The sequence below is a fragment of the Heterodontus francisci genome, unplaced genomic scaffold (genome assembly GCF_036365525.1).
Source record: "Heterodontus francisci isolate sHetFra1 unplaced genomic scaffold, sHetFra1.hap1 HAP1_SCAFFOLD_184, whole genome shotgun sequence".
Classification (NCBI taxonomy): Eukaryota; Metazoa; Chordata; class Chondrichthyes; order Heterodontiformes; family Heterodontidae; genus Heterodontus; species Heterodontus francisci.
The window spans coordinates 302,673-372,795 of record NW_027141723.1 but is presented as its reverse complement, the minus strand read 5'-3'; positions in this window follow the sequence as shown (position 1 = coordinate 372,795).

Here is a 70,123-nt window from a genome sequence, read left to right as displayed (position 1 = left end):
GTGTCAGTGTATGTCTGTGTGACTAGGTGTAAGTGTGGGTCTTTGTTACTTGGTGTAAGTGTATGCCTTTGTTACTTGGTGTCAGTGTATGTCTTTGTTACTTGGAGTCAGTGTGTGTCTGTGTTACGTGGTGTCATTGTATGTCTTTGTTACTTGGTGTAAGTGTGTGTCTGTGTTACTGGGTATCAGTGTCTGTCTTTGTTACTTGGTGTAAGTGTGTGTCTGTGTAACTGTGTATCAGTGTATGTCTTTGTGACTTTGTGTCAGTTTATGTCTTTGTTACTGGGTGTCAGTGTGTATCTTTGTGACTTGGTGTCAGTGTATGTCAAAATACTTGGTGTCAGTGTATGTCTTTGTTACTGGGTGTCAGTGTGTGTCTTTGTGATTTGGTGTCAGTGTAGGTCTTTGTTCCTTGGTGCAAGTGTGTGTCTGTGTTACTGGGTATCAGTGTATGTCTTTGTTACTTGGTGTCAGTGTATGTCTGTGTTACTTGGTGTATGTGTGTGTCTGTGTTACTGGGTATCAGTGTATGTCTGTGTTACTTGGTGTAAGTGTGTTTCTGTGTTACTGGGTATCAGTGTATGTCTTTGTGACTTGGTGTCAGTGTATGTCTTTGGTAATGGGTGTCAGTGTATGTCTTTGTTACTTGGTGTCATTGTATGACTTTGTTACTTGGTGTAAGTGTGTGTCTGTGTTACTGGGTATCAGTGTATGTCTTTGTTACTTGGTGTCAGTGTGTGTCTGTGTTACTGGGTATCAGTGTATGTCTTTGTTACTTGGTGTCAGTGTATGTCTGTGTTACTTGTTGTAAGTGTGTGTCTGTGTTACTGGGTATCAGTGTATGTCTTTGTGACTTTGTGTCAGTGTATATCTTTGTTACTGGGTGTCAGTGTGTATCTTTGTGACTTGGTGTCAGTGTATGTCAAAATACTTGGTGTCAGTGTATGTCTGTGTTACTGGGTATCAGTGTATGTCTTTGTTACTTGGTGTCAGTGTATGTCTGTGTTACTTGGTGTATGTGTGTGTCTGTGTTACTGGGTATCAGTGTATGTCTGTGTTACTTGGTGTAAGTGTGTTTCTGTGTTACTGGGTATCAGTGTATGTCTTTGTGACTTGGTGTCAGTGTATGTCTTTGGTAATGGGTGTCAGTGTATGTCTTTGTTACTTGGTGTCATTGTATGACTTTGTTACTTGGTGTAAGTGTGTGTCTGTGTTACTGGGTATCAGTGTATGTCTTTGTTACTTGGTGTCAGTGTGTGTCTGTGTTACTGGGTATCAGTGTATGTCTTTGTTACTTGGTGTCAGTGTATGTCTGTGTTACTTGTTGTAAGTGTGTGTCTGTGTTACTGGGTATCAGTGTATGTCTTTGTGACTTTGTGTCAGTGTATGTCTTTGTTACTGGGTGTCAGTGTGTATCTTTGTGACTTGGTGTCAGAGTATGTATTTGTTACTTGGTCTAAGTGTGTGTCTGTGTTACTGGGTATCAGTGTATGTCTTTGTTACTTGGTGTCAGTGTATGTCTGTGTTACTTGGTGTAAGTGTGTGTCTGTGTTACTGGGTATCAGTGTATGTCTGTGTTACTTGGTGTAAGTGTGTGTCTGTGTTACTGGGTATCAGTGTATGTCTTTGTGACTTGGTGTCAGTGTATGTCTTTGGTACTGGGTATCAGTGTATGTCTTTGTTACTTGGTGTCATTGTATGTCTTTGTTACTTGGTGTAAGTGTTTGTCTGTGTTACTGGGTATCAGTGTATGTCTTTGTTACTTGGTGTCAGTGTGTGTCTGTGTTACTGGGTATCAGTTTATGTCTTTGTTACGTGGTGTCAGTGTATGTCAAAATACTTTGTGTAAGTGTATGTCTTTGTTACTTGGTGTAATTGTCTGTCTTTGTTACTTGGTGTCAGTGTATGTCTGTGTGACTAGGTGTAAGTGTGGGTCTTTGTTACTTGGTGTAAGTGTATGCCTTTGTTACTTGGTGTCAGTGTATGTCTTTGTTACTTGGAGTCAGTGTGTGTCTGTGTTACTGGGTATCATTGTATGTCTTTGTTACTTGGTGTAAGTGTGTGTCTGTGTTACTGGGTATCAGTGTCTGTCTTTGTTACTTGGTGTAAGTGTGTGTCTGTGTAACTGGGTATCAGTGTATGTCTTTGTGACTTTGTGTCAGTTTATGTCTTTGTTACTGGGTGTCAGTGTGTATCTTTGTGACTTGGTGTCAGTGTATGTCAAAATACTTGGTGTCAGTGTATGTCTTTGTTACTGGGTGTCAGTGTGTGTCTTTGTGACTTGGTGTCAGTGTAGGTCTTTGTTCCTTGGTGTAAGTGTGTGTCTGTGTTACTGGGTATCAGTGTATGTCTTTGTTACTTGGTGTCAGTGTATGTCTGTGTTACTTGGTGTATGTGTGTGTCTGTGTTACTGGGTATCAGTGTATGTCTGTGTTACTTGGTGTAAGTGTGTTTCTGTGTTACTGGGTATCAGTGTATGTCTTTGTGACTTGGTGTCAGTGTATGTCTTTGGTACTGGGTGTCAGTGTATGTCTTTGTTACTTGGTGTCATTGTATGACTTTGTTACTTGGTGTAAGTGTGTGTCTGTGTTACTGGGTATCAGTGTATGTCTTTGTTACTTGGTGTCAGTGTGTGTCTGTGTTACTGGGTATCAGTGTATGTCTTTGTTACTTGGTGTCAGTGTATGTCTGTGTTACTTGTTGTCAGTGTGTGTCTGTGTTACTGGGTATCAGTGTATGTCTTTGTGACTTTGTGTCAGTGTATGTCTTTGTTACTGGGTGTCAGTGTGTATCTTTGTGACTTGGTGTCAGAGTATGTATTTGTTACTTGGTCTAAGTGTGTGTCTGTGTTACTGGGTATCAGTGTATGTCTTTGTTACTTGGTGTCAGTGTATGTCTGTGTTACTTGGTGTAAGTGTGTGTCTGTGTTACTGGGTATCAGTGTATGTCTGTGTTACTTGGTGTAAGTGTGTGTCTGTGTTACTGGGTATCAGTGTATGCCTTTGTGACTTGGTGTCAGTGTATGTCTTTGGTACTGGGTGTCAGTGTATGTCTTTGTTACTTGGTGTCATTGTATGTCTTTGTTACTTGGTGTAAGTGTGTGTCTGTGTTCCTGGGTATCAGTTTATGTCTTTGTTACTTGGTGTCACTGTATGTCAAAATACTTGGTGCAAGTTTATGTCTTTGTTACTTGGTGTAATTGCATGTCTTTGTTACTTGGTGTCAGTGTATGTCTGTGTTACTTGGTGTAAGTGTGTGTCTTTGTTACTTGGTGTAAGTGTATGCCTTTGTTATTTGGTGTCAGTGTATGTCTTTGTTACTTGGTGTCAGTGTATCTCTGTGTTACTGAGTATCAGTGTATGTCTGTGTTACTTGGTGTAATTGTATGTCTTTGCTACTGGGTGTCAGTGTATGTCTTTGGTACTGGGTGTCAGTGTATGTCTTTGTTACTTGGTGTCATTGTATGTCTTTGTTACTTGGTGTAAGCGTGTGTCTTTGTTCCTTGGTGTAAGTGTGTGTCTGTGTTACTGGGTATCAGTGTATGTCTGTGTTACTTGGTGTAAGTGTGTGTCTGTGTTACTGGGTATCAGTGTATGTCTGTGTTACTTGGTGTAAGTGTGTGTCTGTGTTACTGGGTATCAGTGTATGCCTTTGTGACTTGGTGTCAGTGTATGTCTTTGGTACCGGGTGTCAGTGTATGTCTTTGTTACTTGGTGTCATTGTATGTCTTTGTTACTTGGTGTAAGTGTGTGTCTGTGTTACTGGGTATCAGTGTATGTCTTTGTTACTTGGTGTCAGTGTGTGTCTGTGTTACTGGGTATCAGTGTATGTCTTTGTTACTTGGTGTAAGTGTGTGTCTGTGTTACTGGGTATCAGTGTCTGTCTTTGTTACTTGGTGTCAGTGTATGTCTGTGTTACTTGTTGTAAGTGTGTGTCTGTGTTACTGGGTATCAGTGTATGTCTTTGTAACTTTGTGTCAGTGTATGTCTTTGTTACTGGGAGTCAGTGTGTATCTTTGTGACTTGGTGTCATTGTATGTCTTTGTTACTTGGTGTAAGTGTATGTCTGTGTTGCTGGGTATCAGTGTATGTCTTTGTTACTTGATGTCAGTGCATGTCAAAATACTTGGTGTAAGTGTATGTCTTTGTTACTTGGTGTAATTATCTGTCTTTGTTACCTGGTGTCAGTGCATGTCTTTGTTACCTGGTGTCAGTGTATGTCTGTGTTACTTGGTGTAAGTGTGTTTCTTTGTTACTTGGTGTAAGCGTATGTCTGTGTTACATGGTGCAAGTGTGTGTCTGTGTTACTGGGTATCAGTGTATGTCTTTGTTACTTGTTGTCAGTGTATGTCTTTGTTACTTGGTGTCAGTGTATGTCTTTGTTACTGGGTGTCAGTGTGTATCTTTGTGACTTGGTGTCAGAGTATGTATTTGTTACTTGGTCTAAGTGTGTGTCTGTGTTACTGGGTATCAGTGTATGTCTTTGTTACTTGGTGTCAGTGTATGTCTGTGTTACTTGGTGTAAGTGTGTGTCTGTGTTACTGGGTATCAGTGTATGTCTGTGTTACTTGGTGTAAGTGTGTGTCTGTGTTACTGGGTATCAGTGTATGTCTTTGTGACTTGGTGTCAGTGTATGTCTTTGGTACTGGGTGTCAGTATATGTCTTTGTTACTTGGTGTCATTGTATGTCTTTGTTACTTGGTGTAAGTGTTTGTCTGTGTTACTGGGTATCAGTGTATGTCTTTGTTACTTGGTGTCAGTGTGTGTTGTGTTACTGGGTATCAGTGTATGTCTTTGTTACTTGGTGTAAGTGTGTGTCTGTGTTACTGGGTATCAGTGTCTGACTTTGTTACTTGGTGTCAGTGTATGTCTGTGTTACTTGTTGTAAGTGTGTGTCTGTGTTACTGGGTATCAGTGTATGTCTTTGTGACTTTGTGTCAGTGTATGTCTTTGTTACTGGGTGTAAGTGTGTATCTTTGTGACTTGGTGTCAGTGTATGTATTTGTTACTTGGTCTAAGTGTGTGTCTGTGTTACTGGGTATCAGTGTATGTCTTTGTTACTGGGTGTCATTGTGTGTATTTGTGACTTGGTGTCAGTGTATGTATTTGTTACTTGGTCTAAGTGTGTGTCTGTGTTACTGGGTATCAGAGTATGTCTTTGTTACTTGGTGTCAGTGTATGTCTGTGTTACTTGGTGTAAGTGTGTGTCTGTGTTACTGGGTATCAGTGTATGTCTTTGTTACTTGGTGTCAGTGTATGTCTGTGTTACTTGGTGTATGTGTGTGTCTGTGTTACTGGGTATCAGTGCATGTCTGTGTTACTTGGTGTAAGGGTGTGTCTGTGTTACTGGGTATCAGTGTATGTCTTTGTGACTTGGTGTCAGTGTATGTCTTTGGTACTGGGTGTCAGTGTATGTCTTTGTTACTTGGTGTCATTGTATGTCTTTCTGACTTGGTGTAAGTGTGTGTCTGTGTTACTGGGTATCAGTTTATGTCTTTGTTACTTGGTGTCAATGTATGTCAAAATACTTGGTGCAAGTTTATGTCTTTGTTACTTGGTGTAATTGCATGTATTTGTTACTTGGTGTCAGTGTATGTCTGTGTTACTTGGTGTAAGTGTGTGTCTTTGTTACTTGGTGTAAGTGTATGCCTTTTTTATTTGGTGTCAGTGTATGTCTTTGTTACTTGGTGTCAGTGTGTCTCTGTGTTACTGAGTATCAGTGTATGTCTGTGTTACTTGGTGTCAGTGTATGTCTTTGCTACTGGGTGTCAGTGTGTGTCTTGGTGACTTGGTGTCAGTGTATGTCTTTGTTACTTGGTGTAAGTGTATGTCTGTGTTACTGGGTATCAGTGTATGTCTTTGTTACTTGGTGTCAGTGCATGTCAAAATACTTGGTGTAAGTGTATGTCTTTGTTACTTGGTGTAATTGTCTGTCTTTCTTACCTGGTGTCAGTGTATGTCTTTGGTACTGGGTGTCAGTGTATGTCTTTGTTACTTGGTGTCATTGTATGTCTTTGTTACTTGGTGTAAGCGTGTGTCTTTGTTCCTTGTTGAAAGAGTGTGTCTGTGTTACTGGGTATCAGTGTATGTCTGTGTTACTTGGTGTAAGTGTGTGTCTGTGTTACTGGGTATCAGTGTATGTCTGTGTTACTTGGTGTAAGTGTGTGTCTGTGTTACTGGGTATCAGTGTATGTCTTTGTGACTTTGTGTCAGTGTATGTCTTTGTTACTGGGAGTCAGTGTGTATCTTTGTGACTTGGTGTCAGTGTATGTCTTTGTTACTTGGTGTAAGTGTATGTCTGTGTTACTGGGTATCAGTGCATGTCTTTGTTACTTGGTGTCAGTGCATGTCAAAATACTTGGTGTAAGTGTATGTCTTTGTTACTTGGTGTAATTATCTGTCTTTGTTACCTGGTGTCAGTGCATGTCTTTGTTACCTGGTGTCAGTGTATGTCTGTGTTACTTGGTGTAAGTGTGTTTCTTTGTTACTTGGTGTAAGCGTATGTCTGTGTTACATGGTGTAAGTGTGTGTCTGTGTTACTGGGTATCAGTGTATGTCTTTGCTACTTGTTGTTAGTGTATGTCTTTGTTACTTGGTGTCAGTGTATGTCTTTGTTACTTGGTGTCAGTGTGTGTCTGTGTTACTGGGTATCAGTGTATGTCTTTGATACTTGGTGTAAGTGTGTGTCTGTGTTACTGGGTATCAGTGTCTGTCTTTGTTACTTGGTGTCAGTGTATGTCTGTGTTACTTGTTGTAAGTGTGTGTCTGTGTTATTGGGTATCAGTGTATGTCTTTGTGACTTTGTGTCAGTGTATGTCTTTGTTACTGGGTGTCAGTGTGTATCTTTGTGACTTGGTGTCAGTGTATGTCTTTGTTACTTGGTGTAAATGTGTGTCTGTGTTACTGGGTATCAGTCAATGTCATTGTTAGTTGGTGTCAGTGTATGTCAAAATACTTGGTGTCAGTGTATGTCTTTGTTACTGGGTGTCAGTGTGTGTCTTTCTGACTTGGTGTCAGTGTATGTCTTTGTTCCTTGGTGTAAGTGTGTGTCTGTGTTACTGGGTATCAGTGTATGTCTTTGTTACTTGGTGTCAGTGTATGTCTGTGTTACTTGGTGTAAGTGTGTGTCTGTGTTACTGGGTATCAGTGTATGTCTGTGTTACTTGGTTGAAGTGTGTGTCTGTGTTACTGGGTATCAGTGTATGTCTTTGTGACTTGGTGTCAGTGTATGTCTTTGGTACTGGTTGTCAGTGTATGTCTTTGTTACTGTGTGTCATTGTATGTCTTTGTTACTTGGTGTAAGTGTGTGTCTGTGTTACTGGGTATCAGTGTATGTCTTTGTTACTTGGTGTCAGTGTGTGTCTGTGTTACTGGGTATCAGTGTATGTCTTTGTTACTTGGTGTCAGTGTATGTCTGTGTTACTTGTTGTAAGTGTGTGTCTGTGTTACTGGGTATCAGTGTATGTCTTTGTGACTTTGTGTCAGTGTATGTCTTTGTTACTGGGTGTCAGTGTGTATCTTTGTGACTTGGTGTCAGAGTATGTATTTGTTACTTGGTCTAAGTGTGTGTCTGTGTTACTGGGTATCAGTGTATGTCTTTGTTACTTGGTGTCAGTGTATGTCTGTGTTACTTGTTGTAAGTGTGTGTCTGTGTTACTGGGTATCAGTGTATGTCTGTGTTACTTGGTGTAAGTGTGTGTCTGTGTTACTGGGTATCAGTGTATGTCTTTGTGACTTGGTGTCAGTGTTTGTCTTTGGTACTGGGTGTCAGTGTATGTCTTTGTTACTTGGTGTCATTGTATGTCTTTGTTACTTGGTGTAAGTGTTTGTCTGTGTTACTGGGTATCAGTGTATGTCTTTGTTACTTGGTGTCAGTGTGTGTCTGTGTTACTGGGTATCAGTGTATGTCTTTGTTACTTGGTGTAAGTGTGTGTCTGTGTTACTGGGTATCAGTGTCTGTCTTTGTTACTTGGTGTCAGTGTATGTCTGTGTTACTTGTTGTAAGTGTGCGTCTGTGTTACTGGGTATCAGTGTATGTCTTTGTGACTTTGTGTCAGTTTATGTCTTTGTTACTGGGTGTAAGTGTGTATCTTTGTGACTTGGTGTCAGTGTATGTATTTGTTACTTGGTCTAAGTGTGTGTCTGGGTTACTGGGTGTCAGTGTATGTCTTTGTTACTGGGTGTCAGTGTGTGTCTTTGTGACTTGGTGTCAGTGTATGTATTTGTTACTTGGTCTAAATGTGTGTCTGTGTTACTGGGTATCAGAGTATGTCTTTGTTACTTGGTGTCAGTGTATGTCTGTGTTACTTGGTGTAAGTGTGTGTCTGTGTTACTGGGTATCAGTGTATGTCTGTGTTACTTGGTGTAAGTGTGTTTCTGTGTTACTGGGTATCAGTGTATGTCTTTGTGACTTGGTGTCAGTGTATGTCTTTGTTACTGTGTGTCAGTGTATGTCTTTGTTACTTGGTGTGATTGTATGTCTTTGTTACTTGGTGTAAGTGTGTGTCTGCGTTACTGGGTATCAGTTTATGTCTTTGTTACTTGGTGTCAGTGTATGTCAAAATACTTGGTGTAAGTGTATGTCTTTGTTACTTGGTGTAATTGTCTGTCTTTGTTACTTGGTGTCAGTGTATGTCTGTGTGACTAGGTGTAAGTGTGGGACTTTGTTACTTGGTGTAAGTGTATGCCTTTGTTACTTGGTGTCAGTGTATGTCTTTGTTCCTTGGAGTCAGTGTGTGTCTGTGTTACTGGGTATCATTGTATGTCTTTGTTACTTGGTGTAAGTGTGTGTCTGTGTTACTGGGTATCAGTGTCTGTCTTTGTTACTTGGTGTCAGTGTATGTCTGTGTTACTTGTTGTAAGTGTGTGTCTGTGTTACTGGGTATCAGTGTATGTCTTTGTGACTTTGTGTCGGTTTATGTCTTTGTTACTGGGTGTCAGTGTGTATCTTTGTGACTTGGTGTCAGTGTATGTCTTTGTTACTTGGTGTAAGTGTGTGTCTGTGTTACTGGGTATCAGTCTCTGTCATTGTTACTTGGTGTCAGTGTATGTCAAAATACCTGGTGTCAGTGTATGTCTTTGTTACTGGGTGTCAGTGTGTGTCTTTGTGACTTGGTGTCAGTGTATGTCTTTGTTCCTTGGTGTAAGTGTGTGTCTGTGTTGCTGGGTATCAGTGTATGTCTTTGTTACTTGGTGTCAGTGTATGTCTGTGTTACTTGGTGTATGTGTGTGTCTGTGTTACTGGGCATCAGTGTATGTCTGTGTTACTTGGTGTAAGTGTGTGTCTGTGTTACTGGGTATCAGTGTATGTCTTTGTGACTTGGTGTCAGTGTATGTCTTTGGTACTGGGTGTCAGTGTATGTCTTTGTTACTTGGTGTCATTGTATGTCTTTGTTACTTGGTGTAAGTGTGTGTCTGTGTTACTGGGTATCAGTTTATGTCTTTGTTACTTGGTGTCAATGTATGTCAAAATACTTGGTGCAAGTTTATGTCTTTGTTACTTGGTGTAATTGCATGTCTTTGTTACTTGGTGTCAGTGTATGTCTGTGTTACTTGGTGTAAGTGTGTGTCTTTGTTACTTGGTGTATGTGTATGCCTTTGTTATTTGGTGTCAGTGTATGTCTTTGTTACTTGGTGTCAGTGTGTCTCTGTGTTACTGGGTATCAGTGTATGTCTGTGTTACTTGGTGTCAGTGTATGTCTTTGCTACTGGGTGTCAGTCTGTGTCTTTGTGACTTGGTGTCAGTGTATGTCTTTGTTACTTGGTGTAAGTATATGTCTGTGTTACTGGGTATCAGTGTATGTCTTTGTTACTTGGTGTCAGTGCATGTCACAATACTTGGTGTAAGTGTATGTCTTTGTTACTTGGTGTAATTGTCTGTCTTTGTTACCTGGTGTCAGTGTATGTCTTTGGTACTGGGTGTCAGTGTATGTCTTTGTTACTGGGTGTAAGTGTGTATCTTTGTGACTTGGTGTCAGTGTATGTATTTGTTACTTGGTCTAAGTGTGTGTCTGTGTTACTGGGTATCAGTGTATGTCTTTGTTACTGGGTGTCAGTGTGTGTCTTTGTGACTTGGTGTCAGTGTATGTATTTGTTACTTGGTCTAAATGTGTGTCTGTGTTACTGGGTATCAGAGTATGTCTTTGTTACTTGGTGTCAGTGTATGTCTGTGTTACTTGGTGTAAGTGTGTGTCTGTGTTACTGGGTATCAGTGTATGTCTGTGTTACTTGGTGTAAGTGTGTTTCTGTGTTACTGGGTATCAGTGTATGTCTTTGTTACTTGGTGTCATTGTATGTCTTTGTTACTTGGTGTAAGTGTGTGTCTGCGTTACTGGGTATCAGTTTATGTCTTTGTTACTTGGTGTCAGTGTATGTCAAAACACATGGTGTAAGTGTATGTCTTTGTTACTTGGTGTAATTGTCTGTCTTTGTTACTTGGTGTCAGTGTATGTCTGTGTGACTAGATGTAAGTGTGGGTCTTTGTTACTTGGTGTAAGTGTATGCCTTTGTTACTTGGTGTCAGTGTATGTCTTTGTTCCTTGGAGTCAGTGTGTGTCAGTGTTACTGTGTATCATTGTATGTCTTTGTTACTTGGTGTAAGTGTGTGTCTGTTTTACTGGGTATCAGTGTCTGTCTTTGTTACTTGGTGTCAGTGTATGTCTGTGTTACTTGTTGTAAGTGTGTGTCTGTGTTACTGGGTATCAGTGTATGTCTTTGTGACTTTGTGTCAGTTTATGTCTTTGTTACTGGGTGTCAGTGTGTATCTTTGTGACTTGGTGTCAGTGTATGTCTTTGTTACTAGGTGTAAGTGTGTGTCTGTGTTACTGGGTATCAGTCTATGTCATTGTTACTTGGTGTCAGTGTATGTCAAAATACTTGGTGTCAGTGTATGTCTTTGTTACTGGGTGTCAGTGTGTGTCTTTGTGACTTGGTGTCAGTGTATGTCTTTGTTCTTTGGTGTAAGTGTGTGCCTGTGTTACTGGGTATCAGTGTATGTCTTTGTTACTTGGTGTCAGTGTATGTCTGTGTTACTTGGTGTATGTGTGTGTCTGTGTTACTGGGTATCAGTGTATGTCTGTGTTACTTGGTGTAAGTGTGTGTCTGTGTTACTGGTTATCAGTGTATGTCTTTGTGACTTGGTGTCAGTGTATATCTTTGGTACTGGGTGTCAGTGTATGTCTTTGTTACTTGGTGTCATTGTATGTCTTTGTTACTTGGTGTAAGTGTGTGGCTGTGTTACTGGGTATCAGTTTATGTCTTTGTTACTTGGTGTCAATGTATTGCAAAATACTTGGTGCAAGTTTATGTCTTTGTTACTTGGTGTAATTGCATGTCTTTGTTACTTGGTGTCAGTGTATGTCTGTGTTACTTGGTGTAAGTGTGTGTCTTTGTTACTTGGTGTAAGTGTATGCCTTTGTTATTTGGTGTCAGTGTATGTCTTTGTTACTTGGTGTCAGTGTGTCTCTGTGTTACTGGGTATCAGTGTATGTCTGTGTTACTTGGTGTCAGTGTATGTCTTTGCTACTGGTTGTCAGTCTGTGTCTTTGTGACTTGGTGTCAGTGTATGTCTTTGTTACTTGGTGTAAGTGTATGTCTGTGTTACTGGGTATCAGTGTATGTCTTTGTTACTTGGTGTCAGTGCATGTCAAAATACTTGGTGTAAGTGTATGTCTTTGTTACTTGGTGTAATTGTCTGTCTTTGTTACCTGGTGTCAGTGTATGTCTTTGGTACTGGGTGTCAGTGTATGTCTTTGTTACTTGGTGTCATTGTATGTCTTTGTTACTTGGTGTAAGCGTGTGTCTTTGTTCCTTGGTGTAAGTGTGTGTCTGTGTTACTGGGTATCAGTGTATGTCTGTGTTACTTGGTGTAAGTGTGTGTCTGTGTTACTGGGTATCAGTGTATGTCTGTGTTACTTGGTGTAAGTGTGTGTCTGTGTTACTGGGTATCAGTGTATGTCTTTGTGACTTGGTGTCAGTGTATGTCTTTGTTACTTGGTGTCATTGTATGTCTTTGTTGCTTGGTGTAAGTGTGTGTCTGTGTTACTGGGTATCAGTGTATGTCTTTGTTACTTGGTGTCAGTGTGTGTCTGTGTTACTGGGTATCAGTGTATGTCTTTGTTACTTGGTGTAAGTGTGTGTCTGTGTTTCTGGGTATCAGTGTCTGTCTTTGTTACTTGGTGTCAGTGTATGTCTGTGTTACTTGTTGTAAGTGTTTGTCTGTGTTACTGGGTATCAGTGTATGTCTTTGTGACTTTGTGTCAGTGTATGTCTTTGTTCCTGGGTGTCAGTGTGTATCTTTGAGACTTGGTGTCAGTGTATGTATTTGTTACTTGGTCTAAGTGTGTGTCTGTGTTACTGGGTATCAGTGTATGTCTTTGTTACTTGGTGTCAGTGTATGTCTGTGTTACTTGGTGTAAGTGTGTGTCTGTGTTACTGGGTTTCAGTGTATGGCTGTGTTACTTGGTGTAAGTGTGTGTCTGTGTTACTGGGTATCAGTGTCTGTCTTTGTGACTTGGTGTCAGTGTATGTCTTTGGTATTGGGTGTCAGTGTATGTCTTTGTTACTTGGTGTCATTGTATGTCTTTGTTACTTGGTGTAAGTGTGTGTCTGTGTTACTGGGTATCAGTTTATGTCTTTGTTACTTGGTGTCAGTGTATGTCAAAATACTTGGTGTCAGTGTATGTCTTTGTTACTGGGTGTCAGTGTGTGTCTTTGTGACTTGGTGTCAGTGTATGTCTTTGTTCCTTGGTGTAAGTGTGTGTCTGTGTTACTGGGTATCAGTGTATGTCTTTGTTACTTGGTGTCAGTGTATGTCTGTGTTACTTGGTGTATGTGTGTGTCTGTGTTACTGGGTATCAGTGTATGTCTGTGTTACTTGGTGTAAGTGTGTGTCTGTGTTACTGGGTATCAGTGTATGTCTTTGTGACTTGGTGTCAGTGTATGTATTTGGTACTGGGTGTCAGTGTATGTCTTTGTTACTTGGTGTCATTGTATGTCTTTGTTACTTGGTGTAAGTGTGTGTCTGTGTTACTGGGTATCAGTTTATGTCTTTGTTACTTGGTGTCAATGTATGTCAAAATACTTGGTGCAAGTTTATGTCTTTGTTACTTGGTGTAATTGCATGTCTTTGTTACTTGGTGTCAGTGTATGTCTGTGTTACTTGGTGTAAGTGTGTGTCTTTGTTACTTGGTGTAAGTGTATGCCTTTGTTATTTGGTGTCAGTGTATGTCTTTGTTACTTGGTGTCAGTGTGTCTCTGTGTTACTGGGTATCAGTGTATGTCTGTGTTACTTGGTGTCAGTGTATGTCTTTGCTACTGGGTGTCAGTGTGTGTCTTTGTGACTTGGTGTCAGTGTATGACTTTGTTACTTGGTGTAAGTGTATGTCTGTGTTACTGGGTATCAGTGTATGTCTTTGTTACTTGGTGTCAGTGCATGTCAAAATACTTGGTGTAAGTGTATGTCTTTGTTACTTGGTGTAATTGTCTGTCTTTGTGACTTGGTGTCAGTGTATGTCTTTGTTACTTGGTGTAAGTATATGTCTGTGTTACTGGGTATCAGTGTATGTCTTTGTTACTTGGTGTCAGTGCATGTCAAAATACTTGGTGTAAGTGTATGTCTTTGTTACTTGGTGTAATTGTCTGTCTTTGTTACCTGGTGTCAGTGTATGTCTTTGGTACTGGGTGTCAGTGTATGTCTTTGTTACTTGGTGTCATTGTATGTCTTTGTTACTTGGTGTAAGCGTGTGTCTTTGTTCCTTGGTGTAAGTGTGTGTCTGTGTTACTGGGTATCAGTGTATGTCTGTGTTACTTGGTGTAAGTGTGTGTCTGTATTACTGGGTATCAGTGTATGTCTGTGTTACTTGGTGTAAGTGTGTGTCTGTGTTACTGGGTATCAGTGTATGTCTTTGTGACTTGGTGTCAGTCTATGTCTTTGGTACCGGGTGTCAGTGTATGTCTTTGTTACTTGGTGTCATTGTATGTCTTTGTTACTTGGTGTAAGTGTGTGTCTGTGTTACTGGGTATCAGTGTATGCCTTTGTGACTTGGTGTCAGTGTATGTCTTTGGTACTGGGTGTCAGTGTATGTCTTTGTTACTTGGTGTCATTGTATGTCTTTGTTACTTGTTGTAAGTGTGTGTCTGTGTTACTGGGTATCAGTTTATGTCTTTGTTACTTGGTGTCAGTGTATGTCAAAATACTTGGTGTCAGTGTATGTCTTTGTTACTGGGTGTCAGTGTGCGTCTTTGTGACTTGGTGTCAGTGTATGTCTTTGTTCCTTGGTGTAAGTGTGTGTCTGTGTTACTGGGTATCAGTGTAGGTCTTTGTTACTTGGTGTCAGTGTATGTCTGTGTTACTTGGTGTATGTGTGTGTCTGTGTTACTGGGTATCAGTGTATGTCTGTGTTACTTGGTGTAAGTGTGTGTCTGTGTTACTGGGTATCAGTGTATGTCTTTGTGACTTGGTGTCAGTGTATGTCTTTGGTACTGGGTGTCAGTGTATGTCTTTGTTACTTGGTGTCATTCTATGTCTTTGTTACTTGGTGTAAGTGTGTGTCTGTGTTACTGGGTATCAGTTTATGTCTTTGTTACTTGGTGTCAATGTATGTCAAAATACTTGGTGCAAGTTTATGTCTTTGTTACTTGGTGTAATTGCATGTCTTCGTTACTTGGTGTCAGTGTATGTCTGTGTTACGTGGTGTAAGTGTGTGTCTTTGTTACTTGGTGTAAGTGTATGCCTTTGTTATTTAGTGTCAGTGTATGTCTTTGTTACTTGGTGTCAGTGTGTCTCTGTGTTACTGGGTATCAGTGTATGTCTGTGTTACTTGGTGTCAGTGTATTTCTTTGCTACTGGGTGTCAGTGTGTGTCTTTGTGACTTGGTGTCAGTGTATGTCTTTGTTACTTGGTGTAAGTGTATGTCTGTGTTACTGGGTATCAGTGTATGTCTTTGTTACTTGGTGTCAGTGCATGTCAAAATACTTGGTGTAAGTGTGTGTCTTTGTTACTTGGTGTAATTGTCTGTCTTTGTGACTTGGTGTCAGTGTATGTCTGTGTTACTTGGTGTAAGTGTGTGTCTGTGTTACTGGGTATCAGTGTATGTCTGTGTTACTTGGTGTAAGTGTGTGTCTGTGTTCATGGGTATCAGTGTATGTCTTTGTGACTGGGTGTCAGTGTATGTCTGTGTTACTTGGTGTAAGTGTGTGTCTGTGTTACTGGGTATCAGTGTCTGTCTTTGTGACTTGGTGTCAGTGTATGTCTTTGTTACTTGGTGTCAGTGTATGTCAAAATACTTGGTGTAAATGTATGTCTTTGTTGCTTGGTGTAATTGTCTGTCTTTGTTACTTGGTGTCAGTGTATGTCTGTGTTACTTGGTGTAAGTGTGTGTCTTTGCTACTTGGTGTAAGTGAATGCATTTGTTACTTGGTGTCAGTGTATGACTGTGTTACTTGGTGTAAGTGTGTGTCTGTGTTACTGGGTATCAGTGTATGTCTGTGTTACTTGGTGTAAGTGTGTGTCTGTGTTACTGGGTATCAGTGTATGTCTTTGTGACTTGGTGTCAGTGTATGTCTTTGGTACTGGGTGTCAGTCTATGTCTTTGTTACTTGGTGTCATTGTATGTCTTTGTTACTTGGTGTAAGTGTGTGTCTGTGTTTCTGGGTATCAGTGTATGTCTTTGTTACTTGGTGTCAGTGTGTGTCTGTGTTACTGGGTATCAGTGTATGTCTTTGTTACTTGGTGTAAGTGTGTGTCTGTGTTACTGGGTATCAGTGTCTGTCTTTGTTACTTGGTGTCAGTGTATGTCTGTGTTACTTGTTGTAAGTGTGTGTCTGTGTTACTGGGTATCAGTGTATGTCTTTGTGTCTTTGTGTCAGTGTATGTCTTCGTTACTGGGTGTCAGTGTGTCTCTTTGTGACTTGGTGTCAGTGTATGTATTTGTTACTTGTTCTAAGTGTGTGTCTGTGTTACTGGGCATCAGTGTATGCCTTTGTTACTTGGTGTCAGTGTATGTCTGTGTTACTTGGTGTAAGTGTGTGTCTGTGTTACTGGGTATCAGTGTATGGCTGTGTTACTTGGTGTAAGTGTGTGTCTGTGTTACTGGGTATCAGTGTATGTCTTTGTGACTGGGTGTCAGTGTATGTCTGTGTTACTTGGTGTAAGTGTGTGTCTGTGTTACTGGGTATCAGTGTATGTCTTTGTGACTTGGTGTCAGTGTATGTCTTTGTTACTTGGTGTCAGTGTATGTCAAATTACTTGGTGTAAATGTATGTCTTTGTTGCTTGGTGTAATTGTCTGTCTTTGTTACTTGGTGTCAGTGTATGTCTGTGTTACGTGGTGTAAGTGTGTGTCTGTGTTACTGTGTATCCGCCTATGTCTTTGTTACTTGGTGTCAGTGTATGTCTGTGCTACTTGGTGTAAGTGTGTGTCTGTGTTACTGGGTATCAGTGTATGTCTGTGTTACTTGGTGTAAGTGTGTGTCTGTGTTACTGGGTATCAGTGTATGTCTTTGTGACTTGGTGTCTGTGTATGTCTTTGTTACTTGGTGTAAGTGTTTGTCTGTGTTACTGGGTATCAGTGTATGTCTTTGTGACTTGGTGGCAGTGTATGTCTTTGTTACGTGGTGTAAGAGTGTGTCTGAGTTCCTGGGTATCAGTGTATGTCTTTGTTACTTGGTGTCAGTGTATGTCTGTGTTACTTGGTGTAAGTGTGTGTCTGTGTTACTGGGTATCAGTGTATGTCTGTGTTACTTGGTGTAAGTGTGTGTCTGTGTTACTCTGATCAGTGTATGTCTTTGTGACTGGGTGTCAGTGTATGTCTGTGTTACTTGGTGTAAGTGTGTGTCTGTGTTACTTGGTATCAGTGTATGTCTTTGTGACTTGGTGTCAGTGTATGTCTTTGTTACTTGGTGTCAGTGTATGTCAAAATACTTGGTGTAAATGTATGTCTTTGTTGCTTGGTGTAATTATCTGTCTTTGTTACTTGGTGTCAGTGTATGTCTGTGTTACTTGGTGTAAGTGTGTGTCTTTGCTACTTGGTGTAAGTGAATGCATTTGTTACTTGGTGTCAGTGTATGTCTGTGTTACTTGGTGTAAGTGTGTGTCTGTGTTACTGGGTATCAGTGTATGTCTGTGTTACTTGGTGTAAGTGTGTGTCTGTGTTACTGGGTATCAGTGTATGTCTTTGTGACTTGGTGTCATTGTATGTCTTTGGTACTGGGTGTCAGTGTATGTCTTTGTTACTTGGTGTCATTGTATGTCTTTGTTACTTGGTGTAAGTGTGTGTCTGTGTTACTGGGTATCAGTGTATGTCTTTGTTACTTGGTGTCAGTGTGTGTCTGTGTTACTGGGTATCAGTGTATGTCTTTGTTACTTGGTGTAAGTGTGTGTCTGTGTTACTGGGTTCAGTGTATGTCTGTGTTACTTGGTGTAAGTGTGTGTCTGTGTTACTGGGTATCAGTGTATGTCTTTGTGACTGGGTGTCAGTGTATGTCTGTGTTACTTGGTGTAAGTGTGTGTCTGTGTTACTGGGTATCAGTGTATGTCTTTGTGACTTGGTGTCAGTGTATGTCTTTGTTACTTGGTGTCTGTGTGTGTCAAAATACTTGGTGTAAATGTATGTCTTTGTTGCTTGGTGTAATTGTCTGTCTTTGTTACTTGGTGTCAGTGTATGTCTGTGTTACTTGGTGTAAGTGTGTGTCTGTGTTACTGTGTATCCGCCTATGTCTTTGTTACTTGGTGTCAGTGTATGTCTGTGCTACTTGGTGTAAGTGTGTGTCTGTGTTACTGGGTATCAGTGTATATCTGTGTTACTTGGTGTAAGTGTGTGTCTGTGTTACTGGGTATCAGTGTATGTCTTTGTGACATGGTGTCTGTGTATGTCTTTGTTACTTGGTGTAAGTGTGTGTCTGTGTTACTGGGTATCAGTGTATGTCTTTGTGACATGGTGTCTGTGTATGTCTTTGTTACTTGGTGTAAGTGTGTGTCTGTGTTACTGGGTATCAGTGTATGTCTTTGTGACATGGTGTCTGTGTATGTCTTTGTTACTTGGTGTAAGTGTGTGTCTGTGTTACTGGGTATCAGTGTATGTCTTTGTGACTTGGTGTCAGTGTATGTCTTTGGTACTGGGTGTCAGTGTATGTCTTTGTTACTTGGTGTCATTGAATGTCTTTGTTACTTGGTGTAAGTGTGTGTCTGTGTTACTGGGTATCAGTGTATGTCTTTGTTACTTGGTGTCAGTGTGTGTCTGTTACTGGGTATCAGTGTATGTCTTTGTTACTTGGTGTAAGTGTGTGTCTGTGTTACTGGGTTCAGTGAATGTCTGTGTTACTTGGTGTAAGTGTGTGTCTGTGTTACTGGGTATCAGTGTATGTCTTTGTGACTGGGTGTCAGTGTATGTCTGTGTTACTTGGTGTAAGTGTGTGTCTGTGTTACTGGGTATCAGTGTATGTCTTTGTGACTTGGTGTCAGTGTATGTCTTTATTACTTGGTGTCTGTGTGTGTCAAAATACTTGGTGTAAATGTATGTCTTTGTTGCTTGGTGTAATTGTCTGTCTTTGTTACTTGGTGTCAGTGTATGTCTGTGTTACTTGGTGTAAGTGTGTGTCTGTGTTACTGTGTATCCGCCTATGTCTTTGTTACTTGGTGTCAGTGTATGTCTGTGCTACTTGGTGTAAGTGTGTGTCTGTGTTACTGGGTATCAGTGTATATCTGTGTTACTTGGTGTAAGTGTGTGTCTGTGTTACTGGGTATCAGTGTATGTCTTTGTGACTTGGTGTCTGTGTATGTCTTTGTTACTTGGTGTAAGTGTTTGTCTGTGTTACTGGGTATTAGTGTATGTCTTTGTGACTTGGTGGCAGTGTATGTCTTTGTTACGTGGTGTAAGAGTGTGTCTGTGTTACTGGGTATCTGTGTATGTCTTTGTTACTTGGTGTCAGTGTATGTCTGTGTTACTTGGTGTAAGTGTGTGTCTGTGTTACTGGGTATCAGTGTATGTCTGTGTTACTTGGTGTAAGTGTGTGTCTGTGTTACTGGGTATCAGTGTATGTCTTTGTGACTGGGTGTCAGTGTATGTCTGTGTTACTTGGTGTAAGTGTGTGTCTGTGTTACTGGGTATCAGTGTATGTCTTTGTGACTTGTTGTCAGTGTATGTCTTTGTTACTTGGTGTCAGTGTATGTCAAAATACTTGGTGTAAATGTATGTCTTTGTTGCTTGGTGTAATTGTCTGTCTTTGTTACTTGGTGTCAGTGTATGTCTGTGTTACTTGGTGTAAGTGTGTGTCTTTGCTACTTGGTGTAAGTGAATGCATTTGTTACTTGGTGTCAGTGTATGTCTGTGTTACTTGGTGTAAGTGTGTGTCTGTGTTACTGGGTATCAGTGTATGTCTGTGTTACTTGGTGTAAGTGTGTGTCTGTGTTACTGGGTATCAGTGTATGTCTTTGTGACTTGGTGTCAGTGTATGTCTTTGGTACTGGGTGTCAGTGTATGTCTTTGTTACTTGGTGTCATTGTATGTCTTTGTTACTTGGTGTAAGTGTGTGTCTGTGTTACTGGGTATCAGTGTATGTCTTTGTTACTTGGTGTCAGTGTGTGTCTGTGTTACTGGGTATCAGTGTATGTCTTTGTTACTTGGTGTAAGTGTGTGTCTGTGTTACTGGGTATCAGTGTCTGTCTTTGTTACTTGGTGTCAGTGTATGTCTGTGTTACTTGTTGCAAGTGTGTGTCTGTGTTACTGGGTATCAGTGTATGTCTTTGTGACTTTGTGTCAGTGTATGTCTTTGTTACTGGGTGTCAGTGTGTATCTTTGTGACTTGGTGTCAGTGTACGTATTTGTTACTTGGTCTAAGTGTGTGTCTGTGTTACTGGGTATCAGTGTATGTCTTTGTTACTTGGTGTCAGTGTATGTCTGTGTTACTTGGTGTAAGTGTGTGTCTGTGTTACTGGGTATCAGTGTATGGCTGTGTTACTTGGTGTAAGTGTGTGTCTGTGTTACTGGGTATCAGTGTATGTCTTTGTGACTGGGTGTCAGTGTATGTCTGTGTTACTTGGTGTAAGTGTGTGTCTGTGTTACTGGGTATCAGTGTATGTCTTTGTGACTTGGTGTCAGTGTATGTCTTTGTTACTTGGTGTCAGTGTATGTCAAAATACTTGGTGTAAATGTATGTCTTTGTTGCTTGGTGTAATTGTCTGTCTTTGTTACTTGGTGTCAGTGTATGTCTGTGTTACTTGGTGTAAGTGTGTGTCTGTGTTACTGGGTATCAGTGTATGTCTGTGTTACTTGGTGTAAGTGTGTGTCTGTGTTACTGGGTATCAGTGTATGTCTTTGTGACTTGGTGTCTGTGTATGTCTTTGTTACTTGGTGTAAGTGTTTGTCTGTGTTACTGGGTATCAGTGTATGTCTTTGTGACTTGGTGGCAGTGTATGTCTTTGTTACGTGGTGTAAGAGTGTGTCTGAGTTCCTGGGTATCAGTGTATGTCTTTGTTACTTGGTGACAGTGGATGTCTGTGTTACTTGGTGTAAGTGTGTGTCTGTGTTACTTGTTGTAAGTGTGTGTCTGTGTTACTGGGTATCAGTGTATGTCTTTGTGACTGGGTGTCAGTGTATGTCTGTGTTACTTGGTGTAAGAGTGTGTCTGTGTTACTGGGTATCAGTGTATGTCTGTGTTACTTGGTGTAAGTGTGTGTCTGTGTTACTGGGTATCAGTGTATGTCTTTGTGACTGGGTGTCAGTGTATATCTGTGTTACTTGGTGTAAGTGTGTGTCTGTGTTACTGGGTATCAGTGTATGTCTTTGTGACTTGGTGTCAGTGTATGTCTTTGTTACTTGGTGTCAGTGTATGTCAAAATACTTGGTGTAAATGTATGTCTTTGTTGCTTGGTGTAATTGTCTGTCTTTGTTACTTGGTGTCAGTGTATGTCTGTGTTACTTGGTGTAAGTGTGTGTCTGTGTTACTGTGTATCCGCCTATGTCTTTGTTACTTGGTGTCAGTGTATGTCTGTGCTACTTGGTGTAAGTGTGTGTCTGTGTTACTGGGTATCAGTGTATGTCTGTGTTACTTGGTGTAAGTGTGTGTCTGTGTTACTGGGTATCAGTGCATGTCTTTGTGACTTGGTGTCTGTGTATGTCTTTGTTACTTGGTGTAAGTGTTTGTCTGTGTTACTGGGTATCAGTGTATGTCTTTGTGACTGGGTGTCAGTGTATGTCTGTGTTACTTTGTGTAAGTGTGTGTCTGTGTTACTGGGTATCTGTGTATGTCTTTGTGACTTGGTGTCAGTGCATGTCAAAATACTTGGTGTAAGTGTATGTCTTTGTTACTTGGTGTAATTGTCTGTCTTTGTGACTTGGTGTCAGTGTATGTCTGTGTTACTTGGTGTAAGTGTGTGTCTGTGTTACTGGGTATCAGTGTATGTCTGTGTTACTTGGTGTAAGTGTGTGTCTGTGTTCCTGGGTATCAGTGTATGTCTTTGTGACTGGGTGTCAGTGTATGTCTGTGTTACTTGGTGTAAGTGTGTGTCTGTGTTACTGGGTATCAGTGTATGTCTTTGTGACTTGGTGTCAGTGTATGTCTTTGTTACTTGGTGTCAGTGTATGTCAAAATGCTTGGTGTAAATGTATGTCTTTGTTACTTGGTGTCAGTGTATGTCTGTGTTACTTGATGTAAGTGTGTGTCTTTGCTACTTGGTGTAAGTGAATGCATTTGTTACTTGGTGTCAGTGTGTGTCTGTTTTACTTGGTGTAAGTGTGTGTCTGTGTTACTGGGTATCAGTGTATGTCTGTGTTACTTGGTGTAAGTGTGTGTCTGTGTTACTGGGTATCAGTGTATGTCTTTGTGACTTGGTGTCAGTGTATGTCTTTGGTACTGGGTGTCAGTGTATGTCTTTGTTACTTGGTGTCATTGTATGTCTTTGTTACTTGGTGTAAGTGTGTGTCTGTGTTACTGGGTATCAGTGTATGTCTTTGTTACTTGGTGTCAGTGTGTGTCTGTGTTACTGGGTATCAGCGTATGTCTTTGTTACTTGGTGTAAGTGTGTGTCTGTGTTACTGGGTATCAGTGTCTGTCTTTGTTACTTGGTGTCAGTGTATGTCTGTGTTACTTGTTGTAAATGTGTGTCTGTGTTACTGGGTATCAGTGTATGTCTTTGTGTCTTTGTGTCAGTGTATGTCTTTGTTACTGGGTGTCAGTGTGTCTCTTTGTGACTTGGTGTCAGTGTATGTATTTGTTACTTGTTCTAAGTGTGTGTCTGTGTTACTGGGTATCAGTGTATGTCTTTGTTACTTGGTGTCAGTGTATGTCTGTGTTACTTGGTGTAAGTGTGTGTCTGTGTTACTGGGTATCAGTGTATGTCTTTGTGACTTGTTGTCAGTGTATGTCTTTGTTACTTGGTGTCAGTGTATGTCAAAATACTTGGTGTAAATGTATGTCTTTGTTGCTTGGTGTAATTGTCTGTCTTTGTTACTTGGTGTCAGTGTATGTCTGTGTTACTTGGTGTAAGTGTGTGTCTGTGTTACTGTGTATCCGCCTATGTCTTTGTTACTTGGTGTCAGTGTATGTCTGTGCTACTTGGTGTAAGTGTGTGTCTGTGTTACTGGGTATCAGTGTATGTCTGTGTTACTTGGTGTAAGTGTGTGTCTGTGTTACTGGGTATCAGTGTATGTCTTTGTGACTTGGTGTCTGTGTATGTCTTTGTTACTTGGTGTAAGTGTTTGTCTGTGTTACTGGGTATCAGTGTATGTCTTTGTGACTTGGTGGCAGTGTATGTCTTTGTTACGTGGTGTAAGAGTGTGTCTGAGTTCCTGGGTATCAGTGTATGTCTTTGTTACTTGGTGACAGTGGATGTCTGTGTTACTTGGTGTAAGTGTGTGTCTGTGTTACTTGGTGTAAGTGTGTGTCTGTGTTACTGGGTATCAGTGTATGTCTTTGTGACTGGGTGTCAGTGTATGTCTGTGTTACTTGGTGTAAGAGTGTGTCTGTGTTACTGGGTATCAGTGTATGTCTGTGTTACTTGGTGTAAGTGTGTGTCTGTGTTACTGGGTATCAGTGTATGTCTTTTTGACTGGGTGTCAGTGTATGTCTGTGTTACTTGGTGTAAGTGTGTGTCTGTGTTACTGGGTATCAGTGTATGTCTTTGTGACTTGGTGTCAGTGTATGTCTTTGTTACTTGGTGTCAGTGTATGTCAAAATACTTGGTGTAAATGTATGTCTTTGTTGCTTGGTGTAATTGTCTGTCTTTGTTACTTGGTGTCAGTGTATGTCTGTGTTACTTGGTGTAAGTGTGTGTCTGTGTTACTGTGTATCCGCCTATGTCTTTGTTACTTGGTGTCAGTGTATGTCTGTGCTACTTGGTGTAAGTGTGTGTCTGTGTTACTGGGTATCAGTGTATGTCTGTGTTACTTGGTGTAAGTGTGTGTCTGTGTTACTGGGTATCAGTGCATGTCTTTGTGACTTGGTGTCTGTGTATGTCTTTGTTACTTGGTGTAAGTGTTTGTCTGTGTTACTGGGTATCAGTGTATGTCTTTGTGACTGGGTGTCAGTGTATGTCTGTGTTACTTTGTGTAAGTGTGTGTCTGTGTTACTGGGTATCTGTGTATGTCTTTGTGACTTGGTGTCAGTGCATGTCAAAATACTTGGTGTAAGTGTATGTCTTTGTTACTTGGTGTAATTGTCTGTCTTTGTGACTTGGTGTCAGTGTATGTCTGTGTTACTTGGTGTAAGTGTGTGTCTGTGTTACTGGGTATCAGTGTATGTCTGTGTTACTTGGTGTAAGTGTGTGTCTGTGTTCCTGGGTATCAGTGTATGTCTTTGTGACTGGGTGTCAGTGTATGTCTGTGTTACTTGGTGTAAGTGTGTGTCTGTGTTACTGGGTATCAGTGTATGTCTTTGTGACTTGGTGTCAGTGTATGTCTTTGTTACTTGGTGTCAGTGTATGTCAAAATGCTTGGTGTAAATGTATGTCTTTGTTGCTTGGTGTAATTGTCTGTCTTTGTTACTTGGTGTCAGTGTATGTCTGTGTTACTTGATGTAAGTGTGTGTCTTTGCTACTTGGTGTAAGTGAATGCATTTGTTACTTGGTGTCAGTGTGTGTCTGTTTTACTTGGTGTAAGTGTGTGTCTGTGTTACTGGGTATCAGTGTATGTCTTTGTGACTTGGTGTCAGTGTATGTCTTTGGTACTGGGTGTCAGTGTATGTCTTTGTTACTTGGTGTCATTGTATGTCTTTGTTACTTGGTGTAAGTGTGTGTCTGTGTTACTGGGTATCAGTGTATGTCTTTGTTACTTGGTGTCAGTGTGTGTCTGTGTTACTGGGTATCAGCGTATGTCTTTGTTACTTGGTGTAAGTGTGTGTCTGTGTTACTGGGTATCAGTGTCTGTCTTTGTTACTTGGTGTCAGTGTATGTCTGTGTTACTTGTTGTAAATGTGTGTCTGTGTTACTGGGTATCAGTGTATGTCTTTGTGTCTTTGTGTCAGTGCATGTCTTTGTTACTGGGTGTCAGTGTGTCTCTTTGTGACTTGGTGTCAGTGTATGTATTTGTTACTTGTTCTAAGTGTGTGTCTGTGTTACTGGGTATCAGTGTATGTCTTTGTTACTTGGTGTCAGTGTATGTCTGTGTTACTTGGTGTAAGTGTGTGTCTGTGTTACTGGTTATCAGTGTATGGCTGTGTTACTTGGTGTAAGTGTGTGTCTGTGTTACTGGGTATCAGTGTATGTCTTTGTGACTGGGTGTCAGTGTATGTCTGTGTTACTTGGTGTAAGTGTGTGTCTGTGTCACTGGGTATCAGTGTATGTCTTTGTGACTTGGTGTCAGTGTATGTCTTTGTTACTTGGTGTCAGTGTATGTCAAAATACTTGGTGTAAATGTATGGCTTTGTTGCTTGGTGTAATTGTCTGTCTTTGTTACTTGGTGTCAGTGTATGTCTGTGTTACTTGGTGTAAGTGTGTGTCTGTGTTACTGTGTATCCGCCTATGTCTTTGTTACTTGGTGTCAGTGTATGTCTGTGCTACTTGGTGTAAGTGTGTGTCTGTGTTACTGGGTATCAGTGTATTTCTGTGTTACTTGGTGTAAGTGTGTCTCTGTGTTACTGGGTATCAGTGTATGTCTTTGTGACTTGGTGTCTGTGTATGTCTTTGTTACTTGGTGTAAGTGTTTGTCTGTGTTACTGGGTATCAGTGTATGTCTTTGTGACTTGGTGGCAGTGTATGTCTTTGTTACGTGGTGTAAGAGTGTGTCTGAGTTCCTGGGTATCAGTGTATGTCTTTGTTACTTGGTGTCAGTGTATGTCTGTGTTACTTGGTGTAAGTGTGTGTCTGTGTTACTGGGTATCAGTGTATGTCTGTGTTACTTGGTGTAAGTGTGTGTCTGTGTTACTCTGTATCAGTGTATGTCTTTGTGACTGGGTGTCAGTGTATGTCTGTGTTACTTGGTGTAAGTGTGTGTCTGTGTTACTGGATATCAGTGTATGTCTTTGTGACTTGGTGTCAGTGTATGTCTTTGTTACTTGGTGTCAGTGTATGTCAAAATACTTGGTGTAAATGTATGTCTTTGTTGCTTGGTGTAATTGTCTGTCTTTGTTACTTGGTGTCAGTGTATGTCTGTGTTACTTGGTGTAAGTGTGTGTCTTTGCTACTTGGTGTAAGTGAATGCATTTGTTACTTGGTGTCAGTGTATGTCTGTGTTACTTGGTGTAAGTGTGTGTCTGTGTTACTGGGTATCAGTGTATGTCTGTGTTACTTGGTGTAAGTGTGTGTCTGTGTTACTGGGTATCAGTGTATGTCTTTGTGACTTGGTGTCAGTGTATGTCTTTGGTACTGGGTGTCAGTGTATGTCTTTGTTACTTGGTGTCATTGTATGTCTTTGTTACTTGGTGTAAGTGTGTGTCTGTGTTACTGGGTATCAGTGTATGTCTTTGTTACTTGGTGTCAGTGTGTGTCTGTGTTACTGGGTATCAGTGTATGTCTTTGTTACTTGGTGTAAGTGTGTGTCTGTGTTACTGGGTTCAGTGTATGTCTGTGTTACTTGGTGTAAGTGTGTGTCTGTGTTACTGGGTATCAGTGTATGTCTTTGTGACTGGGTGTCAGTGTATGTCTGTGTTACTTGGTGTAAGTGTGTGTCTGTGTTACTGGGTATCAGTGTATGTCTTTGTGACTTGGTGTCAGTGTATGTCTTTGTTACTTGGTGTCAGTGTATATCAAAATACTTGGTGTAAATGTATGTCTTTGTTGCTTGGTGTAATTGTCTGTCTTTGTTACTTGGTGTCAGTGTATGTCTGTGTTACTTGGTGTAAGTGTGTGTCTGTGTTACTGTGTATCCGCCTATGTCTTTGTTACTTGGTGTCAGTGTATGTCTGTGCTACTTGGTGTAAGTGTGTGTCTGTGTTACTGGGTATCAGTGTATATCTGTGTTACTTGGTGTAAGTGTGTGTCTGTGTTACTGGGTATCAGTGTATGTCTTTGTGACTTGGTGTCTGTGTATGTCTTTGTTACTTGGTGTAAGTGTTTGTCTGTGTTACTGGGTATTAGTGTATGTCTTTGTGACTTGGTGGCAGTGTATGTCTTTGTTACGTGGTGTAAGAGTGTGTCTGTGTTACTGGGTATCAGTGTATGTCTTTGTTACTTGGTGTTAGTGTATGTCTGTGTTACTTGGTGTAAGTGTGTGTCTGTGTTACTGGGTATCAGTGTATGTCTGTGTTACTTGGTGTAAGTGTGTGTCTGTGTTACTGGGTATCAGTGTATGTCTTTGTGACTGGGTGTCAGTGTATGTCTGTGTTACTTGGTGTAAGTGTGTGTCTGTGTTACTGGGTATCAGTGTATGTCTTTGTGACTTGGTGTCAGTGTATGTCTTTGTTACTTGGTGTCAGTGTATGTCAAAATACTTGGTGTAAATGTATGTCTTTGTTGCTTGGTGTAATTGTCTGTCTTTGTTACTTGGTGTCAGTGTATGTCTGTGTTACTTGGTGTAAGTGTGTGTCTTTGCTACTTGGTGGAAGTGAATGCATTTGTTACTTGGTGTCAGTGTATGTCTGTGTTACTTGGTGTAAGTGTGTGTCTGTGTTACTGGGTATCAGTGTATGTCTGTGTTACTTGGTGTAAGTGTGTGTCTGTGTTACTGGGTATCAGTGTATGTCTTTGTGACTTGGTGTCAGTGTATGTCTTTGGTACTGGGTGTCAGTGTATGTCTTTGTTACTTGGTGTCATTGTATGTCTTTGTTACTTGGTGTAAGTGTGTGTCTGTGTTACTGGGTATCAGTGTATGTCTTTGTTACTTGGTGTCAGTGTGTGTCTGTGTTACTGGGTATCAGTGTATGTCTTTGTTACTTGGTGTAAGTGTGTGTCTGTGTTACTGGGTATCAGTGTCTGTCTTTGTTACTTGGTGTCAGTGTATGTCTGTGTTACTTGTTGCAAGTGTGTGTCTGTGTTATTGGGTATCAGTGTATGTCTTTGTGACTTTGTGTCAGTGTATGTATTTGTTACTTGGTCTAAGTGTGTGTCTGTGTTACTGGGTATCAGTGTATGTCTTTGTTACTTGGTGTCAGTGTATGTCTGTGTTACTTGGTGTATGTGTGTGTCTGTGTTACTGGGTATCAGTGTATGTCTTTGTGACTGGGTGTCAGTGTATGTCTGTGTTACTTGGTGTAAGTGTGTGTCTGTGTTACTGGGTATCAGTGTATGTCTTTGTGACTTGGTGTCAGTGTATGTCTTTGTTACTTGGTGTCAGTGTATGTCAAAATACTTGGTGTAAATGTATGTCTTTGTTGCTTGGTGTAATTGTCTATCTTTGTTACTTGGTGTCAGTGTATGTCTGTGTTACTTGGTGTAAGTGTGTGTCTGTGTTACTGTGTATCCGCCTATGTCTTTGTTACTTGGTGTCAGTGTATGTCTGTGCTACTTGTTGTAAGTGTGTGTCTGTGTTACTGGGTAACAGTGTATGTCTGTGTTACTTGGTGTAAGTGTGTGTCTGTGTTACTGGGTATCAGTGTATGTCTTTGTGACTTGGTGTCTGTGTATGTCTTTGTTACTTGGTGTAAGTGTTTGTCTGTGTTACTGGGTATCAGTGTATGTCTTTGTGACTTGGTGGCAGTGTATGTCTTTGTTACGTGGTGTAAGAGTGTGTCTGAGTTCCTGGGTATCAGTGTATGTCTTTGTGACTTGGTGTCAGTGTATGTCTTTGTTACTTGGTGTCAGTGTATGTCAAAATACTTGGTGTAAATGTATGTCTTTGTTGCTTGGTGTAATTGTCTGTCTTTGTTACTTGGTGTCAGTGTATGTCTGTGTTACTTGGTGTAAGTGTGTGTCTGTGTTACTGTGTATCCGCTTATGTTTTTGTTACTTGGTGTCAGTGTATGTCTGTGCTACTTGGTGTAAGTGTGTGTCTGTGTTACTGGGTATCAGTGTATGTCTGTGTTACTTGGTGTAAGTGTGTGTCTGTGTTACTGGGTATCAGTGTATGTCTTTGTGACTTGGTGTCTGTGTATGTCTTTGTTACTTGGTGTAAGTGTTTGTCTGTGTTACTGGGTATCAGTGTATGTCTTTGTGACTTGGTGGCAGTGTATGTCTTTGTTACGTGGTGTAAGAGTGTGTCTGTGTTACTGGGTATCAGTGTATGTCTTTGTTACTTGGTGTCAGTGTATGTCTGTGTTACTTGGTGTAAGTGTGTGTCTGTGTTACTGGGTATCAGTGTATGTCTGTGTTACTTGGTGTAAGTGTGTGTCTGTGTTACTGGGTATCAGTGTATGTCTTTGTGACTGGGTGTCAGTGTATGTCTTTGTTACTTGGTGTCAGTGTATGTCAAAATACTTGGTGTAAATGTATGTCTTTGTTGCTTGGTGTAATTGTCTGTCTTTGTTACTTGGTGTCAGTGTATGTCTGTGTTACTTGGTGTAAGTGTGTGTCTTTGCTACTTGGTGTAAGTGAATGCATTTGTTACTTGCTGTCAGTGTATGTCTGTGTTACTTGGTGTAAGATTGTGTCTGTGTTACTGGGTATCAGTGTATGTCTGTGTTACTTGGTGTAAGTGTGTGTCTGTGTTACTGGGTATCAGTGTATGTCTTTGTGACTTGGTGTCACTGTATGTATTTGGTACAGCGTGTCAGTGTATGTCTTTGTTACTTGGTGTCATTGTATGTCTTTGTTACTTGGTGTAAGTGTGTGTCTGTGTTACTGGGTATCAGTGTATGTCTTTGTTACTTGGTGTCAGTGTGTGTCTGTGTTACTGGGTATCAGTGTATGTCTTTGTTACTTGGTGTAAGTGTGTGTCTGTGTTACTGGGTATCAGTGTCTGTCTTTGTTACTTGGTGTCAGTGTATGTCTGTGTTACTTGTTGTAAGTGTGTGTCTGTGTTACTGGGTATCAGTGTATGTCTTTGTGACTTTGTGTCAGTGTATGTCTTTGTTACTGGGTGTCAGTGTGTATCTTTGTGACTTGGTGTCAGTGTATGTATTTGTTACTTGGTCTAAGTGTGTGTCTGTGTTACTGGGTATCAGTGTATGTCTTTGTTACTTGTTGTCAGTGTATGTCTGTGTTACTTGGTGTAAGTGTGTGTCTGTGTTACTGGGTATCAGTGTATGGCTGTGTTACTTGGTGTAAGTGTGTGTCTGTGTTACTGGGTATCAGTGTATGTCTTTGTGACTTGGTGTCAGTGTATGTCTTTGGTACTGGGTGTCAGTGTATGTCTTTGTTACTTGGTGTCATTGTATGTCTTTGTTACTTGGTGTAAGTGTGTGTCTGTGTTACTGGGTATCAGTGTATGTCTTTGTTACTTGGTGTCAGTGTGTATCTGTGTTACTGGGTATCAGTGTATGTCTTTGTTACTTGGTGTAAGTGTGTGTCTGTGTTACTGGGTATCAGTGTCTGTCTTTGTTACTTGGTGTCAGTGTATGTCTGTGTTACTTGTTGTAAGTGTGTGTCTGTGTTACTGGGTATCAGTGTATGTATTTGTGACTTTGTGTCAGTGTATGTCTTTGGTACTGCGTGTAAGTGTGTATCTTAGTGACTTGGTGTCAGTGTATGTATTTGTTACTTGGTCTAAGCATGTGTCTGTGTTACTGGGTATCAGTGTATGTCTTTGTTACTGGGTGTCAGTGTGTGTCTTTGTGACTTGGTGTCAGTGTCTGTATTTGTTACTTGGTCTAAGTGTGTGTCTGTGTTACTGGGTATCAGTGTATGTCTTTGTTACTTGTTGTCAGTGTATGTCTGTGTTACTTGGTGTAAGTGTGTGTCTGTGTTACTGGGTATCAGTGTATGTCTGTGTTACTTGGTGCAAGTGTGTTTCTGTGTTACTGGGTGTCAGTGTGTGTCTTTGTGACTTGGTGGCAGTGTATGTCATTGTTACTTGGTGTAAGTGTGTGTCTGTGTTACTGGGTATCAGTGTATGTCTTTGTTACTGGGTGTCAGTGTGTGCCTTTGTGACTTGGTGTCAGTGTCTGTCTTTGTTACTTGGTGTAAGTGTGTGTCTGTGTTACTGTGTATCCGCCTATGTCTTTGTTACTTCGTGTCTTGTCTGTGCTACTTGGTGTAAGTGTGTGTCTGTGTTACTTAGTATCAGTGTATGTCTTTGTGACTTGGTGTCTGTGTATGTCTTTGTTACTTGGTGTAAGTGTTTGTCTGTGTTACTGGGTATCAGTGTATGTCTTTGTGACTTGGTGGCAGTGTATGTCTTTGTTACGTGCTGTAAGTGTGTGTCTGTGTTACTGGGTATCAGTGTATGTCTTTGTGACTTGGTGGCAGTGTATGTCTTTGTTACGTGCTGTAAGTGTGTGTCTGAGTTACTGGGTATCAGTGTATGTCTTTGTTACTTGGTGTCAGTGTATGTCTGTGTTACTTGGTGTAAGTGTGTGTCTGTGTTACTGGGTATCAGTGTATGTCTGTGTTACTTGGTGTAAGTGTGTATCTGTGTTACTGTGTATCAGTGTATGTCTTTGTGACTGGGTGTCAGTGTATGTCTGTGTTACTTGGTGTAAGTGTGTGTCTGTGTTACTGGGTATCAGTGTATGTCTTTGTGACTTGGTGTCAGTGTATGTCTTTGTTACTTGGTGTCAGTGTATGTCAAAATACTTGGTGTAAATGTATGTCTTTGTTGCTTGGTGTAATTGTCTGTCTTTGTTACTTGGTGTCTGTGTTACTTGGTGTAAGTGTGTGTCTTTGCTACTTGGTGTAAGTGAATGCATTTGTTACTTGGTGTCAGTGTATGTCCTTGTTACTTGGTGTCAGTGTGTGTCTGTGTTACAGGGTATCAGTGTATGTCTTTGTGACTTGGTATCAATGTATGTCTTTGTTACTTGGTGTCAGTGTATGTCTTTGTTACTGGGTGTCAGTGTGTGTCTGTGTTACTTGGTGTCAGTGTATGTCTTTGTTACTGTGTATCAGTGGTTCTCTGTGTTACTGGGTGTCAGTGTGTGTTTGTTTGTGTTACTGGCTGTCAGTGTGTGTCTGTGACACCAGGTGTCAGTATTTAGTTTAGTTTAGAGATACAGCACTTAAACAGGCCCTTCGGCCCACCGAATCTGTGCCGACCATCAACCACCCATTTATACTAATCCTACACTAATCCCGTATTTCTATCACATCCCCACCTGTCCCTATATATTTCCCTACCACCTACCTATACTAGGGGCAATTTATGATGGCCAATTAACCTATCAAAATGCAAGTCTTTGGCATGTGGGAGGAAACCGGAGCAACCGGAGGAAACTCACGCAGACACAGGGAGAACATGCAAACTCTGCACAGGCAGTACCCAGAATAGAACCCCGGTCTCTGGAGCTGTGAGGCTGCGGTGCGAACCACTGCGCCAAAGTGCTCCCCCGAACCCCCCCCCCCACCCCCCCGCCCGCCAGTGTGTGCCTGTGTTACTGGGTATCAGTGTATGTCTTTGTTACTTGGTGTCAGTGTATGTCTGTGTTACTTGGTGTAAGTGTGTGTCTGTGTTACTGGGTATCAGTGTATGTCTTTGTTACTTGGTGTAAGTGTGTGTCTGTGTTACTGGGTATCAGTGTATGTCTTTGTTACTTGGTGTCAGTGTATGTCTTTGTTACTTGGTGTAAGTGTGCGTCTGTGTTACTGGGTGTCAGTGTATGTCTGTGTTACTTGGTGTAAGTGTGCGTCTGTGTTACTGGGTGTCAGTGTATGACTGTGTTACTTGGTGTAAGTGTGTGTCTTTGTTACTTGGTGTCCGTGTCTGTCTGTGTTACCGGGTGTCAGTTTATGTCTTTGCTACTTGGTGTCAGTGTATGTCTTTGTTACTTGGTGTATGTGTGTGCCTGTGTTACTGGGTATCAGTGTCTGTCTTTGTTACTTGGTGTAAGTGTGTGTCTGTGTTACTGGGTATCAGTGTATGTCTTTGTTACTTGGTGTCAGTGTATGTCTGTGTTACTTGGTGTAAGTGTGTGTCTGTGTTACTGGGTATCAGTGTATGTCTTTGTTACTTGGTGTAAAAGTGTGTCTGTGTTACTGGGTATCAGTGTATGTCTTTGTTACTTGGTGTCAGTGTATGTCTTTGTTACTTGGTGTAAGTGTATGTCTTTGTTACTTGGTGTCTGTGTATGTCTTTGTTACTTGGTGTAAGTGTGTGTCTGTGTTACTGGGTGTCAGAGTATGTCTGTGTTAATTGGTGTAAGTGTGTGTCTTTGTTGCTTGGTGTCCGTGTGTGTCTGTGTTACTGGGTGTCAGTTTATGTCTTTGTTACTTGGTGTCAGTGAATTTCTTTGTTACTTGGTGTAAGTGTCTGTCTTTGTTACTTGGTGTAAGTGTATGTCTTTGTTACTTGGTGTCTGTGTATGTCTTTGTTACTTGGTGTAAGTGTGTCTGTGTTACTGGGTGTCAGTGTATGTCTGTGTTAATTGGTGTAAGTGTGTGTCTTTGTTACTTGGTGTAAGTGTGTGTCTGCGTTACTGGGTATCAGTGTATGTCTTTGTTACTTGCTGTCAGTGTATGTCTGTGTTACTTGGTGTAAGTGTGTGTCTGTGTTACTGGGTATCAGTGTATGTCTTTGTTACTTGGTGTAAAAGTGTGTCTGTGTTACTGGGTATTAGTGTATGTCTTTGTTACTTGGTGTCAGTGTATGTCTTTTTTACTTGGTGTAAGTGTATGTCTTTGTTACTTGGTGTCAGTGTATGTCTGTGTTACTTGGTGTAAGTGTGTGTCTGTGTTACTGGGTATCAGTGTATGTCTTTGTGATTGGTGTAAGTGTGTGTCTGTGTTACTGGGTATCAGTGTATGTCTTTGTTACTTGGTGTCAGTGTATGTCTTTGTTACTTGGTGTAAGTGTGCGTCTGTGTTACTGGGTGTCAGTGTATGTCTGTGTTACTTGGTGTAAGTGTGCGTCTGTGTTACTGGGTGTCAGTGTATGACTGTGTTACTTGGTGTAAGTGTGTGTCTTTGTTACTTGGTGTCCGTGTGTGTCTGTGTTACCGGGTGTCAGTTTATGTCTTTGCTACTTGGTGTCAGTGTATGTCTTTGTTACTTGGTGTATGTGTGTGCCTGTGTTACTGGGTATCAGTGTCTGTCTTTGTTACTTGGTGTAAGTGTGTGTCTGTGTTACTGGGTATCAGTGTATGTCTTTGTTACTTGGTGTCAGTGTATGTCTGTGTTACTTGGTGGAAGTGTGTGTCTGTGTTACTGGGTATCAGTGTATGTCTTTGTTACTTGGTGTAAAAGTGTGTCTGTGTTACTGGGTATCAGTGTATGTCTTTGTTACTTGGTGTCAGTGTATGTCTTTGTTACTTGGTGTAAGTGTATGTCTTTGTTACTTGGTGTCTGTGTATGTCTTTGTTACTTGGTGTAAGTGTGTGTCTGTGGTACTGGGTGTCAGTGTATGTCTGTGTTAATTGGTGTAAGTGTGTGTCTTTGTTACTTGGTGTCCGTGTGTGTCTCTGTTACTGGGTGTCAGTTTATGTCTTTGTTACTTGGTGTCAGTGAATTTCTTTGTTACTTGGTGTAAGAGTGTGTCTGTGTTACTGGGTATCAGTGTCTGTCTTTGTAACTTGGTGTAAGTGTGTGCCTGTGTTACTGGGTATCAGTGTATGTCTTTGTTACTTGGTGTCAGTGTGTGTCTGTGTTACTTGGAGTAAGTGTGTGTCTGTTTTACTGGGTAACAGTGTATGTCTTTGTGACTTTGTGTCAGTGTATATCTTTGTTACTGGGTGTCAGTGTGTGTCTTTGTGACTTGGTGTCAGTGTATGTCTTTGTTACTTGGTGTAAGTGTGTGTCTGTGTTACTGGGTAACAGTGTATGTCTTTGTTACTGGGTGTCAGTGTGTGCCTTTGTGACTTGGTGTCAGTGTATGTCTTTGTTACTTGGTGTAAGTGTGTGTCTGTGTTACTGGGTATCAGCGTATGTCTTTGTTACTTGGTGACAGTGTATGTCTGTGTTACTTGGTGTAAGTGTGTGTCTGTGTTACTGGGTATCAGTGTATGTCTGTGTTACTTGGTGTAAGTGTGTGTCTGTGTTACTGGGTATCAGTGTATGTCTTTGTGACTTGGTGTCAGTGTATGTCTTTGTTACTTGGTGTAAGTGTATGTCTTTGTGACTTGGTATCAGTGTATGTCTGTGTTACTTGGTGTAAGTGTGTGTCTGTGTTACTGGGTATCAGTGTATGTCTTTGTGACTTGGTGTCAGTGTATGGTTTTGTTACTTGGTGTAAGTGTGTGTCTGTGTTACTGGGTATCAGTGTCTGTCTTTGTTACTTGGTATAAGTGTGTGCCTGTGTTACTGGGTATCAGTGTATGTCTTTGTTACTTGGTGTCAGTGTATGTCTGTGTTACTTGTCGTAAGTGTGTGTCTGTGTTACTGGGTATCAGTGTATGTCTTTGTGACTTTGTGTCAGTGTATGTCTTTGTTACTGGGTGTCAGTGTGTGTCTTTGTGACTTGGTGTCAGTGTATGTCTTTGTTACTTGGTGTAAGTGTGTGTCTGTGTTACTGGGTATCAGTGTATGTCTTTGTTACTGGGTGTCAGTGTCTGACTTTGTGACTTGGTGTCAGTGTATGTATTTGTTACTTGGTGTAAGTGTGTGTCTGTGTTACTGTGTATCAGTGTATGTCTTTGTTACTTGGTGTCTGTGTATGTCTGTGTTACTTGGTGTAAGTGTGTGTCTGTGTTACTGGGTATCAGTGTATGTCTTTGTGACTTGGTGTCAGTGTATGTCTTTGCTACTTGGTGTCAGTGTATGTCTGTGTTACTTGGTGTAAGTGTGTGTCTGTGTTACTGGGTATCAGTGTATGTCTGTGTTACTTGGTGTAAGTGTGTTTCTGTGTTACTGGGTATCAGTGTATGTCTTTGTGACTTGGTGTAAGTGTGTGTCTGTGTTACTGGGTATCAGCGTATGTCTTTGTTACTTGGTGACAGTGTATGTCTGTGTTACTTGGTGTAAGTGTGTGTCTGTGTTACTGGGTATCAGTGTATGTCTGTGTTACTTGGTGTAAGTGTGTGTCTGTGTTACTGGGTATCAGTGTATGTCTTTGTGACTTGGTGTCAGTGTATGTCTTGGTTACTTGGTGTAAGTGTGTGTCTGTGTTACTGGGTATCAGTGTATGTCTGTGTTACTTGGTGTAAGTGTGTGTCTGTGTTTTTGGGTATCAGTGTATGTCTTTGTGACTTGGTATCAGTGTATGTCTGTGTTACTTGGTGTAAGTGTGTGTCTGTGTTACTGGGTATCAGTGTATGTCTTTGTGACTTGGTGTCAATGTATGTCTTTGTTACTTGGTGTAAGTGTTTGTCTGTGTTACTGGGTATCAGTGTCTGTCTTTGTTACATGGTATAAGTGTGTGCCTGTGTTACTGGGTATCAGTGTATGTCTTTTTTACTTGGTGTCAGAGTATGTCTGTGTTACTTGTTGTAAGTGTGTGTCTGTGTTACTGGGTATCAGTGTATGTCTTTGTGACTTTGTGTCAGTGTATGTCTTTGTTACTGGGTTTCAGTGTGTGTCTTTGTGACTTGGTGTCAGTGTATGTCTTTGTTACGTGGTGTAAGTGTGTGTCTGTGTTACTGGGTGTCAGTGTATGTCTTTGTTACTGGGTGTCAGTGTGTGACTTTGTGACTTGGTGTCAGTGTATGTATTTGTTACTTGGTGTAAGTGTGTGTCTGTGTTACTGTGTATCAGTGTATGTCTTTGTTACTTTGTGTCTGTGTATGTCTGTGTTACTTGGTGTAAGTGTGTGTCTGTGTTACTGGGTATCAGTGTATGTCTGTGTTACTTGGTGTAAGTATTTTTCTGTGTTACTGGGTATCAGTGTATGCCTTTGTGACTTGGTGTCAGTGTATGTCTTTGTTACTTGGTGTCAGTGTATGTCTGTGTTACTTGGTGTAAGTGTGTGTCTGTGTTACTGGGTATCAGTGTATGTCTGTGTTACTTGGTGTAAGTGTGTTTCTGTGTAACTGGGTATCAGTGTATGTCTTTGTGACTTGGTGTCAGTGTATGTCTTTGTTACTGGGTGTCAGTGTGTGTCTTTGTGACTTGGTGTCAGTGTATGTCTTTGTTACTTGGTGTAAGTGTGTGTCTGTGTTACTGGGTATCAGTGTATGTCTTTGTTACTGGGTGTCAGTGTGTGCCTTTGTGACTTGGTGTCGGTGTATGTCTTTGCTACTTGGTGTAAGTGTGTGTCTGTGTTACTGTGTATCCGCCTATGTCTTTGTTACTTCGTGTCAGTGTATGTCTGTGCTACTTGGTGTAAGTGTGTGTCTGTGTTAGTGGGTATCAGTGTATGTCTTTGTGACTTGGTGTCTGTGTAGGTCTTTGTTACTTGGTGTAAGTGTTTGTCTGTGTTACTGGGTATCAGTGTATGTCTTTGTGACTTGGTGGCAGTGTATGTCTTTGTTACGTGGTGTAAGTGTGTGTCTGTGTTACTGGGTATCAGTGTATGTCTTTGTTACTTGGTGTCAGTGTATGTCTGTGTTACTTGGTGTAAGTGTGTGTCTGTGTTACTGGGTATCAGTGTATGTCTGTGTTACTTGGTGTAAGTGTGTGTCTGTGTTCCTGGGTATCAGTGTATGTCTTTGTGACTGGGTGTCAGTGTATGTCTGTGTTACTTGGTGTAAGTGTGTGTCTGTGTTACTGGGTATCAGTGTATGTCTCTGTGACTTGGTGTCAATGTATGTCTTTGTTACTTGGTGTCAGTGTATGTCAAAATACTTGGTGTAAATGTATGTCTTTGTTGCTTGGTGTAATTGTCTGTCTTTGTTACTTGGTGTCAGTGTATGTCTGTGTTACTTGGTGTAAGTGTGTGTCTTTGCTACTTGGTGTAAGTGAATGCATTTGTTACTTGGTGTCAGTGTATGTCTTTGTTACTTGGTGTCAGTGTGTGTCTGTGTTACTGGGTATCAGTGTATGTCTTTGTGACTTGGTATCAATGTATGTCTTTGTTACTTGGTGTCAGTGTATGTCTTTGTTACTGGGTGTCAGTGTGTGTCTGTGTTACTTGGTGTCAGTGTATGTCTTTGTTACTGTGTATCAGTGGTTCTCTGTGTTACTGGGTGTCATTGTGTGTTTGTTTGTGTTACTGGCTGTCAGTGTGTGTCTGTGACACCAGGTGTCAGTATTTAGTTTAGTTTAGAGATACAGCACTTAAACAGGCCCTTCGGCCCACCGAATCTGTGCCGACCATCAACCACCCATTTATACTAATCCTACACTAATCCCATATTTCTATCACATCCCCACCTGTCCCTATATATTTCCCTACCACCTACCGAGACTAGGGGCAATTTATGATGGCCAATTAACCTATCAAAATGCAAGTCTTTAGCATGTGGGAGGAAACCGGAGCACCCGGAGGAAACTCACGCAGACACAGGGAGAACTTGCAAACTCTGCACAGGCAGTCCCCAGAATCGAACCCCGGTCTCTGGAGCTGTGAGGCTGCGGCGCGAACCACTGCGCCAAAGTGCTCCCACGCCCCCCCTCCCCCGCACCCCGCCCGCCAGTGTGTGCCTGTGTTACTGGGTATCAGTGTATGTCTTTGTTACTTTGTGTCAGTGTATGTCTGTGTTACTTGGTGTAAGTGTGTGTCTGTGTTACTGGGTATCAGTGTATGTCTTTGTTACTTGATGTAAGTGTGTGTCTGTGTTACTGGGTGTCAGTGAATGTCTGTGTTACTTGGTGCAAGTGTGCGTCTGTGTAACTGGGTTTCAGTGTATGACTGTGTTACTTGGTGTCCGTGTGTGTCTGTGTTACCGGGTGTCAGGTTATGTCTTTGTTACTTGGTGTCAGTGTATGTCTTTGTTACTTGGTGTATGTGTGTGCCTGTGTTACTGGGTATCAGTGTCTGTCTTTGTTACGTGGTGTAAGTGTGTGTCTGTGTTACAGGGTATCAGTGTATGTCTTTGTTACTTGGTGTCAGTGTATGTCTGTGTTACTTGGTGTAAGTGTGTGTCTGTGTTACTGGGTATCAGTGTATGTCTTTGTTACTTGGTGTAAGTGTGTGTCTGTGTTACTGGGTATCAGTGTATGTCTTTGTTACTTGGTGTCAGTGTATGTCTTTGTTACTTGGTGTAAGTGTATGTCTTTGTTACTTGGTGTCTGTGTATGTCTTTGTTACTTGGTGTAAGTGTGTGTCTGTGTTACTGGGTGTCAGTGTATGTCTGTGTTAAATGGTGTAAGTGTGTGTCTTTGTTACTTGTTGTCCGTGTGTGTCTGTGTTACTGGGTGTCAGTTTATGTCTTTGTTACTTGGTGTAAGTGTGTGCCTGTGTTACTGGGTATCAGTGTATGTCTTTGTTACTTGGTGTCAGTGTATTTCTGTGTTACTTGTTGTAAATGTGTGTCTGTGTTATTGGGCATCAGTGTATGTCTGTGTTACTTGGTGTAAGTGTGTGTCTGTTTTACTGGGTATCAGTGTATGTCTTTGTGACTTTGTGTCAGTGTATATCTTTGTTACTGGGTGTCAGTGTGTGTCATTGTGACTTGGTGTCAGTGTATGTCTTTGTTACTTGGTGTAAGTGTGTGTCTGTGTTACTGGGTATCATTGTATGTCTTTGTTATTGGGTGTCAGTGTGTGCCTTTGTGACTTGGTGTCAGTTGATGTCTTTGTTACTTGGTGTAAGTGTGTGTCTGTGTTACTGGGTATCAGCGTATGTCTTTGTTACTTGGTGACAGTGTATGTCTGTGTTACTTGGTGTAAGTGTGTGTCTGTGTTACTGGGTATCAGTGTATGTCTGTGTTACTTGGTGTAAGTGTGTGTCTGTGTTACTGGGTATCAGTGTATGTCTTTGTGACTTGGTGTCAGTGTATGTCTAAGTTACTTGGTGCAAGTGTGTGACTGTGTTACTGGGTATCAGTGTATGTCTGTGTTACTTGGTGTAAGAGTGTGTCTGTGTTACTGGGTATCAGTGTATGTCTTTGTGACTTGGTATCAGTGTATGTCTGTGTTACTTGGTGTAAGTGTGTGTCTGTGTTACTGGGTATCAGTGTATGTCTTTGTGACTTGGTGTCAGTGTATGTCTTTGTTACATGGTGTAAGTGAGTGTCTGTGTTACTGGGTATCAGTGTCTGTCTTTGTTACTTGGTATAAGTGTGTGCCTGTGTTACTGGGTATCAGTGTATGTCTTTGTTACTTGGTGTCAGTGTATGTCTGTGTTACTTGTTGTAAGTGTGTGTCTGTGTTACTGGGTATCAGTGTATGTCTTTGTGACTTTGTGTCAGTGTATGTCTTTGTGACTTTGTGTCAGTGTGTGTCTTTGTGACTTGGTGTCAGTGTATGTCTTTGTTACTTGGTGTAAGTGTGTGTCTGTGTTACTGGGTATCAGTGTATGTCTTTGTGACTTTGTGTCAGTGTATGTCTTTGTGACTTTGTGTCAGTGTGTGTCTTTGTGACTTGGAGTCAGTGTATGTATTTGTTACTTGGTCTAAGTGTGTGTCTGTGTTACTGGGTATCAGTGTATGTCTTTGTTACTTGGTGTCTGTGTATGTCTGTGTTACTTGGTGTAAGTGTGTGTCTGTGTTACTGGGTATCAGTGTATGTCTGTGTTACTTGGTGTAAGTGTGTTTCTGTGTTACTGGGTATCAGTGTATGTCTTTGTGACTTGGTGTCAGTGTATGTCTTTGTTACTGTGTGTCAGTGTATGTCTTTGTTACTGTGTGTCAGTTTATGTCTTTGTTACTTGGTGTCAGTGTATGTCAAAATACTAGGTGTTAGTGTATGTCTTTGTTACTTGGTGTAATTGACTGTCTTTGTTACTTGGTGTCAGTGTATGTCTGTGTGACTAGGTGTAAGTATGGGTCTTTGTTACTTGGTGTAAGTGTATGCCTTTGTTACTTGGTGTCAGTGTATGTCTTTGTTACTTGGTGTCAGTGTGTGTCTGTGTTGCTGGGTATCAGTGTATGTCTTTGTTACTTGGTGTAATTGTGTGTCTGTGTTACTGGGTATCTGTGTCTGTCTTTGTTACTTGGTGTCAGTGTATGTCTGTGTTACTTGTTGTATGTGTGTGTCTGTGTTACTGGGTATCAGTGTATGTCTTTGCTACTGGGTTTCAGTGTGTGTCTTTGTGACTTGGTGTCAGTGTATGTCTTTGTTACTTGGTGTAAGTGTATGTCTTTGTTACTTGGTGTAATTGTCTCTCTTTGTTACCTGGTGTCAGTGCATGTCTTTGTTACCTGGTGTCATGTGTATGTCTGTGTTACTTGGTGTAATTGTGTTTCTTTGTTACTTGGTGTAAGCGTATGTCTGTGTTACATGGTGTAAGTGTGTGTCTGTGTTACTGGGTATCAGTGTATGTCTTTGTTACTTGTTGTCAGTGTATGACTTTGTTACTTGGTGTCAGTGTATGTCTTTGTTACTTGGTGTCAGTGTGTGTCTGTGTTACTGGGTATCAGTGTATGTCTTTGTTACTTGGTGTAAGAGTGTGTCTGAGTTACTGGGTATCAGTGTCTGTCTTTGTTACTTGGTGTCAGTGTATGTCTTTGTTACTTGGTGTCAGTGTGTGTCTGTGTTACTGGGTGTCAGTGTATGTCTTTGTGACTTGGTATCAATGTATGTCTTTGTTACTTGGTGTCAGTGTATGTCTTTGTTACTGGGTGTCAGTGTGTGTCTGTGTTACTTGGTGTCAGTGTATGTCTTTATTACTGTGTATCAGTGGTTCTCTGTGTTACTGGGTGTCAGTGTGTGTTTGTTTGTGTTACTGGCTGTCAGTGTGTGTCTGTGACACCAGGTGTCAGTATTTAGTTTAGTTTAGAGATACAGCACTTAAACAGGCCCTTCGGCCCACCGAATCTGTGCCGACCATCAACCACCCATTTATACTAATCCTACACTAATCCCATATTTCTATCACATCCCCACCTGTCCCTATATATTTCCCTACCACCTACCGAGACTAGGGGCAATTTATGATGGCCAATTAACCTATCAAAATGCAAGTCTTTAGCATGTGGGAGGAAACCGGAGCACCCGGAGGAAACTCACGCAGACACAGGGAGAACTTGCAAACTCTGCACAGGCAGTCCCCAGAATCGAACCCCGGTCTCTGGAGCTGTGAGGCTGCGGCGCGAACCACTGCGCCAAAGTGCTCCCACGCCCCCCCTCCCCCGCACCCCGCCCGCCAGTGTGTGCCTGTGTTACTGGGTATCAGTGTATGTCTTTGTTACTTTGTGTCAGTGTATGTCTGTGTTACTTGGTGTAAGAGTGTGTCTGTGTTACTGGGTATCAGTGTATGTCTTTGTTACTTGATGTAAGTGTGTGTCTGTGTTACTGGGTGTCAGTGAATGTCTGTGTTACTTGGTGCAAGTGTGCGTCTGTGTAACTGGGTTTCAGTGTATGACTGTGTTACTTGGTGTCCGTGTGTGTCTGTGTTACCGGGTGTCAGGTTATGTCTTTGTTACTTGGTGTCAGTGTATGTCTTTGTTACTTGGTGTATGTGTGTGCCTGTGTTACTGGGTATCAGTGTCTGTCTTTGTTACTTGGTGTAAGTGTGTGTCTGTGTTACAGGGTATCAGTGTATGTCTTTGTTACTTGGTGTCAGTGTATGTCTGTGTTACTTGGTGTAAGTGTGTGTCTGTGTTACTGGGTATCAGTGTATGTCTTTGTTACTTGGTGTAAGTGTGTGTCTGTGTTACTGGGTATCAGTGTATGTCTTTGTTACTTGGTGTCAGTGTATGTCTTTGTTACTTGGTGTAAGTGTATGTCTTTGTTACTTGGTGTCTGTGTATGTCTTTGTTACTTGGTGTAAGTGTGTGTCTGTGTTACTGGGTGTCAGTGTATGTCTGTGTTAAATGGTGTAAGTGTGTGTCTTTGTTACTTGTTGTCCGTGTGTGTCTGTGTTACTGGGTGTCAGTTTATGTCTTTGTTACTTGGTGTAAGTGTGTGCCTGTGTTACTGGGTATCAGTGTATGTCTTTGTTACTTGGTGTCAGTGTATTTCTGTGTTACTTGTTGTAAATGTGTGTCTGTGTTATTGGGCATCAGTGTATGTCTGTGTTACTTGGTGTAAGTGTGTGTCTGTTTTACTGGGTATCAGTGTATGTCTTTGTGACTTTGTGTCAGTGTATATCTTTGTTACTGGGTGTCAGTGTGTGTCATTGTGACTTGGTGTCAGTGTATGTCTTTGTTACTTGGTGTAAGTGTGTGTCTGTGTTACTGGGTATCAGTGTATGTCTTTGTTATTGGGTGTCACTGTGTGTCTTTGTGACTTGGTGTCAGTTGATGTCTTTGTTACTTGGTGTAAGTGTGTGTCTGTGTTACTGGGTATCAGCGTATGTCTTTGTTACTTGGTGACAGTGTATGTCTGTGTTACTTGGTGTAAGTGTGTGTCTGTGTTACTGGGTATCAGTGTATGTCTGTGTTACTTGGTGTAAGTGTGTGTCTGTGTTACTGGGTATCAGTGTATGTCTTTGTGACTTGGTGTCAGTGTATGTCTAAGTTACTTGGTGCAAGTGTGTGACTGTGTTACTGGGTATCAGTGTATGTCTGTGTTACTTGGTGTAAGAGTGTATCTGTGTTACTGGGTATCAGTGTATGTCTTTGTGACTTGGTATCAGTGTATGTCTGTGTTACTTGGTGTAAGTGTGTGTCTGTGTTACTGGGTATCAGTGTATGTCTTTGTGACTTGGTGTCAGTGTATGTCTTTGTTACTTGGTGTAAGTGAGTGTCTGTGTTACTGGGTATCAGTGTCTGTCTTTGTTACTTGGTATAAGTGTGTGCCTGTGTTACTGGGTATCAGTGTATGTCTTTGTTACTTGGTGTCAGTGTATGTCTGTGTTACTTGTTGTAAGTGTGTGTCTGTGTTACTGGGTATCAGTGTATGTCTTTGTGACTTTGTGTCAGTGTATGTCTTTGTGACTTTGTGTCAGTGTGTGTCTTTGTGACTTGGTGTCAGTGTATGTCTTTGTTACTTGGTGTAAGTGTGTGTCTGTGTTACTGGGTATCAGTGTATGTCTTTGTGACTTTGTGTCAGTGTATGTCTTTGTGACTTTGTGTCAGTGTGTGTCTTTGTGACTTGGAGTCAGTGTATGTATTTGTTACTTGGTCTAAGTGTGTGTCTGTGTTACTGGGTATCAGTGTATGTCTTTGTTACTTGGTGTCTGTGTATGTCTGTGTTACTTGGTGTAAGTGTGTGTCTGTGTTACTGGGTATCAGTGTATGTCTGTGTTACTTGGTGTAAGTGTGTTTCTGTGTTACTGGGTATCAGTGTATGTCTTTGTGACTTGGTGTCAGTGTATGTCTTTGTTACTGTGTGTCAGTGTATGTCTTTGTTACTGTGTGTCAGTTTATGTCTTTGTTACTTGGTGTCAGTGTATGTCAAAATACTAGGTGTTAGTGTATGTCTTTGTTACTTGGTGTAATTGACTGTCTTTGTTACTTGGTGTCAGTGTATGTCTGTGTGACTAGGTGTAAGTATGGGTCTTTGTTACTTGGTGTAAGTGTATGCCTTTGTTACTTGGTGTCAGTGTATGTCTTTGTTACTTGGTGTCAGTGTGTGTCTGTGTTGCTGGGTATCAGTGTATGTCTTTGTTATGTGGTGTAATTGTGTGTCTGTGTTACTGGGTATCAGTGTCTGTCTTTGTTACTTGGTGTCAGTGTATGTCTGTGTTACTTGTTGTATGTGTGTGTCTGTGTTACTGGGTATCAGTGTATGTCTTTGCTACTGGGTTTCAGTGTGTGTCTTTGTGACTTGGTGTCAGTGTATGTCTTTGTTACTTGGTGTAAGTGTATGTCTTTGTTACTTGGTGTAATTGTCTCTCTTTGTTACCTGGTGTCAGTGCATGTCTTTGTTACCTGGTGTCATGTGTATGTCTGTGTTACTTGGTGTAATTGTGTTTCTTTGTTACTTGGTGTAAGCGTATGTCTGTGTTACATGGTGTAAGTGTGTGTCTGTGTTACTGGGTATCAGTGTATGTCTTTGTTACTTGTTGTCAGTGTATGACTTTGTTACTTGGTGTCAGTGTATGTCTTTGTTACTTGGTGTCAGTGTGTGTCTGTGTTACTGGGTATCAGTGTATGTCTTTGTTACTTGGTGTAAGAGTGTGTCTGAGTTACTGGGTATCAGTGTCTGTCTTTGTTACTTGGTGTCAGTGTATGTCTGTGTTACTTGTTGTAAGTGTGTGTCTGTGTTACTGGGTATCAGTGTATGTCTTTGTGACTTTGTGTCAGTGTATGTCTTTGTTACTGGGTGTCAGTGTGTATCTTTGTGACTTGGTGTCAGTCTATGTCTTTGTTACTTGATGTAAGTGTGTGTCTGTGTTACTGGGTATCAGTCTATGTCATTGTTACTTGGTGTCAGTGTATGTCAAAATACTTGGTGTCAGTGTATGTCTTTGTTACTGGGTGTCAGTGTTTGTCTTTGTGACTTGGTGTCAGTGCATGTCTTTGTTACTTGGTGTAATTGTCTGTCTTTGTTACTTGGTGTCAGTGTTTGTCCGTGTGACTAGGTGTAAGTATGGGTCTTTGTTACTTGGTGTAAGTGTATGCCTTTGTTACTTGGTGTCAGTGTATGTCTTTGTTACTTGGTGTCAGTGTGTGTCTGTGTTACTGGTTATCAATGTATGTCTTTGTTACTTGGTGTAAGTGTGTGTCTGTGTTACTGGGTATCAGTGTCTGTCTTTGTTACTTGGTGTCAGTGTATGTCTGTGTTACTTGTTGTAAGTGTGTGTCTGTGTTACTGGGTATCAGTGTATGTCTTTGTGACTTGGTGTCAGTTTATGTCTTTGTGACTGGGTGTCAGTGTGTATCTTTGTGACTTGGTGTCAGTGTATGTCTCTGTTACTTGATGTAAGTGTGTGTCTGTGTTACTGGGTATCAGTCTATGTCATTGTTACTTGGTGTCAGTGTATGTCAAAATACTTGGTGTCAGTGCATGTCTTTGCTACTGGGTGTCAGTGTGTGTCTTTGTGACTTGGTGTCAGTGTATGTCTTTGTTCCTTGGTGTAAGTGTGTGTCTGTGTTACTGGGTATCAGTGTATGTCTTTGTTACTTGGTGTCAGTGTATGTCTGTGTTACTTGGTGTATGTGTGTGTCGGTGTTACTGGGTATCAGTGTATGTCTGTGTTACTTGGTGTAAGTGTGTGTCTGTGTTACTGGGTATCAGTGTATGGCTTTGTGACTTGGTGTCAGTGTATGTCTTTGGTACTGGGTGTCAGTGTATGTCTTTGTTACCTGGTGTCATTGTATGTCTTTGTTACTTGGTGTAAGTGTGTGTCTGTGTTACTGGGTATCAGTTTATGTCTTTGTTATTTGGTGTCAGTGTATGTCAAAATACTTGGTGTAAGTTTATGTCTTTGTTACTTGGTGTAATTGCATGTCTTTGTTACTTGGTGTCAGGGTATGTCTGTGTTACTTAGTGTAAGTGTGTGTCTTTGTTACTTGGTGTAAGTGTATGCCTTTGTTATTTGGTGTCAGTGTATGTCTTTGTTACTTGGTATCAGTGTGTGTCTGTGTTACTGGGTATCAGTGTATGTCTGTGTTACTTGGTGTCAGTGTATGTCTTTGCTACTGGGTGTCAGTGTGTGTCTTTGTGACTTGGTGTCAGTGTATGTCTTTGTTACTTGGTGTAGGTGTATGTCTGTGTTACTGGGTATCAGTGTATGTCTTTGTTACTTGGTGTCAGTGCATGTCAAAATACTTGGTGTAAGTGTATGTCTTTGTTACTTGGTGTAATTGTCTGTCTTTGTTACCTGGTGTCAGTGCATGTCTTTGTTACCTGGTGTCATGTGTATGTCTGTGTTACTTGGTGTAAGTGTGTTTCTTTGTTACTTGGTGTAAGCGTATGTCTGTGTTACATGGTGTAAGTGTGTGTCTGTGTTACTGGGTATCAGTGTATGTCTTTGTTACTTGTTGTCAGTGTATGTCTTTGTTACTTGGTGTCAGTGTATGTCTTTGTTACTTGGTGTCAGTGTGTGTCTGTGTTACTGGGTATCAGTGTATGTCTTTGTTACTTGGTGTAAGTGTGTGTCTGTGTTACTGGGTATCAGTGTCTGTCTTTGTTACTTGGTGTCAGTGTATGTCTGTGTTACTTGTTGTAAGTGTGTGTCTGTGTTACTGGGTATCAGTGTATGTCTTTGTGACTTTGTGTCAGTGTATGTCTTTGTTACTGGGTGTCAGTGTGTATCTTTGTGACTTCGTGTCAGTGTATGTCTTTGTTACTTGGTGTAAATGTGTTTCTGTGTTACTGGGTATCAGTCTATGTCATTGTTACTTGGTGTCAGTGTATGTCAAAATACTTGGTGTCAGTGTATGTCTTTGTTACTGGGTGTCAGTGTGTGTCTTTGTGACTTGGTGTCAGTGTATGTCTTTGTTCCTTGGTGTAAGTGTGTGTCTGTGTTACTGGGTATCAGTGTATGTCTTTGTTACTTGGTGTCAGTGTATGTCTGTGTTACTTGATGTAAGTGTGTGTCTGTGTTACTGGGTATCAGTCTATGTCATTGTTACTTGGTGTCAGTGTATGTCAAAATACTTGGTGTCAGTGTATGTCTTTGCTACTGGGTGTCAGTGTGTGTCTTTGTGACTTGGTGTCAGTGTATGTCTTTGTTCCTTGGTGTAAGTGTGTGTCTGTGTTACTGGGTATCAGTGTATGTCTTTGTTACTTGGTGTCAGTGTATGTCTGTGTTACTTGGTGTATGTGTGTGTCGGTGTTACTGGGTATCAGTGTATGTCTGTGTTACTTGGTGTAAGTGTGTGTCTGTGTTACTGGGTATCAGTGTATGGCTTTGTGACTTGGTGTCAGTGTATGTCTTTGGTACTGGGTGTCAGTGTATGTTTTTGTTACTTGGTGTCATTGTATGTCTTTGTTACTTGGTGTAAGTGTGTGTCTGTGTTACTGGGTATCAGTTTATGTCTTTGTTATTTGGTGTCAGTGTATGTCAAAATACTTGGTGTAAGTTTATGTCTTTGTTACTTGGTGTAATTGCATGTCTTTGTTACTTGGTGTCAGGGTATGTCTGTGTTACTTAGTGTAAGTGTGTGTCTTTGTTACTTGGTGTAAGTGTATGCCTTTGTTATTTGGTGTCAGTGTATGTCTTTGTTACTTGGTATCAGTGTGTGTCTGTGTTACTGGGTATCAGTGTATGTCTGTGTTACTTGGTGTCAGTGTATGTCTTTGCTACTGGGTGTCAGTGTGTGTCTTTGTGACTTGGTGTCAGTGTATGTCTTTGTTACTTGGTGTAGGTGTATGTCTGTGTTACTGGGTATCAGTGTATGTCTTTGTTACTTGGTGTCAGTGCATGTCAAAATACTTGGTGTAAGTGTATGTCTTTGTTACTTGGTGTAATTGTCTGTCTTTGTTACCTGGTGTCAGTGCATGTCTTTGTTACCTGGTGTCATGTGTATGTCTGTGTTACTTGGTGTAAGTGTGTTTCTTTGTTACTTGGTGTAAGCGTATGTCTGTGTTACATGGTGTAAGTGTGTGTCTGTGTTACTGGGTATCAGTGTATGTCTTTGTTACTTTTTGTCAGTGTATGTCTTTGTTACTTGGTGTCAGTGTATGTCTTTGTTACTTGGTGTCAGTGTGTGTCTGTGTTACTGGGTATCAGTGTATGTCTTTGTTACTTGGTGTAAGTGTGTGTCTGTGTTACTGGGTATCAGTGTCTGTCTTTGTTACTTGGTGTCAGTGTATGTCTGTGTTACTTGTTGTAAGTGTGTGTCTGTGTTACTGGGTATCAGTGTATGTCTTTGAGACTTTGTGTCAGTGTATGTCTTTGTTACTGGGCGTCAGTGTGTATCTTTGTGACTTGGTGTCAGTGTATGTCTTTGTTACTTGGTGTAAATGTGTGTCTGTGTTACTGGGTATCAGTCTATGTCATTGTTACTTGGTGTCAGTGTATGTCAAAATACTTGGTGTCAGTGTATGTCTTTGATACTGGGTGTCAGTGTGTGTCTTTGTGACTTGGTGTCAGTGTATGTCTTTGTTCCTTGGTGTAAGTGTGTGTCTGTGTTACTGGGTATCAGTGTATGTCTTTGTTACTTGGTGTCAGTGTAGGTCTGTGTTACTTGGTGGAAGTGTGTGTCTGTGTTACTGGGTATCAGTGTATGTCTGTGTTACTTGGTGTAAGTGTGTGTCTGTGTTACTGGGTATCAGTGTATGTCTTTGTGACTTGGTGTCAGTGTATGTCTTTGGAACTGGGTGTCAGTGTATGTCTTTGTTACTTGGTGTCATTGTATGTCTTTGTTACTTGGTGTAAGTGTGTGTCTGTGTTACTGGGTATCAGTGTATGTCTTTGTTACTTGGTGTCAGTGTGTGTTTGTGTTACTGGGTATCAGTGTATGTCTTTGTTACTTGATGTAAGTGTGTGTCTGTGTTACTGGGTATCAGTGTATGTCTTTGTGACTTTGTGTCAGTGTATGTCTTTGTTACTGGGTGTCAGTGTGTATTTTTGTGACTTGGTGTCAGAGTATGTATTTGTTACCTGGTGTAAGTGTGTGTCTGTGTTACTCGGTATCAGTGTATGTCTTTGTTACTGGGTGTCAGTGTGTGACTTTGTGACTTGGTGTCAGTGTATGTATTTGTTACTTGGTCTAAGTGTGTGTCTGTGTTACTGGGTATCAGTGTATGTCTTTGTTACTTGGTGTCTGTGTATTTCTGTGTTACTTGGTGTAAGTGTGTGTCTGTGTTTCTGGGTATCAGTGTCTGTCTGCGTTACTTGGTGTAAGTGTGTTTCTGTGTTACTGGGTATCAGTGTATGTCTTTGTGACTTGGTGTCAGTGTATGTCTTTGTTACTGTGTGTCAGTGTATGTCTTTGTCACTGTGTGTCAGTTTATGTCTTTGTTACTTGGTGTCAGTGTATGTCAAAATACTTGGTGTAAGTGTATGTCTTTGTTACTTGGTGTAATTGTCTGTCTTTGTTACTTGGTGTCAGTGTATGTCTGTGTGACTAGGTGTAAGTGTGGGTCTTTGTTACTTGGTGTAAGTGTATGCCTTTGTTACTTGGTGTCAGTTTATGTCTTTGTTACTTGGTGTCAGTGTGTGTCTGTGTTACTGGGTATCAGTGTATGTCTTTGTTACTTGGTGTAAGTTTGTATCTGTGTTACTGGGTATCAGTGTCTCTCTTAGTTACTTGGTGTCAGTGTATGTCTGTGCTACTTGTTGTAAGTGTGTGTCTTTGTTACTGGGTATCAGTGTATGTCTTTGTGACTTTGTGTCAGTTTATGTCTTTGTGACTGGGTGTCAGTGTATATCTTTGTGACTTTGTGTCAGTGTATGTCTTTGTTACTTGGTGTAAGTGTGTGTCTGTGTTACTGGGTATCAGTCTATGTCATTGTTACCTGGTGTCAGTGTATGTCAAAATAATTGGTGTAAGTTTATGTCTTTGTTACTTGGTGTAATTGCATGTCTTTGTTACTTGGTGTCAGGGTATGTCTGTGTTACTTAGTGTAAGTGTGTGTCTTTGTTACTTGGTGGAAGTGTGTGTCTTTGTGAGTTGGTGTCAGTGTATGTCTTTGTTCCTTGGTGTAAGTGTGGGTCTGTGTTACTGGGTGTCAGTGTATGTCTTTGTTACTTGGTGTCATTGTCTGTCTTTGTTACTTGGTGTCAGTGTCCTCAGTACCTTGCTCTACGGCAGCGAGGCCTGGACAACGTATGCCAGCCAAGAGCGACGTCTCAATTCATTCCATCTTCGCTGCCTTCGGAGAATACTTGGCATCAGGTGGCAGGACTATATCTCCAACACAGAAGTCCTTGAAGCGGCCAACATCCCCAGCTTATACACACTACTGAGTCAGCGGCGCTTGAGATGGCTTGGCCATGTGAGCCGCATGGAAGATGGCAGGATCCCCAAAGACACATTGTACAGCGAGCTCGCCACTGGTATCAGACCCACCGGCCGTCCATGTCTCCGTTATAAAGACGTCTGCAAACGCGACATGAAATCGTGTGACATTGATCACAAGTCGTGGGAGTCAGTTGCCAGCATTCGCCAGAGCTGGCGGGCAGCCATAAAGACAGGGCTAAATTGTGGCGAGTCGAAGAGACTTAGTAGTTGGCAGGAAAAAAGACAGAGGCGCAAGGGGAGAGCCAACTGTGCAACAGCCCCAACAAACAAATTTCTCTGCAGCACCTGTGGAAGAGCCTGTCACTCCAGAATTGGCCTTTATAGCCACTCCAGGCGCTGCTTCACAAACCACTGACCACCTCCAGGCGCGTATCGATTGTCTCTCGAGATAAGGAGGCCCAAAAGAATCAGTGTGTGTCTGTGTTACTGGGTATCAGTGTATGTCTGTGTTACTTGGTGTCAGTGTATGTCTTTGCTCCTGGGTGTCAGTGAGTGTCTTTGTGACTTGGTGTCAGTGTATGTCTTTGTTACTTGCTGTAAGTGTATGTCTGTGTTACTGGGTATCAGTGTATGTCTTTGTTACTTGGTGTCAGTGCATGTCAAAATACTTGGTGTAAGTGTATGTCTGTGTTACTTGGTGTAATTGTCTGTCTTTGTTACCTGGTGTCAGTGCATGTCTTTGTTACCTGGTGTCAGTGTATGTCTGTTTTACTTGGTGTAAGTGTGTTTCTTTGTTACTTGGTGGAAGCGTATGTCTGTGTTACATGGTGTAAGTGTGTGTCTGTGTTACTGGGTATCAGTGTATGTCTTTGTTACTTGTTGTCAGTGTATGTCTTTGTGACTTTGTGTCAGTGTATGTCTTTGTTACTGGGTGTCAGTGTGTATCTTTGTGACTTGGTGTCAGTGTATGTCTTTGTTACTTGGTGTAAATGTGTGTCTGTGTTACTGGGTATCAGTCTATGTCATTGTTACTTGGTGTCAGTGTATGTCAAAATACTTGGTGTCAGTGTATGTCTTTGTTTCTGGGTGTCAGTGTGTGTCTTTGTGAGTTGGTGTAAGTGTATGTCTTTGTTCCTTGGAGTAAGTGTGTGTCTGTGTTACTGGGTATCAGTGTATGTCTTTGTTACTTGGTGTCAGTGTCTGTCTTTGTTACTTGGTGTAAATGTGTGTCTGTGTTACTGGGTATCAGTCTATGTCATTGTTACTTGGTGTCAGTGTATGTCAAAATACTTGGTGTCAGTGTATGTCTTTGTTACTGGGTGTCAGTGTGTGTCTTTGTGAGTTGGTGTCAGTGTATGTCTTTGTTCCTTGGTGTAAGTGTGTGTCTGTGTTACTGGGTGTCAGTGTATGTCTTTGTTACTTGGTGTCATTGTCTGTCTTTGTTACTTGGTGTCAGTGTGTGTCTGTGTTACTGGGTATCAGTGTATGTCTTTGTTACTTGGTGTCAGTGTGTGTCTGTGTTACTGGGTATCAGTGTATATCTTTGTTACTTGGTGTAAGTGTGTGTCTGTGTTACTGGGTATCAGTGTCTGTCTTTGTTACTTGGTGTCAGTGTATGTCTGTGTTACTTGTTGTAAGTGTGTGTCTGTGATACTGGGTATCAGTGTATGTCTTTGTGACTTTGTGTCAGTGTATGTCTTTGTTACTGGGTGTCAGTGTGTATCTTTGTGACTTGGTGTCAGAGTATGTAGTTGTTACTTGGTCTAAGTGTGTGTCTGTGTTACTGGGTATCAGTGTATGTCTTTGTTACTTGGTGTCAGTGTGTGTCTGTGTTACTTGGTGTAAGTGTGTGTCTGTTTTACTGGGTATCAGTGTATGTCTGTGTTACTTGGTGTAAGTGTGTGTCTGTGTTACTGGGTATCAGTGTATGCCTTTGCTACTGGGTGTCAGTGTGTGTCTTTGTGACTTGGTGTCAGTGTATGTCTTTGTTACTTGGTGTAAGTGTATGTCTTTGTTACTTGGTGTAATTGTCTGTCTTTGTTACCTGGTGTCAGTGCATGTCTTTGTTACCTGGTGTCATGTGTATGTCTGTGTTACTTGGTGTAATTGTGTTTCTTTGTTACTTGGTGTAAGCGTATGTCTGTGTTACATGGTGTAAGTGTGTGTCTGTGTTACTGGGTATCAGTGTATGTCTTTGTTACTTGTTGTCAGTGTATGACTTTGTTACTTGGTGTCAGTGTATGTCTTTGTTACTTGGTGTCAGTGTGTGTCTGTGTTACTGGGTATCAGTGTATGTCTTTGTTACTTGGTGTAAGTGTGTGTCTGTGTTACTGCGTATCAGTGTCTGTCTTTGTTACCTGGTGTCAGTGTATGTCTGTGTTACTTGTTGTAAGTGTGTGTCTGTGTTACTGGGTATCAGTCTATGTCATTGTTACTTGGTGTCAGTGTATGTCAAAATACTTGGTGTCAGTGTATGTCTTTGTTACTGGGTGTCAGTGTGTGTCTTTGTGACTTGGTGTCAGTGTATGTCTTTGTTCCTTGGTGTAAGTGTGTATCTGTGTTACTGGGTATCAGTGTATGTCTTTGTTACTTGGTGTCAGTGTATGTCTGTGTTACTTGGTGTAAGTGTGTGTCGGTGTTACTGGGTATCAGTGTATGTCTGTGTTGCTTGGTGTAAGTGTGTGTCTGTGTTACTGGGTATCAGTGTATGTCTTTGTGACTTGGTGTCAGTGTATGTCATTGGTACTGGGTGTCAGTGTATGTCTTTGTTACTTGGTGTCAGTGTATGTCTTTGTTCCTTGGTGTAAGTGTGTGTCTGTGTTACTGGGTATCAGTGTATGTCTTTGTTACTTGGTGTCAGTGTATGTCTGTGTTACTTGGTGTAAGTGTGTGTCTGTGTTACTGGGTATCAGTGTATGTCTTTGTGACTTGGTGTCAGTGTATGTCTTTGGTACTGGGTGTCAGTGTATGTCTTTGTTACTTGGTGTAATTGCATGTCTTTGTTACTTGGTGTCAGGGTATGTCTGTGTTACTTAGTGTAAGTGTGTGTCTTTGTTACTTGGTGTAAGTGTATGTCTTTGTTACTTGGTATCAGTGTGTGTCTGTGTTACTGGGTATCAGTGTATGTCTGTGTTACTTGGTGTCAGTGTATGTCTTTGCTACTGGGTGTCAGTGTGTGTCTTTGTGACTTGGTGTCAGTGTATGTCTTTGTTACTTGGTGTAGGTGTATGTCTGTGTTACTGGGTATCAGTGTATGTCTTTGTTACTTGGTGTCAGTGCATGTCAAAATACTTGGTGTAAGTGTATGTCTTTGTTACTTGGTGTAATTGTCTGTCTTTGTTACCTGGTGTCAGTGCATGTCTTTGTTACCTGGTGTCATGTGTATGTCTGTGTTACTTGGTGTAAGTGTGTTTCTTTGTTACTTCGTGTAAGCGTATGTCTGTGGTACATGGTGTAAGTGTGTGTCTGTGTTACTGGGTATCAGTGTATGTCTTTGTTACTTGTTGTCAGTGTATGTCTTTGTTACTTGGTGTCAGTGTATGTCTTTGTTACTTGGTGTCAGTGTGTGTCTGTGTTACTGGGTATCAGTGTATGTCTTTGTTACTTGGTGTAAGTGTGTGTCTGTGTTACTGGGTATCAGTGTCTGTCTTTGTTACTTGGTGTCAGTGTATGTCTGTGTTACTTGTTGTAAGTGTGTGTCTGTGTTACTGGGTATCAGTGTATGTCTTTGTGACTTTGTGTCAGTGTATGTCTTTGTTACTGGGTGTCAGTGTGTATCTTTGTGACTTGGTGTCAGTGTATGTCTTTGTTACTTGGTGTAAATGTGTGTCTGTGTTACTGGGTATCAGTCTATGTCATTGTTACTTGGTGTCAGTGTATGTCAAAATACTTGGTGTCAGTGTATGTCTTTGTTACTGGGTGTCAGTGTGTGTCTTTGTGACTTGGTGTCAGTGTATGTCTTTGTTCCTTGGTGTAAGTGTGTGTCTGTGTTACTGGGTATCAGTGTATGTCTTTGTTACTTGGTGTCAGTGTAGGTCTGTGTTACTTGGTGTAAGTGTGTGTCTGTGTTACTGGGTATCAGTGTATGTCTTTGTGACTTGGTGTCAGTGTATGTCTTTGGTACTGGGTGTCAGTGTATGTCTTTGTTACTTGGTGTCATTGTATGTCTTTGTTACTTGGTGTAAGTGTGTGTCTGTGTTACTGGGTATCAGTGTATGTCTTTGTTACTTGGTGTCAGTGTGTGTCTGTGTTACTGGGTATCAGTGTATGTCTTTGTTACTTGATGTAAGTGTGTGTCTGTGTTACTGGGTATCAGTGTATGTCTTTGTGACTTTGTGTCAGTGTATGTCTTTGTTACTGGGTGTCAGTGTGTATCTTTGTGACTTGGTGTCATTTTATGTATTTGTTACTTGGTCTAAGTGTGTGTCTGTGTTACTGGGTATCAGTGTATGTCTTTGTTACTTGGTGTCAGTGTCTGTCTGTGTTACTTGGTGTAAGTGTGTGTCTGTGTTACTTGGTGTCAGTGTATGTCTGTGTTACTTGTTGTAAGTGTGTGTCTGTGTTACTGGGTATCAGTGTATGTCTTTGTGACTTTGTGTCAGTGTATGACATTGTTACTGGATGTCAGTGTGTGTCTTTGTGACTTGGTGTCAGTGTATGTCTTTGTTACCTGGTGTAAGTGTGTGTCTGTGTTACTGTGTATCAGTGTATGTCTTTGTTACTGGGTGTCAGTGTGTGACTTTGTGACTTGGTGTCAGTGTATGTATTTGTTACTTGGTCTAAGTGTGTGTCTGTGTTACTGGGTATCAGTGTATGTCTTTGTTACTTGGTGTCTGTGTATTTCTGTGTTACTTGGTGTAAGTGTGTGTCTGTGTTTCTGGTTATCAGTGTCTGTCTGTGTTACTTGGTGTAAGTGTGTTTCTGTGTTACTGGGTATCAGTGTATGTCTTTGTGACTTGGTGTCAGTGTATGTTTTTGTTACTGTGTGTCAGTGTATGTCTTTGTTACTGTGTGTCAGTTTATGTCTTTGTTACTTGGTGTCAGTGTATGTCAAAATACTTGGTGTAAGTGTATGTCTTTGTTACTTGGTGTAATTGTCTGTCTTTGTTACTTGGTGTCAGTGTATGTCTGTGTGACTCGGTGTAAGTGTGGGTCTTTGTTACTTGGTGTAAGTGTATGCCTTTGTTACTTGGTGTCAGTGTATGTCTTTGTTACTTGGTGTCAGTGTGTGTCTGTGTTACTGGGTATCAGTGTATGTCTTTGTTACTTGGTGTAAGTGTGTATCTGTGTTACTGGGTATCAGTGTCTCTCTTAGTTACTTGGTGTCAGTGTATGTCTGTGTTACTTGTTGTAAGTGTGTGTCTTTGTTACTGGGTATCAGTGTATGTCTTTGTGACTTTGTGTCAGTTTATGTCTTTGTGACTGGGTGTCAGTGTATATCTTTGTGACTTGGTGTCAGTGCATGTCTTTGTTACTTGGTGTAAGTGTGTGTCTGTGTTACTGGGTATCAGTCTATGTCATTGTTACTTGGTGTCAGTGTATGTCAAAATACTTGGTGTCAGTGTATGTCTTTGTTACTGGGTGTCAGTGTGTGTCTTTGTGACTTGGTGTCAGTGTATGTCTTTGTTACTTGGTGTATGTGTGTGTCTGTGTTACTGGGTATCAGTGTATGTCTGTGTTACTTGGTGTCAGTGTATGTCTGTGTTACTTGGTGTATGTGTGTGTCTGTGTTACTGGGTATCAGTGTATGTCTGTGTTACTTGGTGTAAGTGTGTGTCTGTGTTATTGGGTATCATTGTATGTCTTTGTGACTTGGTGTCAGTGTCTGTCTTTGGTACTGGGTGTCAGTGTATGTCTTTGTTACTTGGTGTCATTGTATGTCTTTGTTTCTTGGTGTAAGTGTGTGTCTGTGTTACTGTGTATCAGTTTATGTCTTTGTTATTTGGTGTCAGTGTATGTCAAAATACTTGGTGTAAGTTTATGTCTTTGTTACTTGGTGTAATTGCATGTCTTTGTTACTTGGTGTCAGGGTATGTCTGTGTTACTTAGTGTAAGTGTGTGTCTTTGTTACTTGGTGGAAGTGTGTGTCTTTGTGAGTTGGTGTCAGTGTATGTCTTTGTTCCTTGGTGTAAGTGTGTGTCTGTGTTACTGGGTGTCAGTGTATGTCTTTGTTACTTGGTGCCAGTGTCCTCAGTACCTTGCTCTACGGCAGCGAGGCCTGGACAACGTATGCCAGCCAAGAGCGACGTCTCAATTCATTCCATCTTCGCTGCCTTCGGAGTATACTTGGCATCAGGTGGCAGGACTATATCTCCAACACAGAAGTCCTTGAAGCGGCCAACATCCCCAGCTTATACACACTACTGAGTCAGCGGCGCTTGAGATGGCTTGGCCATGTGAGCCGCATGGAAGATGGCAGGATCCCCAAAGACACATTGTACAGCGAGCTCGCCACTGGTATCAGACCCACCGGCCGTCCATGTCTCCGTTATAAAGACGTCTGCAAACGCGACATGAAATCGTGTGACATTGATCACAAGTCGTGGGAGTCAGTTGCCAGCATTCGCCAGAGCTGGCGGGCAGCCATAAAGACAGGGCTAAATTGTGGCGAGTCGAAGAGACTTAGTAGTCGGCAGGAAAAAAGACAGAGGCGCAAGGGGAGAGCCAACTGTGCAAAAGCCCCAACAAACAAATTTCTCTGCAGCACCTGTGGAAGAGCCTGTCACTCCAGAATTGGCCTTTATAGCCACTCCAGGCGCTGCTTCACAAACCACTGACCACCTCCAGGCGCGTATCCATTGTCTCTCGAGATAAGGAGGCCCAAAAGAATCAGTGTGTGTCTGTGTTACTGGGTATCAGTGTATGTCTGTGTTACTTGGTGTCAGTGTATGTCTTTGCTACTGGGTGTCAGTGAGTGTCTTTGTGACTTGGTGTCAGTGTATGTCTTTGTTACTTGGTGTAAGTGTATGTCTGTGTTACTGGGTATCACTGTATGTCTTTGTTACTTGGTGTCAGTGCATGTCAAAATACTTGGTGTAAGTGTATGTCTTTGTTACTTGGTGTAATTGTCTGTCTTTGTTACCTGGTGTCAGTGCATGTCTTTGTTACCTGGTGTCTGTGTATGTCTGTTTTACTTGGTGCAAGTGTGTTTCTTTGTTACTTGGTGGAAGCGTATGTCTGTGTTACATGGTGTACGTGTGTGTCTGTGTTACTGGGTATCAGTGTATGTCTTTGTTACTTGTTGTCAGTGTATGTCTTTGTTACTTGGTGTCAGTGTATGTCTTTGTTACTTGGTGTCAGTGTGTGTCTGTGTTACTGGGTATCAGTGTATGTCTTTGTTACTTGTTGTAAGTGTGTGTCTGTGTTACTGGGTATCAGTGTCTGTCTTTGTTACTTGGTGTCAGTGTATGTCTGTGTTACTTGTTGTAAGTGTGTGTCTGTGTTACTGGGTATCAGTGTATGTCTTTGTGACTTTGTGTCAGTGTATGTCTTTGTTACTGGGTGTCAGTGTGTATCTTTGTGACTTGGTGTCAGTGTATGTCTTTGTTACTTGGTGTAAATGTGTGTCTGTGTTACTGGGTATCAGTCTATGTCATTGTTACTTGGTGTCAGTGTATATGTCAAAATACTTGGTGTCAGTGTATGTCTTTGTTACTGGGTGTCAGTGTGTGTCTTTGTGAGTTGGTGTAAGTGTGTGTCTTTGTTCCTTGGTGTAAGTGTGTGTCTGTGTTACTGGGTATCAGTGTATGTCTTTGTTACTTGGTGTCAGTGTCTGTCTTTGTTACTTGTTGTAAATGTGTGTCTGTGTTACTGGGTGTCAGTGTATGTCTTTGTGAGTTGGTGTCAGTGTATGTCTTTGTTCCTTGGTGTAAGTGTGTGTCTGTGTTACTGGGTGTCAGTGTATGTCTTTGTTACTTGGTGTCATTGTCTGTCTTTGTTACTTGGTGTCAGTGTGTGTCTGTGTTACTGGGTATCAGTGTATGTCTTTGTTACTTGGTGTAAGTGTGTGTCTGTGTTACTGGGTATCAGTGTCTGTCTTTGTTACTTGGTGTCAGTGTATGTCTGTGTTACTTGTTGTAAGTGTGTTTCTGTGTTACTGGGTATCAGTGTATGTCTTTGTGACTTTGTGTCAGTTTAAGTCTTTGTTACTGGGTGTCAGTGTGTCTCTTTGTCACTTGGTGTCAGTGTATGTCTTTGTTACTTGGTGTAAGTGTGTGTCTGTGTTACTGGGTATCAGTCTATGTCATTGTTACTTGGTGTCAGTGTATGTCAAAATACTTGGTGTCAGTGTATGTCTTTGTTACTGGGTGTCAGTGTGTGTCTTTGTGACTTGGTGTCAGTGTATGTCTTTGTTCCTTGGTGTAAGTGTGTGTCTGTGTTACTGGGTATCAGTGTATGTCTTTGTTACTTGGTGTCAGTGTATGTCTGTGTTACTTGGTGTATGTGTGTGTCTGTGTTACTGGGTATTAGTGTATGTCTGTGTTACTTGGTGTAAGTGTGTGTCTGTGTTACTGGGTATCAGTGTATGTCTTTGTGACTTGGTGTCAGTGTATGTCTTTGGTACTGGGTGTCAGTGTATGTCTTTCTTACTTGGTGTCATTGTATGTCTTTGATACTTGGTGTAAGTGTGTGTCTGTGTTACTGGGTATCAGTTTATGTCTTTGTTACTTGGTGTCAGTGTATGTCAAAATACTTGGTGTAAGTTTATGTCTTTGTTACTTGGTGTAATTGCATGTCTTTGTTACTTGGTGTCAGTGTATGTCTGTGTTACATGGTGTAAGTGTGTGTCTTTGTAACTTGGTGTAAGTGTATGCCTTTGTTATTTGGTGTCAGTGTATGTCTTTGCTACTGGGTGTCAGTGTGTGTCTTTGTGACTTGGTGTCAGTGTATGTCTTTGTTACTTGGTGTAAGTGTATGTCTGTGTTACTGGGTATCATTGTATGTCTTTGTTACTTGGTGTCAGTGCATGTCAAAATACTTGGTGTAAGTGTATGTCTTTGTTACTTGGTGTAATTGTCTGTCTTTGTTACCTGGTGTCAGTCTATGTCTTTGGTACTGGGTGTCAGTGTATGTCTTTGTTACTTGGTGTCATGGTATGTCTTTGTTACTTGGTGTAAGTGTGTGTCTTTGTTCCATGGTGTTAGTGTGTGTCTGTGTTACTGGGTATCAGTGTATGTCTGTGTTACTTGGTGTAAGTGTGTGTCTGTGTTACTGGGTATCAGTGTATGTCTGTGTTACTTGGTGTAAGTGTCTGTCTGTGTTACTGGGTATCAGTGTATGTCTTTGTGACTTGCTGTCAGTGTATGTCTTTGGTACTGGGTGTCAGTGTATGTCTTTGTTACTTGGTGTCATTGTATGTCTTTGTTAATGGTGTAAGTGTGTGTATGTGATACTGGGTATCAGTGTATGTCTTTGTTACTTGGTGTCAGTGTGTGTCTGTGTTACTGGGTATCAGTGTATGTCTTTGTTACTTGGTGTAAGTGTGTGTCTGTGTTACTGGGTATCAGTGTCTGTCTTTGTGACTTTGTGTCAGTGTATGTCTTTGTTACTGGGTGTCAGTGTGTATCTTTGTGACTTGGTGTCAGTGCATGTATTTGTTACTTGGTCTAAGTGTGTGTCTGTGTTACTGGGTATCAGTGTATGTCTTTGTGACTGGGTGTCAGTGTATGTCTGTGTTACTTGGTGTAAGTGTGTGTCTGTGTTACTGGATATCAGTGTATGTCTGTGTTACTTGGTGTAAGTGTGTGTCTGTGTTACTGGGTATCAGTGTATGTCTTTGTTACTTGGTGTCAGTGTGTGTCTGTGTTACTGGGTATCAGTGTATGTCTTTGTTACTTGGTGTAAGTGTGTGTCTGTGTTACTGGGTATCAGTGTCTGTCTTTGTTACTTGGTGTCAGTGTATGTCTGTGATAATTGTTGTAAGTGTGTGTCTGTGTTACTGGGTATCAGTGTATGTCTTTGTGACTTTGTGTCAGTGTATGTCTTTGTTACGGGGTGTCAGTGTGTGTCTTTGTGACTTGGTGTCAGTGTATGTAATTGTTACTTGGTCTAAGTGTGTGTCTGTGTTACTGGGTATCAGTGTATGTCTTTGTTACTTTGTGTCAGTGTATGTCTGTGTTACTTGGTGTAAGTGTGTGTCTGTGTTACTGGGTATCAGTGTATGTCTGTGTTACTTGGTGTAAGTGTGTGTCTGTGTTACTGGGTATCAGTGTATGTCTTTGTGACTTGGTGTCAGTGTATGTCTTTGGTACTGGGTGTCAGTGTATGTGTTTGTTACTTGGTGTCATTGTTTGTCTTTGTTTCTTGGTGTAAGTGTGTGTCTGTGTTACTGGGTATCAGTGTATGTCTTTGTTACTTGCTGTCAGTGTGTGTCTGTGTTACTGGGTATCAGTGTATGTCTTTGTTACTTGGTGTAAGTGTGTGTCTGTGTTACTGGGTATCAGTGTCTGTCTTTGTTACTTGTTGTCAGTGTATGTCTGTGTTGCTTGTTGTAAGTGTGTGTCTGTGTTACTGGGTATCAGTGTACGTCTTTGTGACTTTGTGTCAGTGTATGTCTTTTTTACTGGGTGTAAGTGTGTATCTTTGTGACTTGGTGTCAGTGTATGTATTTGTTACTTGATCTAAGTGTGTGTCTGTGTTACTTGGTATCAGAGTATGTCTTTGTTACTGGGTGTCAGTGTGTGTCTTTGTGACTTGGTGTCAGTGCATGTATTTGTAACTTGGTCTAACTGTGTGTCTGTGTTACTGGGTATCAGTGTCTGTCTTTGTTACTTGGTGTCAGTCTATGTCTGTGTTACTTGGTGTAAGTGTGTGTCTGTGTTACTGGGTATCAGTGTATGTCTGTGTTACTTGGTGTAAGTGTGTTTCTGTGTTACTGGGTATCAGTGTATGTCTTTGTGACTTGGTGTCAGTGTATGTCTTTGTTACTATGTGTCAGTGTATGTCTTTGTTACTTGGTGTCATTGTATGTCTTTGTTACTTGGTGTAAGTGTGTGTCTGCGTTACTGGGTATCAGTTTATGTCTTTGTTACTTGGTGTCAGTGTATGTCAAAATACTTGGTGTAAGTGTTTGTCTTTGTTACTTGGTGTAATTGTCTGTCTTTGTTACTTGGTGTCAGTGTATGTCTGTGTGACTAGGTGTAATTGTGGGTCTTTGTTACTTGGTGTAAGTGTATGCCTTTGTTACTTGGTGTCAGTGTATGTCTTTGTTACTTGGTGTCAGTGTGTGTCTGTGTTACTGGGTATCAGTGTATGTCTTTGTTACTTGGTGTAAGTGTGTGTCTGTGTTACTGGGTATCAGTGTCTGTCTTTGTTACTTGGTGTCAGTGTATGTCTGTGTTACTTGTTGTAAGTGTGTGTCTGTGTTACTGGGTATCTGTGTATGTCTTTGTGACTTTGTGTCAGTTTATGTCTTTGTTACTGGGTGTCAGTGTGTATCTTTGTGACTTCGTGTCAGTGTATGTCTTTGTTACTTGGTGTAAGTGTGTGTCTGTGTTACTGGGTATCAGTCTATGTCATTGTTACTTGGTGTCAGTGTATGTCAAAATACTTGGTGTCAGTGTATGTCTTTGTTACTGGGTGTAATTGCATGTCTTTGTTACTTGGTGTCAGTGTCTGTCTGTGTTACTTGGTGTAAGTGTGTGTCTTTGTTACTTGGTGTAAGTGTATGCCTTTGTTATTTGGTGTCAGTGTATGTCTTTGCTACTGGGTGTCAGTGTGTGTCTTTGTGACTTGGTGTCAGTGTATGTCTTTGTTACTTGTTGTATGTGTATGTCTGTGTTACTGGGTATCAGTGTATGTCTTTGTTACTTGGTGTCAGTGCATGTCAAAATACTTGGTGTAAGTGTATGTCTTTGTTCCTTGGTGTAATTGTCTGTCTTTGTTACCTGGTGTCAGTGTATGTCTTTGGTACTGGGTGTCAGTGTATGTCTTTGTTACTTGGTGTCATGGTATGTCTTTGTTACTTGGTGTAAGTGTGTGTCTTTGTTCCATGGTGTAAGTGTGTGTCTGTGTTACTGGGTACCAGTGTATGTCTGTGTTACTTGGTGTAAGTGTGTGTCTGTGTTACTGGGTATCAGTGTATGTCTGTGTTACTTGGTGTAAGTGTGTGTCTGTGTTACTGGGTATCAGTGTATGTCTTTGTGACTTGGTGTCAGTGTATGTCTTTGGTACTGGGTGTCAGTGTATGTCTTTGTTACATGGTGTCATTGTATGACTGTGTTACTTGGTGTAAGTGTGTGTCTGTGATACTGGGTATCAGTGTATGTCTTTGTTACTTGGTGTCAGTGTGTGTCTGTGTTACTGGGTATCAGTGTATGTCTTTGTTAACTGGTGTAAGTGTGTGTCTGTGTTACTGGGTATCAGTGTCTGTCTTTGTTACTTGGTGTCAGTGTATGTCTGTGTTACTTGTTGTAAGTGTGTGTCTGTGTTACTGGGTATCAGTGTATTTCTTTGTGACTTTGTGTCAGTGTATGTCTTTGTTACTGGGTGTCAGTGTGTATCTTTGTGACTTGGTGTCAGTGTGTGTCTGTGTTACTGGGTATCAGTGTATGTCTTTGTGACTTGGTGTCAGTGTATGTCTTTGGTACTGGGTGTCAGTGTATGTATTTGTTACATGGTGTCATTGTATGTCTGTGTTACTTGTTGTAAGTGTGTGTCTGTGTTACTGGGTATCTGTGTATGTCTTTGTGACTTTGTGTCAGTTTATGTCTTTGTTACTGGGTGTCAGTGTGTATCTTTGTGACTTCGTGTCAGTGTATGTCTTTGTTACTTGGTGTAAGTGTGTGTCTGTGTTACTGGGTATCAGTCTATGTCATTGTTACTTGGTGTCAGTGTATGTCAAAATACTTGGTGTCAGTGTATGTCTTTGTTACTGGGTGTCAGTGTGTATCTTTGTGACTTGGTGTCAGTGTATGTATTTGGTACTGGGTGTCAGTGTATGTCTTTGTTACTTGGTGTCATTGTATGTCTTTGTTACTTGGTGTAAGTGTGTGTCTGTGTTACTGGGTATCATTGTATGTCTTTGTTACTTGGTGTCAGTGTGTGTCTGTGTTACTGGGTATCAGTGTATGTCTTTGTTACTTGGTGTAAGTGTGTGTCTGTGTTACTGGGTATCAGTGTATGTCTTTGTTACTTGGTGTAAGTGTGTGTCTGTGTTACTGGGTATCAGTGTCTGTCTTTGTTACTTGGTGTCAGTGTATGTCTGTGTTAATTGTTGTAAGTGTGTGTCTGTGTTACTGGGTATCAGTGTATGTCTTTGCGACTTTGTGTCAGTGTATGTCTTTGTTACGGGGTGTCAGTGTGTGTCTTTGTGACTTGGTGTCAGTGTATGTAATTGTTACTTGGTCTAAGTGTGTGTCTGTGTTACTGGGTATCAGTGTATGTCTTTGTTACTTGGTGTCAGTGTATGTCTGTGTTACTTGGTGTAAGTGTGTGTCTGTGTAACTTGGTGTAAGTGTGTGTCTGTGTTACTGGGTATCAGTGTATGTCTTTGTGAGTTGGTGTCAGTGTATGTCTTTGGTACTGGGTGTCAGTGTATGTGTTTGTTACTTGGTGTCATTGTATGTCTTTGTTACTTGGTGTAAGTGTGTGTCTGTGTTACTGGGTATCAGTGTATGTCTTTGTTACTTGCTGTCAGTGTGTGTCTGTGTTACTGGGTATCAGTGTATGTCTTTGTTACTTGGTGTAAGTGCGTGTCTGTGTTACTGGGTATCAGTGTCTGTCTTTGTTACTTGTTGTCAGTGTATGTCTGTGTTACTTGTTGTAAGTGTGTGTCTGTGTTACTGGGTATCAGTGTATGTCTTTGTGACTTTGTGTCAGTGTATGTCTTTTTTACTGGGTGTAAGTGTGTATCTTTGTGACTTGGTGTCAGTGTATGTATTTGTTACTTGATCTAAGTGTGTGTCTGTGTTACTTGGTATCAGTGTATGTCTTTGTTACTGGGTGTCAGTGTGTGTCTTTGTGACTTGGTGTCAGTGCATGTATTTGTAACTTGGTCTAACTGTGTGTCTGTGTTACTGGGTATCAGTGTCTGTCTTTGTTACTTGGTGTCAGTCTATGTCTGTGTTACTTGGTGTAAGTGTGTGTCTGTGTTACTGGGTATCAGTGTATGTCTGTGTTACTTGGTGTAAGTGTGTTTCTGTGTTACTGGGTATCAGTGTATGTCTTTGTGACTTGGTGTCAGTGTATGTCTTTGTTACTGTGTGTCAGTGTATGTCTTTGTTACTTGGTGTCATTGTATGTCTTTGTTACTTGGTGTAAGTGTGTGTCTGCGTTACTGGGTATCAGTTTATGTCTTTGTTACTTGGTGTCAGTGTATGTCAAAATACTTGGTGTAAGTGTTTGTCTTTGTTACTTGGTGTAATTGTCTGTCTTTGTTACTTGGTGTCAGTGTATGTCTGTTTGACTAGGTGTAAGTGTGGGTCTTTGTTACTTGGTGTAAGTGTATGCCTTTGTTACTTGGTGTCAGTGTATGTCTTTGTTACTTGGTGTCAGTGTGTGTCTGTGTTACTGGGTATCAGTGTATGTCTTTGTTACTTGGTGTAAGTGTGTGTCTGTGTTACTGGGTATCAGTGTCTGTCTTTGTTACTTGGTGTCAGTGTATGTCTGTGTTATTTGTTGTAAGTGTGTGTCTGTGTTACTGGGTATCTGTGTATGTCTTTGTGACTTTGTGTCAGTTTATGTCTTTGTTACTGGGTGTCAGTGTGTATCTTTGTGACTTCGTGTCAGTGTATGTCTTTGTTACTTGGTGTAAGTGTGTGTCTGTGTTACTGGGTATCAGTCTATGTCATTGTTACTTGGTGTTAGTGTATGTCAAAATACTTGGTGTCAGTGTATGTCTTTGTTACTGGGTGTAATTGCATGTCTTTGTTACTTGGTGTCAGTGTCTGTCTGTGTTACTTGGTGTAAGTGTGTGTCTTTGTTACTTGGTGTAAGTGTATGCCTTTGTTATTTGGTGTCAGTGTATGTCTTTGCTACTGGGTGTCAGTGTGTGTCTTTGTGACTTGGTGTCAGTGTATGTCTTTGTTACTTGTTGTATGTGTATGTCTGTGTTACTGGGTATCAGTGTATGTCTTTGTTACTTGGTGTCAGTGCATGTCAAAATACTTGGTGTAAGTGTATGTCTTTGTTCCTTGGTGTAATTGTCTGTCTTTGTTACCTGGTGTCAGTGTATGTCTTTGGTACTGGGTGTCAGTGTATGCCTTTGTTACTTGGTGTCATGGTATGTCTTTGTTACTTGGTGTAAATGTGTGTCTTTGTTCCATGGTGTAAGTGTGTGTCTGTGTTACTGGGTACCAGTGTATTTCTGTGTTACTTGGTGTAAGTGTGTGTCTGTGTTACTGGGTATCAGTGTATGTCTGTGTTACTTGGTGTAAGTGTGTGTCTGTGTTACTGGGTATCAGTGTATGTCTTTGTGACTTGGTGTCAGTGTATGTCTTTGGTACTGGGTGTCAGTGTATGTATTTGTTACATGGTGTCATTGTATGTCTTTGTTACTTGGTGTAAGTGTGTGTCTGTGATACTGGGTATCAGTGTATGTCTTTGTTGCTTGGTGTCAGTGTGTGTCTGTGTTACTGGGTATCAGTGTATGTCTTTGTTACTTGGTGTAAGTGTGTGTCTGTGTTACTGGGTATCAGTGTCTGTCTTTGTTACTTGGTGTCAGTGTATGTCTGTGTTACTTGTTGTAAGTGTGTGTCTGTGTTACTGGGTATCAGTGTATTTCTTTGTGACTTTGTGTCAGTGTATGTCTTTGTTACTGGGTGTCAGTGTGTATCTTTGTGACTTGGTGTCAGTGTATGTATTTGGTACTGGGTGTCAGTGTATGTCTTTGTTACTTGGTGTCATTGTATGTCTTTGTTACTTGGTGTAAGTGTGTGTCTGTGTTACTGGGTATCATTGTATGTCTTTGTTTCTTGGTGTCAGTGTGTGTCTGTGTTACTGGGTATCAGTGTATGTCTTTGTTACTTGGTGTAAGTGTGTGTCTGTGTTACTGGGTATCAGTGTCTGTCTTTGTTACTTGGTGTCAGTGTATGTCTGTGTTACTTGGTGTAAGTGTGTGTCTGTGTTACTGGGTATCAGTGTATGTCTTTGTTACTTGGTGTCAGTGTGTGTCTGTGTTACTGGGTATCAGTGTATGTCTTTGTTACTTGGTGTAAGTGTGTGTCTGTGTTACTGGGTATCAGTGTCTGTCTTTGTTACTTGGTGTCAGTGTATGTCTGTGTTACTTGTTGTAAGTGTGTGTCTGTGTTACTGGGTATCAGTGTATGTCTTTGTGACTTTGTGTCAGTGTATGTCTTTGTTACTGGGTGTCAGTGTGTGTCTTTGTGACTTGGTGTCAGTGTATGTAATTGTTACTTGGTCTAAGTGTGTGTCTGTGTTACTGGGTATCAGTGTATGTCTTTGTTACTTGGTGTCAGTGTATGTCTGTGTTACTTGGTGTAAGAGTGTGCCTGTGTTACTGGGTATCAGTGTATGTCTGTGTTACTTGGTGTAAGTGTGTGTCTGTGTTACTGGGTACCAGTGTATGTCTTTGTGACTTGGTGTCAGTGTATGTCTTTGTTACTGTGTGTCACTGTATGTCTTTGTGACTTGGTGTCAGTGTATGTCAAAATACTTGGTGTAAGTGTATGTCTTTGTTACTTGGTGTAATTGTCTGTCTTTGTTACTTGGTGTCAGTGTATGTCTGTGTGACTAGGTGTAAGTTTGGGTCTTTGTTACTTGGTGTCAGTGTATGTCTTTGTTACTTGGTGTCAGTGTGTGTCTGTGTTACTGGGTATCAGTGTATGTCTTTGTTACTTGGTGTAAGTGTGTGTCTGTGTTACTGGGTATCAGTGTCTGTCTTTGTTACTTGGTGTCAGTGTATGTCTGTGTTACTTGTTGTAAGTGTGTGTCTGTGTTACTGGGTATCAGTGTATGACTTTGTGACTTTGTGTCAGTTTATGTCTTTGTTACTGGGTGTCAGTGTGTATCTTTGTGACTTGGTGTCAGTGTATGTCTTTGTTACTTGGTGTACGTGTGTGTCTGTGTTACTGGGTATCAGTCTATGTCATTGTTACTTGGTGTCAGTGTATGTCAAAATACTTGGTGTCAGTGTATGTCTTTGTTACTGGATGTCAGTGTGTGTCTTTGTGACTTGGTGTCAGTGTATGTCTTTGGTACTGGGTGTCAGTGCATTTCTTTGTTACTTGGTGTCATTGTATGTCTTTGTCACTTGGTGTAAGTGTGTGTCTTTGTTACTGGGTATCAGTTTATGTCTTTGTTACTTGGTGTCAGTTTATGTCAAAATACTTTGTGTAAGTTTATGTCTTTGTTACTTGGTGTAATTGCATGTCTTTGTTACTTGGTGTCAGTGTATGTCTTTGTTATTTGGTGTCAGTGTATGTCTTTGTTACTTAGTGTCAGTGTGTGTCTGTGTTACTGGGTATCAGTGTATGTCTGTGTTACTTGGTGTAAGTGTATGTCTGTGTTACTGGGTATCAGTGTATGTCTTTGTTACTTGGTGTCAGTGCATGTCAAAATACTTGGTGTAAGTGTATGTCTTTGTTACTTGGTGTAATTGTCTGTCTTTGTTACCTGGTGTCAGTGTATGTCTTTGGTACTGGGTGTCATTGTATGTCTTTGTTACTTGGTGTCATTGTATGTCTTTGTTACTTGGTGGAAGTGTGTGTCTGTGTTACTGGGTATCAGTGTATGTCTTTGTTACTTGGTGTCAGTGAGTGTCTGTGTTACTGGGTATCAGTGTATGTCTTTGTTACTTGGTGTCAGTGTATGTCTGTGTTACTTGTTGTAAGTGTGTGTCTGTGTTACTGGGTATCAGTGTCTGTCTTTGTGACTTTGTGTCAGTGTATGTCTTTGTTACTGGGTGTAAGTGTGTATCTTTGTGACTTGGTGTCAGTGTATGTATTTGTTTCTTGGTCTAAGTGTGTGTCTGTGTTACTGGGTATCAGTGTATGTCTTTGTTACTGGGTGTCAGTGTGTGTCTTTGTGACTTGGTGTCAGTGTATGTATTTGTTACTTGGTCTAAGTGTGTGTCTGTGTTACTGGGTATCAGTGTATGTCTTTGTTACTTGGTGTCAGTGTATGTCTGTGTTAATTGGTGTAAGTGTGTGTCTGTGTTACTTGGTATCAGTGTAGGTCTGTGTTACTTGGTGTAAGTGTGTTTCTGTGTTACTGGGTATCAGTGTATGTCTGTGTTACTTGGTGTCAGTGTATGTCTTTGCTACTGGGTGTCAGTGTGTGTCTTTGTGACTTGGTGTCAGTGTATGTCTTTGTTACTTGGTTTAAGTGTATGTCTGTGTTACTTGGTATCAGTGTCTGTCTTTGTTACTTGGTGTCAGTGCATGTCTAAATACTTGGTGTAAGTGTATGCCTTTGTTACCTGGTGTCAGTGCATGTCTTTGTTACCTGGTGTCAGTGTATGTCTGTGTTACTTGGTGTAAGTGTGTTTCTTTGTTACTTGGTGTAAGCGTATGTCTGTGTTACATGGTGTAAGTGTGTGTCTGTGTTACTGGGTATCAGTGTATGTCTTTGTTACTTGTTGTCAGTGTATGTCTTTGTTACTTGGTGTCAGTGTATGTCTTTGTTTCTTGGTGTCAGTGTATGTCTGTGTTACATGGTGTAAGTGTGTGTCTGTGTTACTGGGTATCAGTGTATTTCTTTGTTACTTGGTGTCAGTGTGTGTCTGTGTTACTGGGTATCAGTGTATGACTTTGTTACTTGGTGTAAGTGTGTGTCTGTGTTACTGGGTATCAGTGTCTGTCTTTGTTACTTGGTGTCAGTGTATGTCTGTGTTACTTGTTGTAAGTGTGTGTCTGTGTTACTGGGTATCAGTCTATGTCATTGTTACTTGGTGTCAGTGTATGTCAAAATAATTGGTGTCAGTGTATGTCTTTGTTACTGGGTGTCAGTGTGTGTCTTTGTGACATGGTGTCAGTGTATGTCTTTGTTCCTTGGTGTATGTGTGTATCTGTGTTACTGGGTATCAGTGTATCTCTTTGTTACTTGGTGTCAGTATATGTCTGTGTTACTTGGTGTAAGTGTATGTCTGTGTTACTTGGTGTAAGTGTGTGTCTTTGTTACATGGTGTAAGTGTATGCATTTGTTACTTGGTGTCAGTGTGTGTCTTTGTTACTTGGTGTCAGTGTGTGTCTGTGTTACTGGGTATCAGTGTATGTCTGTGTTACCTGGTGTCAGTGTATGTCTTTGTGACTGGGTGTCAGTGTGTGTCTATGTGACTTGGTGTCAGTGTATGTCTTTGTTACTTGGTGTAAGTGTATGTCTGTGTTACTGGGTATCAGTGTATGTCTTTGTTACTTGGTGTCAGTGTATGTCAAAATACTTGGTGTAAGTGTATGTCTTTGTTACTTGGTGTAATTGTCTGTCTTTGTTACCTGGTGTCAGTGCATGTGTTTGTTACCTGGTGTCAGTGTATGTCTGTGTTACTTGGTGTAAGTGTGTGTCTTTGATACTTTGTGTAAGAGTATGTCTGTGTTACATGGTGTAAGTGTGTGTCTGTTACTGGGTATCAGTGTATGTCTTTGTTACTTGTTGTCAGTGTATGTCTTTGGTACTGGGTGTCAGTGTATGTCTTTGTTACTTGGTGTCATTGTATGTCTTTGTTACTTGGTGTAAGTGTGTGTCTGTGTTACTGGGTATCAGTTTATGTCTTTGTTACTTGGTGTCAGTGGATGTCAAAATACTTGGTGTAAGTTTATGTCTTTGTTACTTGGTGTAATTGCATGTCTTTGTTACTTGGTGTCAGTGTATGTCTGTGTTACTTGGTGTAAGTGTGTGTCTTTGTTACTTGGTGTAAGTGTATGCCTTTGTTACTTGGTGTCAGTGTATGTCTTTGTTACTTGGTGTCAGTGTGTGTCTGTGTTACTGGGTATCAGTTTATGTCTTTGTTACTTGGTGTCAGTGTATGTCAAAATACTTGGTGTAAATTTATGTCTGTGTTACTTGGTGTAATTGCATGTCTTTCGTACTTGGTGTCAGTGTATGTCTGTGTTACTTGGTGTAAGT